General features: G+C 41.1%; 1 protein-coding gene across 1 annotated transcript; it reads right to left on the bottom strand.

Annotated features, from left to right (window-relative positions):
• Positions 1–19,637: 19,637 nt before the first annotated feature.
• Positions 19,638–65,105, bottom strand: cckbra (cholecystokinin B receptor a). Its single transcript, XM_033616134.2, has 5 exons — positions 64,534–65,105; positions 50,265–50,513; positions 36,219–36,480; positions 28,265–28,392; positions 19,638–27,561 (listed from the first exon to the last, which is right to left on the bottom strand). The coding sequence occupies exons 1-5, from the start codon at positions 64,673–64,675 to the stop codon at positions 26,990–26,992; spliced, it is 1,353 nt and encodes a 450-aa protein (XP_033472025.2). The 5' UTR covers positions 64,676–65,105; the 3' UTR covers positions 19,638–26,989.
• Positions 65,106–72,089: the final 6,984 nt, after the last annotated feature.

Raw genomic sequence — 72,089 nt, 5'->3', positions numbered from 1 at the left:
TAACCTCACCTTTAGCATGACTATCCTTTAAGGTTATGTGCACTGAAACATTTGCACAGTGAAATAAGAGCTTCAGGATGTGACTCGTCAGGTGATAAGTGCTGACACTGCTTTCGCAGATGTCAGTCATCAGTTTGGAGAAAAAAGATCAAAACCAGACGACTGAAAGTTGTTTTTAAAGGATAAGTTGTACATTTTAAGAGACACGTGCATTCAGGTTTGGGGACAGGCTAGAGTTACACTTTCTTTTAAACCACATGTTTGCGTAGACAACTGGCTGCTATGTGAACGAAATTGTTCACATACTTTTCGATGTACAATGTGTGTTACTGGAGGATTCCACTGGAGGGCTCACCAGAGAACTCAGACCATATAGATCTTCTGGATTTGCATGATGTAAACAGAAATCTGGTGGCAATCTAAGAAGTTACTATATTGTTAATTCTGAGATCACAGCAGAAAAACTGACAGCACCGCCATCATAGATGCTATGTAAAGCCCCTAGATAAAGCATATCGAGACAATGGTGAGATGAGTACATTGCAAACTTGGTCTGTTCGCTTGTCTTTAAAACTTTCTGCAATTGTTGTCGCTGCTGATGTGCCTACTGACCCCTGACTTTGTCACATCACCATAGTGCCCCTACACTGCCCCTACTGTTGATATGCTTGTTGCATCTTGCAGATGCGTAGCATTAATTTCTGAGGAACATAACCAGCGCTCCAAAGGTATGCATGATATGCAAGGCAGATATCATGTGCATGCAAATGTAAAAGCAACTATATCATTGGCTTTTGATGAGAAAATCTCTATTTTTACACTAAATATTAAGCTACAGCCAGCGGGCAGTTAGCTTAGCTTACCATACATACTAGAAACAAAGGGAAATGGCTAGCCTGGCTCTGTCCAAAGGTAACAAAGTCTGCCTACCAGCACCTCTGAAGCTCACTAATTATACACTACATCTTGTTTGAAATTTGTAAAAACAAAACAAATCAAAAATCACAACAACAAAGTGAAAAACAACAAGTTACGGTTATAGAGGGGTTTATGTGCCAGAATATTTCTTGGCAGAGTGCAGTGATGTCCTGGGGTGTTGTTGTCACTGTGAAATTACCAGCATAAATTCAAGGAAGTCACTGCACCTGGCCAAGAAATGGTCCTGAGAGAAAACGTGTTGAATGATTAGCTTTAGAAAGGCTTGTAGGTAGATTTTCTTACAGTTGGATTAATCCAGGCTAGCTGTTTCCAGTCTTTATGCTCAGCTAAGCAAAGCTAAGTGGCTGCTGGCTGTAGCCTTATATTTATAATGCGAGTGGCATAAATGTTCTCTTCTAACTCTTGGCAAGACACAAAATAAGAGTATTACCCCAATGGTTGACCTTTTCTTAAAAAGGGTATATCAGTTATTTCAAGATTAAAGATTACTTTATTTGTCCCAAGGGAAATTTGCCTTGAACATAAAGGCTGCCATACAAAAATATAAAGCACGGTAAAAAAACGTAAAGTGCATAGCACAGATATAGTGCAGACACGGTCAAGGGGATATTTAGTGTTGTACCTGTTACTACTCAGGATCAGGTTCATATTCTCTCAAACTAGCCTTGGGAAAATGCAGCCTGAGGGTTCATTCTTGACCTTGCAAACTGCATTTTGGTAAAAACTAATTGAAATGACTCAGTATTTTTTGGCAAACTAGCCTTGGAAAGTTTCTTAATTTTTGGTCAGGCACATCTCAGTGGACGAAAGCTACAGTATACCTTGCTGGCAATTTAAGCCCTGACTTGTAAGAGCGCTAGATTGCAGTTTTTCATAGCAGTTTTTCTGCTTGTTGAGTGTTGTCCGTCTGAATCACTGTCTGTTGTTTGATGATTGGCTTTGGCTTCCAGCCACTGGGCTTTGTTGAATCTCAGTAGATGGTGCCATAACTGAGATTTAGCTGACCCATACTGACTGACTCCCACCGACAGAAAAAAAACTCCATTGTCATTTGTCACCTATTCTCTCAGTGTGGGTGGAGGACATTGACTGATTACTTTAATGGAAAGAACAAATGGGACAAAAGGGATACTGTACATTAAGTTTGAGGATTATGTAACTGCTACTTGTTTTAGATGACTTCAGAAAGGTGAAAGATGAACATCAGAGTGCTGTACCTTCAGCCTCTCGTTTATATGGATGCCTCAGGGGTCATGAACCCAGCAAACACACTCTGCCTTTTGCTCATGTGACTCCTTACTTCAGTCCCTTGGGGCCTATGCCTGTCAGGATGATTGACAGCATCCCGCCAGGCAATTCAAGTCAACACCTCTCTGCTGGATCAGTCACAGAATGATGTTTCTCTCAGGGGAGTTAAATTGCGTTTCATATTTCATGTGCCACTCTAAGAAAACTGACAAAATCTCAGTTAGACTTAGTGCCATATTTGTGACATTTCACATAAGCTGTGAGCAATGGAGGTGGGTAAAAGGTGCTGAGTTATTTGGAAAGACTCTCCTATCTCATCTTTCCAACGCAAAGCAGAAGAAGAGAATCATAACTACAGTAGGTGTTATTAAAAAAAAGACAAGCAAGTTAGATGTGCCAACAAACCTTATCAGTTCTTTTTATAAGAGGCTCTCATGCAAAACACAAAATAACATGTCAGTATACTGCAACAGCCACCAGAGGTGTGGACTCAGGTGACATGTCTTGGATTCAAGTCCAACTAGAGTCACAAATTTGATGACTTTAGACTCGACTTGACAAAATCAAAAAAGACCTGCAGCTCAACTTGGCTTGAAACACCGAGTGTCGCAGGAATGAGTCCTAAAACCCGGGAAGGAGTAGGCATCTCGCCACTTGTGGCTCCCTGATCTCAGAGTTGTTGAAGAGAGCACTATGACTTTTAGCACTTATAACTCCAAGTTAAGGACCTGGGACTTGACTCAGGATGTGTCAGTCTTGACTTGGGACATGAGTGGAAAAACTTGAGATTTACTTCTGACTTGCAAACCAATGAGTTTGTCCCACCTCTGCCAGCTGCGTGACACCTGCTGCCAAAAAACTCCATTGAAGTCAATTAAAACATCCTTAAAATTTAATAGTTATTACTTTAATGAAGTTTCTCTTGGGGGAAAAAAAGTATTTTGGAGCGTGTTTTCTTGTATGAAACGTGCCTCCGCCTATCCCAGTCAATCATGGTGGATGTCACTTTGCCATGTCACCTCAGCTCCACCTAGACTTCTTCCCCTTTGATGAAATGTGGATTGTCTGGCTCCGGCACAGTCTTTCATGCATTTTATTCATGCAGTGTCAAAGGGCATGTGATTGATAGTAGCTGGTGAACAGTTTGTTCATTAGCTAAAGTGAATACATTCAGTGACCGAAGCACCTTTTCTGTTCACTCTTATTTTTTGCATTTCTAATTGCAGTGTCCTGTAGGATCCAGATATTTATGTTATTATTGATTTGTGCTCTAACAACTGTAACTATATTCACTGAGAGGGAACAGAAATGAAATGTAATTTGTTATTGTCTCCATCCAAACTGCTATAGTCTGTATTTGCTCAGACATAAGCGGCGACAGATTATAATGTGTTATCTCAGATGAGTGAACACTGATGGTATTGACATTTTCAAGAAGTCCTTTCCCTGGCTACATTTATTGGATCCAAAACACAAACTGTTGCTGTAATATTCTGGTTTATGTTCCATCTTGACTTGGGGACCTTTTAGGTGAGACTATAAAACTTTTAAGTGAAGAAACACCATAATCTTCTTCTTCCAAGATAAATTCCTAAGCAATAAAACAGAGTCAGTAAACTGCTGCTAATGCTTTTTTTAGCTAATGATAGCAAACTTAGGATGGATTTTGTTGTATCATAGCAGGGCTGCCAACTCTCAAGCTTTTGAAATGGGACTAGCTCTCATGCAAAGTAAAAGAAAGCCACTCCTTCATTAACAAATATAACTACATATGTTAAATAGGCTTTCTCTGCACAGTCTGAACTAGAAAAATACAACATGGAATTAAATTAAGATAGTCTGTAGCAGGGTTAGATTAATGAGGCTCGCCTATAATTGCTGAAATGTCTCTGCGACATGACCCCATAGTGTAACAGTAGCACAAGCAAAGCAGAGCAATTAAGTGAAGCTAATTCAATAAAATCAGATCTGTTAAAGTCTTGTAACATTAGCCACCATATGTATTGGTCATACCAGACCAAGGAAGGCTGTAGCAGCAAAACCCCTGAGTGCGATGAAGTGAACAAAGGCAACTTTTCATTTGTTATTTCTTCTTTAAAAGTTAGAGTCAAGAAAAACTCAACTATATGCTTTCTGTCGAAACAATATTGATTGCATGCAGTGCAAAATCTTTGAATTTTTTTCAGCTCTGCGTCTTAATCATTGAAGTCTGTGCTCAGTGTGAAGCTTCGTTCTCTGTTTATGTTGAGCTTAATCAACACCTAATCCTGCTGCTTTGATGTCACACTGAAGGGCACGTTCATCTCTGGGAACAAGGAAGCATTCTCAACCCAAAGGGCTGCATTATCTGAGAAATCCTTTGGAAGCTTTGAGGCATGTATGATATTTTCAGCCTTTGTGCCTAAGTGCAGTCTGTATGTATTTGTAGGTAACAGCCAAAACACATGTCATATTGGTCTGATTTATAGTCCAAAAGTATGTTCACCCTCTCTTATTCTCCCTCGTCTTTCTTTCTGTCATCACAAACATTTTCTCACATTACTGAAGCCAGAGCAGCATCCCCCGACTGCCCCTGTTGGCTTACAGACTCTCTGAGAGAGCGGAGCCAGCAGCAGGCGGCCCCGCGCCACCGTGCCATGTGGTGTGGCCTCAGAGATCACCATTTTCATAATGAGGTGTCAAGGAGGATGACGGATGATGTCTCTCCTCTCCTCCTCAGATTGGACTCCAAGGTACAGAGACTTGGCAAACTGGGGCCAGAAGGAAATCAGAGAGCAGAGAAAATGTGGGAGATGTGGGCAGCGTGACTGAGTCGCGTGTTTTTCCATCTCTCCCATTAACAGACACATCAGCTGTGACGCAAGCGTGGAGAAGTGCCATAGTCCCAGATATTACTGCCAGGATCAGTCTGATCTGCTGATTTCTTTGGTCTTAATAATCTGATTCACACTGAGTCATTGGCATTGATCAACAGTTTGAAATTCTATTATTTTATGCTGTGGGACAATAAAATTGTATTCATTGCCACTTTATCTGTGGATTAGACCAGGTTGTGTCATTGCTACCTCGTCCTCTGGCTTTCTTTGCGTCACTACAGGGTCTCTAACTGTCACCATGGTTTCATGTATGTTTTAGCTACGGGTGCATGTTGCATATACAAAGCTCTGTTTATGAAACAAAATCGAAAACTCTCTTTACCTGGAGCTCTGGATTTGTTTCTTTCATTCACACAAAAGAAGATTTTTTAATAATCTTATTTCATATTTGACTGCTGGGCAGTTTGTGTTTTGCCCTGCACAGACGTTAGCTGTAAGCTAGCTAGCAATAGACACACCATCTGTGTCTGTGTGTTTATGTTCAGTGCAGCCTCTGACTGAACTGTGAACTCTCCAGAAACTCTGGTTCTCTCTCTTGTTTCCCTCCAGTCTTTCTCCCTTTTTCCTCTGGTCTCTATACATTTATGAAGCAGATTCATTCTGTCTGAACACTCAAAACACACTTGCTCTCTGAGGCTATACTGAGGCAAAGAAGTGCTCTGAGCTAAATGGTAACAATGGTAACAGTAACAGGTTGCCATCCTCACCATTTTAGTTTAGTCTATATGAAAACTACAGGTGACAGTTAAGGTAGATTTTGCTCTTAATAGGCTGGCACCTATTAATTGGTAACTAACCGGTTAATTTTTAAGACAAAAAAAGATTTGAAATACAGAAGGCCTTTCCTTTTAGTTCAGCGTTCACTGATTCAGACAAATTAGTAAAAAAAAAATACTTTTTTATTTATAATTTAAGAAAATAGAATTGCAACATAACAAGTGATCTAGTTTTACATGTCACCCAAACAATTTGCCTTCACATATTCAGCAAAAACTAAACAAAGATGATCTCTGATTTTTTTAGTTTATAAACAACAACAATAACTTAGAGTGAAATTCAAATTCTGTATACAGTATGTTTTTTTCCACCTGGACCTTTATGCCCCGCCATTTCTCCTCTAATCATCACGCTGTAACCTGTGACAGGCTGTTATGCTACCAGAACTATCGCACAATCACATATATGTAGTTTATTGTTGAGCCACAAGTGTCACGTAGGTTTACATTACCTGTAGTCTCTATATACAGACTCTACATTCAGTGAATGTAGAGTCTGTAGGCAAACCCCGGAGATCTTGCTTCCGGAAGAAGAGCGGAAGAACCCTGGTTTCTGGTTGTAGGCTGTTTGTAGTCTGCGTGATATTGACCTATCATGTTTGAGCCGGCTGCAGTTGTTGCCAGGTTAAACGGTCTAGGCGGTGAACTAACGAGGCGGAACATAATTGGCGTCACTGCAAACTCTGAATCCATTGCAATGGTTCAGCATATTTACTTACATATAAAAAGAAGTTGGAAATGGAAATTCGCCTCCTCCGCCCAAATCAAACCGGAATGCCAAAAAATCGGGGGTCTGCCCCCAGAGGCTGTATTGCCGTCTGCTGGAAGTCAGACACCGATGGGTTCCGAGAATGCATTACCTGAGGTTTAATCACTTAATGACACCGACTACCGTGTGCGTACAGCGAGAGAGGAAAAGGAGAGATGCTGTGCTGCTGCCAGAGGAGCTGCTGAGTGAGTTCCCTCTGAGTGGCAAATCGCTATAAGAGTCTGAGAAGCCAGGGGCTGTTCAGAAAACATAAAGGACGCCCAGGCCTAATGACACCACAGTTTATTCCACACTACCGGAGCTGTTCCTCTCTTTAAAGCCACCCTGAAATTGATAATGATTTAGCTTTAAGCCACACTTGTTGGTGCCGTGGGTAACAGCATGATGTCACTATGTCAGCAAGTCAAAATATTGCGTTTCATATCGAGTATCACAATATGAATTTTTTATATGATATTAAAAATGATACCAGTATTATCGTGAACAAGATGATATGGCACATCCCTACTAAGGATTCAAATAAACACAGGACGTTTGTGTCAGTTAAGTTTAGCTTGACTTTATTGTTTTGGATCACCAAAGCCATAGGGATTCATCCTATAGGTATTATGAATATCTCTGCAAAATGTTATGGCAATTGATCCGAAAATTGTTAAGATATTTCAGTTTGGACCAATGTGGTGATCAACTGAGCAACATTTACAAATATATAAAATAAAAAGCTAAAATCCAGAGCAGTGTGTATATGCCCATAACACAGTATTGATCCTAATCAATAAATATTATTATATTTATACACTTTGAAAGTACTTCTTTTAGATGGTTAGTGGCTCTTTGTGAAAACACAACACCCTTGTAAATAATCAGATATAGATACACCACCTCGACATGTGGGTCAACTCATAACATCATTAAAACAAATAACTTCGATGGCAGTGTTTACATGGCCAGATAAATGGAGACTTTGAATCCTGCTATGCTCCTGACACTAATTATGACCTTACTTTCATTATGATAATCAAAATGAGGCAAGACTTAATCAAATTACCAACCAATTATTGGTGTGTATGTAAACCGGAGGTGTTCCCAGTGTGAACTGTGCGGGAACTGGTGTTGTTTGATGTGCACTCAGTCTCTGAGGCAGACTTGTAATAGGGTTGGGTGTGCAGCTGTGTTCAGTAATTATTTTATCCAGTCGGGTATTCCTAATTAGAAAATCATCCTGATGTCAGGATGGAAATTAAATTAAATTTAGTTCCATGAATAACACTGAAAAGCTTTCATTTTTTTGTGAGCCTCATACATGACACTCGTGACTTACACATGGTGCATTTGTATGAACAAATTAAACAGGAGATCATTTTACAAATGAGGCTCCTGATGTTGTCTGTAATGATCACGTTAATGAAGGCCCTGATGATGACGCTCATTATCAGATATTGAGAAAATAGTCCCTTAATGCAGTAGTGCATCTACGTTTAGATACCACGAGCTAACAGCCCATCATATTGATTTATGCGTCAGCGCCCATGAATTTTTTTCTTCAGGGTTGTTTATGTTGTAGCGAGAGGTTTCTTAATGTTTCCATATCTATACTGACTGAGTTTTACTCTGTCCCCAGTGACTGTGATTTACATTAAAAATAAATAGCATCGAACAAACCAGACACATTTTTCATGACTCAGTACCAGCTAGGTTTGAGAAATAGCACATACATATTTTACAGAGCACACCAGATCCCAGGTGTTTGGATACTGAATAGATTTTTATTTATTCATGTTAGGTTTGGCCTTTCGATCTCTCTGTCTTTCACTCACTCAGTTCTCCCTATACATTAATAGTTCACTCTGTAGTGAGTGCATTTATAATGTGGCATTGTTAGCAGCTACTTTTTTCAATCCATTTTGGGAATTTTTGAGAACAATAAAATGCTGGCCACTAAATGATGAGCACTATATAACAAAGAGGGAGTGATTGATTGTGGATAAAGCCTTGACGACAGGGTTAGAAATTAGCACCAGCCACCAGCCAAATGCTGGTAAAATATGCCAAGGGCTGCTAGATTTGTGTCACTCACCAGCCAAAAGAACAATGGTAATCTATTGAGTGACTGGTAGATTTTGGAACCAGCCACAGTAGCAGGTGGACAAAAAAAGTTAATTTCCAACCCCGGTAGTGACTACTCACAGGGCTAATAGAGTTCTGCTGGAATTAGTCCTAAAACCTGGAAATTACTCTGCATTTTTAATTTCTGGATCCTCGTCTTAAACCTGAAAAAGGTCTGTGGTTAACAAAAGACTAAGAGATTTTCACATTTTGTTCTACAACAGTAAATATACGTTGTAGCATAATGCTAACTAACAGACCTGACCTGACATAGTTATTGTTATGGACAGTAACTAAGTAGATAAGTAAGTAAATAACCATCAACAGACTGCTGTTACGCGCAGTCAAACACGCTCCTCGCACAGCAGCACAGCACAGCACCATACACACACTCAGTTGCCTGTGTTGCATTCAGGAGTTGTCACGTAAATGAGAAATTCCAGCAAGTGAATAGGCCGTAACACAACACAGCAGCATGTCAGGTTGGACGAGCCCAAGCAAAATTGCTCAGTTTTTCATTTGTTATTACATAGTTTGTTATGGAGTCCGTGATTTCCCCGTGTCTCCTTGAGGTTTTGTCGTATGGCATGACACTTACAAATCTTGGCATAATTGTGCTTTGTTGTTTTATGAGGCTCTGGGGGCTTTCAGTTGTCTCTTTGTCTTTAACATTATAGGCTTGGCTTTCTCTCGTGTGCATTCTTCCTACTTTTCTCTGTGCTGTCTCAAGTGTTAGGTTGGTCGTGTTGCCGCGGGACGTGGCGACTTTAACTTTTAGGGCTCTAGTTTCCCAGCGCAGCGCAGTGCAGGGTGGCGAACCCCGCGCAGAGCTAGTTTCGAGCAGCGCAACCCGCGATGCGCTCAGTTTGGTAGTTTGGCAGACCGAGGTGCGCTGAGATGGGTGTGGCGGCGCAGCAGGGGGAGGTGTCGACAGATGCAGCTTGGCGCACTGACAGTTTCGTGCCAAAAGGCTTCGCCGAAGGTGCGCTAAAAGCTCGCCAGCTGAAACCAGGTCTACTGTCAGCATAGGCCAAGCGCAGCCGGTGTAAGCCGAAGTTTGGCTGACGGGCAGACAGTGCGCACACGTCACCAAAACCTCACAGGCAGGTTTCCAGAATGTCAGGCACATTAACGATGCAATAAATACCCAAAAAAAACACTATTCAATGCAACTATCTGCAATCAGCACATAAATGTATCTCTATATCGACCGTCACATCTAATGTCAGATCAAAGGGGATTGGCACCGTTTGGCACGCGTAATGGAAACCCAACCTGATTTGATTAACACAGCTGCAAACTAATGAGTTCACATCCCTCTCAGCCAACCACAAACAGCCACATCATCAGATAGGGAGTATATATTCAGCAACTGTCATCTTAGAAAAGTCAAAAGAAAAGAAACAGAGTGAAACTGCGAGAGAGAAAGAGAGAGCACGTGCGCACGAGAGAAACGCAACATTGATTTACAATTGTGGTGACCTCCTCCCAGGCTACCTTTGCATCATCAGCCCGTGGAGGTCTGCTCGCAGTTCCGTATATTCGGACACTGCGAGCTTGGACCTCCCGGACCAAAACATCAGTTTCCTCCTGGGAGCAGTTTGGCCGTCTGACGCTGCTGCTCTCTTCTGCCATGGCGAATTGAGTAAACTCATTACGCCTTTGCGCGGCACATTTAAGGGCGAGAAGAGGGGCTCATATGATTGGTGTGATGTGTGTAAAACCCACTCCACGCTTTCTCTCCTCCCTCTTTCCGACTTGCGCAGGTAGGAGGGACGGAGGTAGGAAAGAGAAACTAGCAAAATCCGCCTGGCCACACCCAGTTGGCGAAGCGCAGGTGTGCTGCAACCCCGCCTCGCCCGGCCTGCGAAACTAGAGCCCTTAAAGTTTTACACAGCACGTCTTTCAGTTCAACGTCGCTGTACCCGAATCCAAAGTATCGCCATATAATAGACGTTGGGTTTTTATTCGCCACCAGCTCAGTCTGTTCTGTGCTCATGCTCTTCTTCAGCGTCTATGTTGGTCACTGCTGCACGCTGGGTGGTCACCTGACCATATGTGCTGCACACACCAGGATAGCTTGTGGGCGTAATGTCAACAAACACTCCAGGAGAGGTAGTCACGTTCACAGGCACACACGTTAACATTTATTTACATTTAATCGCAAATCGCAGCCTTTTATGCAGTTATGTAATTGCACAGCCTGACATCGCGATTGCAATTGCGATTAGATTAATCGTGCAGCACTAATAGGTATTTAACTTTTGCATCATTATCTGTCTGCAAGAAATGACAGTTTTGTGAAGCAGTTTATACACTGACACATATTAAATAAAAGTGAATGGTGAACCAAAGCTAGTAGGTTGATAGTTTCCTCCATTTCCTCCATCTCTAGTTCTCCATTCTGTGTCCATCTGACAAAGGTCAGCACTGTCGTTACTGGTCAATGCTGCAAATTTGCACATGACATAAAGAAGTTGTATGGATTGGCCGTTCCCCCATGTATACACCACCATCAGTTACATTTCATTAAAGTTAATGATAAAAGTCTCTGTTTACATGTTTGCTGTTAATGTTCAAATGGTTCTTCATTGCTGGCGCCTTTTAAATGCTGTCAATTGAATCTGCTGAATACAATTGGAAAAATATTCAACCCAACAGCCTCCTATTTGGATTACTTGTTAAAAAGTGCTGTTTTAATTATGCAGCAGAATGGTGATATTTCTAACAGCTCAGTTAGGTTGAAAGTGGAGGATATTAGACACCCTCAGAGCTCCTTACATTAAGATGTTTTTTTATCTTCTTCCCTTCTTCTGCCCCACAGTGCCGCACTTGAATCCAATTTCCTTTTGAGTAAAACTTCAAAGTCATTTTGAGGCTGCATGAAACAGCAAAATGATCATGAAGGAAAAAAATTCTCATGTAAGAAAAAAATCCTACTGCTTAAAAAGAACATACAAGTAGTAAGAGTAAATTTCACTCAAGTTCATGTAGAATTTTATTGGGTTCCCATGCCTGTTGCTGGTTTCAAGACACAAGCCTGAAGCATCAATAACAGAAATAGATTTTCTCCAGAGGAAAACCCCCATCTGTTAAGCAGGGTCTCATAAAGACTGTGGTTTAAGTGTGATTATTGAAGAATCAGTGTATGGTTGAACTGAATTTTGCTGGTCAGCTTGAATCGACTAAAACACACAACATCTATAACCAACATAGAAAGGGGAAGAGCTGTGCTGTGCCAAAGATGAGAGTATAAACCTGTTATACTGACACTTCTTCACACTTCTCTCTGGTGCAGGAAATTAATGCACAGCACTTGCCAAGCATTGCAAGCTGTTGGTCCCGGCTTGGAGATGGCTCGGACCCACATCACAAACGCCAAATAAAGTAAGTAAAGTCCAAACCCATTACTATTAGCTCCCATAAAACAGGCCAAGTGATTACTTTGTAAAATGTGATTCTGAGCCAATCCCATCAGCAAGCAGAAAATTGCTGGGAGAGGAGATTCCCACGAAATGTCATATTGGGAGTCCATATCTTGTACTGAGGCGCTGGTGACATGGGAAATTAGAGTGATATATATATATACATATATATCAATACCCATACATACCATGTAGGGTTTCATTCCCATGCACTCCAAGCCATATGCTTCAAATTTTAACTTTAAATGTAACCACCCCCTCTCAGCTCTTCACAGTTCTCATGCCAGCCAGCCCATGTGTTTTTATGAGGAACATGTCAGATTTTGTACTGTGGAAACTGTTCTTTTCAGTTTAGTTACTTGGCAACTAAACAACATATCTTGCGAATAAAAACCTGAGCCCTCAGCAGTGGGAAAACTTTAAAAAACAGAAGGACATCAGTGATTGTTGTGATAAATCTGCCCCTCCAGGCTGACGTGTCCAAGGTGGGAGTGTCAACCTGAAGGTTTTCCTCCCATGATGGGCCATTAGTGCTGTTGGCACATTCTTCTTTGGTAATGGGAGTCATTAAAGCCATCAAAGTTGAAGGACGAAAATGACAACTGGGTTGTCATAGCTTAATTTTGGCATCTTCGAACACCATTCATCAGGCTACGTGTCATGTCACAGCCAGCCTTACTTGCTGACAGTGCCAGTCAAGAAGGATCACTGAGTTAACTTGAGTAAAGGAAGTTTGTTCGACAGGGATTTCTCTCTATCTTTTAATCTTTTGTAGCAAACCCCTGTGGGCAACATTTCAGATCCCTTGCAGTGGAAACCCAAAGAAACAGTTAGCTTTCTGCTTACTATTTGCTTTAACCCTCAAATGCTTGGGTGTTTTTAAACATTGTATACCTTGGGTCTTAAGCAACCAGGCATATATAGACTATATAATGCAAATTAAACCACATATTCAAATCTTATTGCTTGTAGGGCTGCACTGAATGTCCTTTTTTTTATACATTTGAAGCTTCAATTGAGGTTATTCGAATGGAGCTTCGAATGTCTGCCATTATGTTTTATGCTCATCACCTTAAATTAGTAATTAATAATTAATTAATTAGTCATTTTTGTGGCTCTGCACTGCTGATAGCTGTGGCTGGAGGCATTATGTTTTTGGGCTGACGGACAAATGGAACAGCACTAGCAGGGATTCCCCTGAGGACAAGTGCAGAGGGGAAGTTAATGAGGACATGTTGAACAACCAATGAAACGCAGCCACAGATTTGAGAATTAATTGATTAGAAATTGGTTGTCAAAGGTCAAGGTCAATTTGACCTTGCAAAACATGTTTTTGGCTGTAACACAGGAATTCATTCGCTACTTCACACAAAAATTCACACTAACTTCTTATAGGATAAACTGCTGAAGTGACATTTTATATCTCCACATGAGTCTGGAGTGACCACTTGTGATCAGATACCACTTTCCCACTCTGTATGCCAATAAACACGTATTATTTCATTCACCATCCTAAGAGACTACTGTTGTCGGAGGGTGAGCTCCGTGCTAGCTTGGTGAGAGCCGACCGCACACACAGTGACAAGGCAAAGTGTGTCAGCATCACGCAACTAACGTTACCTATCAGTTATTAACAGGTTTAACGATAGAGACATCTCTTGGGACTGTTTCTCAACCTTTGTCTCGTTCAGAACTCATGTTGTCTCAGGAAGATTCATCATTCTCAAGCTTCAGCTCTGCTTTTAAATAATCAGATTCATGAAATGCACAAAAACTAATTCCTCATCATCAGTAGCCTCAGGTATGTCTTCATTTCCAGAGTCATCAACACCCTACAATATCAAAGAAAATGCTGCTTGGCACTAAAACTGTCACCCAGGTGCTGCAACATCATGTTACTGTGACAGTATACCAATATAAACACACTTTCATCATTGTGTCTGTATTTATTCATAGCAACAGGGAAACTGTCATTTCCAGCCAACATACTGTGAGTGAAAAAAAACAAACTATTTCATACCTTAGGTCTCAAAAGATTCTGTAAACTTTTCAGAGAAAATTTTAGAAAACAATTAATTTTTATCATTTTTGGCATTTTGACTCCAGATCACTGATAAAGACAAATATTTTAAGGAATATCAGAAAGATGAGTACTTTATTAAATGAAATGAAGAGTCCTGGGTAGCTTAAGACCTGAGGCATATTATGTATTTAAAGGTAACAGTAGTATTTAACTCCTGTTTTGTGTGTGCGAGGTTAACAGATGAGAGGAAATGGAAACAAACAGCACCAATACCATTTGCTTGTTTCCAATTAAAGTGTAGCATTAAGTTTGGTGCTTTCATCCGACAATACAAACACGGTAAGCTCCGGCGAAGGAGGTTTTATTCGATCCATTTATTGCTTTCTTTCTCTCCCTCTCTGAAAGGTGACCTTTCACAATGGACCCTTCACCCTTTGGATCTATTTCACTCTAAAGATAAATTGAAAACCTCTCATTATATCTGAATTAGCTTCCCAGGACACAGTGGGCATTATAGCACCTTTCATCAGCGCACCATGCTCTGCTCACACTGGAAGGTGTGTCAATTGTACAGAGAAAATGGAATGATAATTCATGGCCTGAAGGCTTTTATATCTCACACTGCCTTTCTTAACAAAAGCACCCTGTGTGCTTGGCTGAAAATACCTATGCTTTGGCTTCTAGAAATGGGAATCAGTTATGCAGCAATGTCCATAGCAACACATGGATTTATAGCACAATACAGGACAAAATGTAAAAGTCTTTTTATTCCTTTAGGCTGTTTGGACTCAGAAATTCTGCAGCTCAGTATAACACTATTTTCCTTTGGGTCCCAGATGCAACAACCCTGCCTTCATAGATAAAACCAATAGGGCATAGCAGAGCTTTAACCTGCTGGTCAGGCCTATATAATGGAAAAAGCCAGTGTTCCTATGTTTTGTATTGCAGCTTAACATTGGAAGAAGGAAGAGGAGGATGAGGGGAGGAAGAGAAATCTGCCCAAGGAGGCGATAAGCCATTAAGAATACCTGGTCGAGGGTTGGGAACAAGATAAATGAGCTCTCTGTGTGTATTGCTCTGTTGTGGGGGGTGGGGGGTCGGGGTGCAACGGAGAAGCTGTGTCCATTTCCTTGACACTCCACTGTTGACTTCCATTACTGAACCCTGTGGCGGAAGGCAGCCATGACAAATAGGGCAGGGAATCAACGGGGTAATGGCATACAGAACACAGTATGGGCACCTTCAGCATGCGGGGCTGAGCAAACACATTGTTGGCTGGAATTACAGATGACTTAAGAAAAGTGTGGAGCTCTGTAGCCTTGCAGGTGTTGAATGGCTGAGTAACATCTGAAACAAATTAGGATGCATCACCAGTGTACTGTTGCTTGCTTGCAGTCGATGAGATTGTGAGTCCCACTTTGTAGCCAGAAGGTGTTTTGCATAAATAGCAGGTATTTCAAAGGATTCCAAATCAGCACTTGTCTGTCCCGGGATACTGTTAGTTTCAGGACAGCGTAGCTGAAGGGGACAAAGGAATGAGGACTGCAGGGACCAGTTTGTTCTGGGGCAGATACTCCTGCTGTGAGTTTGTTTGACAGTCTTGCGTTTCACAATTGATTGTCTCTTGCAAATCACAAATACATTTTTTAAGCCTTGCATTCTCTTGCATTGGTCACAAGTACAGTTCTTGTTTTGATTAGTGAAACATGTTAAGGCCCTGACACACTAGCCAACAGCAAAGAAAAGGGAAACTGCAAGACCAACATGGCGCTAGTTGGACAGTAAGCACATTAACAACACAACCTGATATTGAAAGAACAAAGCATATTTACCGTGTGCTAGTGAACAATAACACAAACAATTAGGAACTGTTTCTGCTAAAGAGCTGAAAGGCTAAAAAAGAATCTTTTGATTTTATACCCTCTTGACTTCAATCATGTTAACCAACAGGTTCTGCCATCTCCAGTGCCAATTCAGCATGCTGAATTTGCCAAAAAACAAAAAGCAAACAAAGGCTAATGGTGCGGGACACGCTGTAAAACCCAGGACAACAGATGCTCACTGACGGTCCAACACTGACTGATGGCCGACTGTCGCCTTGGTGTGTCAGGGCCTTTAAAAATAAGCGAGAGAGAATGCTTTCATGTTGCTTATTGCAGCTTTATTTTGCTAATTTGGTGAAATTGGCTCCTCTTTTTTCCCACTAGTATCGACACTATGACTGTGAGAGCTGTGAGAGTGAATCAGAACTGTAGAGTTTCATGGAGTGAAACCAAGTCAATGAGCTGAAAGATGTTCAAATACTCTGGGGAACTATGTATTTGGGTAACATATCTCTTTGGGTTCATCAAAACAGGCAACCTCTTTCACCTCAAACATCAATTATTAATAGAAAAATATTGATTATTGCAGCTTTAAAACCATGAACAGAAGCAGGTAGAGGTGTCAGGGAACAACAACTAATAAATACTAGGTGTGGCAACTGATTACTCAGTGGCAACAATTAAGCTGATGTCACAGGTCTGTAGGGTTTGCTAGATAAACCTTTTTACAGGAGATCTTCTGACGTGTCACAGTAGGTAAATCACTGGTGTAAAGATCAAATAAACATCAGCTGAATTCAGTGCTTCACTTTCAGGCCACATCCACGCTAAAATGAAAACAATCTCTGTACACATCAATGTTTTAGCACTGTCTCAGAATTAATCTCCGTGCACACTAACTGAAAACACATATTACCTAGCCATTGACAGGAAGCAGATTGTCTGGGGAAACAGATGAGGAGTCATTGCAAAGCAAATACGTCAACATATTTGGTATTGGGAGCATTGTTCATCCTTAGAGGAAGCCATGGCAATAAGAAAGGAGTAACTTTAACGTTACCCACACAAAAAAGATAAAATCATGAAAGGTAACAGGTCTAGGTCTTGGCTTGACATGTTGTGACTGAAAAGACCCAATCAGGAAGCGAGCTTGGGTGTCTGTCTGTGCTCTTCTTCTTCTTCTTCTGCTTCTGCTTCTTCTTCTGCTGCTTCTTCTGCTTCTTCTTCTGCACCGTCTTCTTCTTCTTCTGCTTCTGCTTCTTCGGCCTGTCCAAATTCCCGCACTTGCGCCCTTGTGCCCCTTAATTGCGCGCTCCCGCTAAGGGGCACAAGTGCGTAGGGTGTCCAAATTGTCTTGTGTTGTTATCAAGGGGTGCAAACTTGCGCCCTTAATGCACCCCTTCCGAAAGTGCGCATCAGACCTCACTTTGCTGAAGGATTTTACCCAGAATCCTCTGTAGTGTCGTGACGCCGTAACACTGCACAGCTGGCTGGTACAACTCACCATCTTCAAACGGTAACTGACGTGTCCGCGAGCCATTAACGCCGACTGACAACAACCGTTAGAAGAACATAACGTCAAACAACACGCTGTGTGGACTTAATGATACATGACAGGGCGTTAATAATGAAATAATATACAGTTTACAGTTGATCTGAGGTTTGTATGATAGTCCACATCACTTTACAGTTTTGATTGTGTCTTTGATTATTATTATTTTATTACCGTATGTCTTTATAATTTATTTTATATCACAATTTACCACAATTTATCCAAGCAAAAAATGTTTTAATAGTAATAACGGTAATCTAGGCTACATTAACGGTAGAGTAAAAAAAGATATTACAGCTAATATACACATTATTAACAGGTAAATTCAAGAGTAAAATTTAATTTAATTTACCTGTTGGTTGGGCATCAGCATCAATACTTGGATCTGATGTAGATGCCGCCTTCTCCTGCGGCTCCTAATCCTCCTCATCATTCGCTGATTGATTTATCATTTGCAGCAGCAGTGCTGTGAACAACGTTATTTCCTCTATCGCCATGTTTCGTCTCCTAGGAGACAGACCAGCTGGACCCAAACAGAAGTGATGTGTACGCAACTGTCCCAATTCTCCTTTTTAAACAGTGTCGATCCCTTGCGCACTTACGCCCCTAACTGCATTTTTGGCAAGTGCACTTCAGGGAAGACCTCAGGGCACAAGTGCGGGTATTTGGACAGGGCCTTCTTCTGCTGCTTCTTCTGCTTCTTCTTCTGCACTGTCTTCTTCTTCTTCTTCTTCTTCTTCTTCTGCTTCTTCTGCTGCTTCTTCGTCTTCTTCTCCTGCTTCTTCTTCTTCTGCTGCTTCTGCTTCTTCTGTACATGGCTTTAGGGTTACGGTTATATCACCACATGTGGGTTTGGCATGCTCTTGACAGCTGTTCAGAAAAATAACTATGTCTGTAAAGACTAGGCCTAAAACACAGCCCTTGGATGTCTGTGTATTAGGGGTTCTAAATTGGGTGGTGTGGACTCTAGGCGTTGAGTTTTACAATGAAAACCTAACTAAGTGGATGTGGCCTCAGTCCCAGCATGCTGGCTCACTGTCCCAGCTTTTTGGGACACTTGAGTAAAGCCGTCATTAATGTTATAAGCAACACTTGTGCTGTAACAAGTCAAAATGTCAGCAGCCTGTGACATCATCAGCCTAATTAATGTGTCAGCTGGCACACCTGGTATTAATTAGCTGTAACCCCTACCTGCTGTAGCTGACAGTGTTAATTAAAGACCAAAAGCTTGAAACAACAACTATACTGTGGATTTCCTGGCTTCCTGCTCTGTTGATTTCACAGAATATTGACATCCATATTAAACAATCCAAGAGAAACTTGCCTCTAAAAAATAGCATGGCAAAATATGACTGTTATACCCTCAATATGATTTTAAAATGTTAGAGTTTTTGCGATAACATTTACTTTTTAAAGAAGGTTTTGCAATTCCTCATACCTCTAACAGTTTTTCAGAGCAGTGAGCAGCCTTCAACTGATATCCATTACAACAGTAAACAGCATAGCTATCATTAATATTCAGAAAACATGGCATATTTCTCAGTGCGCTCCGACTGTGTAAAATATTTAAAAAGGCTCATGGGCTTCTGCACCGCCTGAGAAAAAAACAAATGCATCTCTGTTTTCAAACAAGTCAAGATCTGTGTCTCTGAAGTATAACTTGAAAAAAAAGGAGAAGGGTTTTCTCCATTTTTTGGTCCAAGACAAGAGATTAAAGTTGTGGCCACGCTCGTTGCTATGGCGATGACTCCTGAGCATTCAGCCTCTTCTGCATCCCAGTCTGTGAAATGCGAGTTTGAACTTCCTGAGGGTTTCTCATCCCTCAAGGACTTTGATTCATATACTCGCTGGGGAAGCCAACTTGCCATTGTTTGCTGTTATTTTATTATTCATCTGTCTTTTTCATGTTTTACTGCTGCATACTTATTCACAGTCCAGCTCTCCTCTGCTCTGGATGTGAGAGCATTTCAAACTTCAGTGGAGAGCGACTAGTCCGGAGGCACAAACTGTTTATCATCTAGCAGATTTTATGCCAGAATCCCAATTTTACTGACGAAATCACACATGCTCTCACACACATAACACCAAGACATACTCGTGTTTCTTCCCAATGCTTATTTATTTTTTTAAATAATGGACATTTGGCATGAAAAATACTGCACATGTAGCCAATAACCAAGACCGCGTCATATTAACTACGTCATACTGGAGATACAGTGAAAGCAAAACATCACAAACAACAATAACCTCACATTTAAAACCTCTCACAGACATGAGTGTGGTCCTGTTTCAACTAACAGACAATTACACATTTCTATAATATTACAATGAAGCACAAGCAGGCACCAGATGTGGTAAAATGTAAAAAGAATCAGCAGACCTGGAGACTGCTTTGGTAAACATTTAGCGCATGTAGATGCACAAACACAGACAGCTTCACCATCAGGGAAGTATTTCCAATGCTAATAAGAGCTAAATATATGATTTCATCACCTCATCTCCGTGCTTGCTCCTCACTTCAGCATTTATCAGTTGGTTTATTTGTAGCGTTTCTTTTTTCCTTGAAGCTGAGACTTAAACGTACATGTTAACACTTAAGCTGCTCCCTCAGAAGGTGTTGAGAAGGGAGTAAAACAACGTTACTCTTCCTGTAACTCGATATTTGAGAAGGAAGGGGTGAAGAGAAAGCTACCAAAGACACATTTTTCCTTTTTACAAGGACTCTGTAAGGCTGAGTAAAAAATGAACATGACGGTTGAGAGCAGGTTCTTTGACAATTCACATCAACTGTGTTTGTCAGGTGCAGAACCTGTAGGCCAAAACAAAAATATGTCATTCTGTGCCTGAGGTGAAACTACCAAAATCACTCTTTGCAATTATGAATTATTCTGCAGAAGAACAAAATAAAAAATACAGCAGAGGCACATATTACTGGCAGCCCTCCCCCCAGGAAGCCATTATAAATAATTGAGAAACAACTTCTAATTTACTTATGAGTGCTTTGTCAGTGTTTGCTGACTGAAAATCTTGTAACTTCCAGTGCTCAACTTTTCAGGAATGAAGAACAGCAGTTTTGTTTGTAGCATTTTTTTAAGTAAGGATTTTGTAAGCTCAAGGTGAGCAGAGTTCCCTTTTCCCCTGGAGTGTGTAATTCTTCAGCTACAGTGAAAGCATGAATATCCTCAAAATTAGAGGTTAACTAAGAGCAAAATCATAATGAGCAGCTTAAAGAGCACAAATGACATGCCCCATGAATCATCCGAAATATGAGGAGGTTACTATTATACTGTCAAAAAAGTGACATTCATGAAATACGACACTGCAGTTTATATTTTGTGCTTTCACTTCTTTTGTGTCCCGAGATGGTCAAAGAATTGTTTCATGTGTTGTGTGCAGAAGAGCCAAATGGGGTTTGCTGTTTTTCCTCCTTGTGCGCCGCCTGGAGCACCTAATGGGATTCTTGTTAAGAGAGGTAGAGATAAGAGAGAAACCAACTGTGCACTCGGTCCTATGCCTCGGTCGCATTTCAGTTTCAATTTGCATCAGGCATTGCTTTGGGGACAGAGTAACAATTCAATTTCTCACCCCTGGAGGGGCATTTTTACCTTGTTTTTAGGAGTTGGTAAACTTACTGTGTCATGGTAAAAATCAATTATTCGGTAGCCGACTGTTTGATTCAGGAGGCATTCACAGTTACTGAGCAGAGGCTTGCAGAATTAGACAAGACTACTGATACCAATAAACCGCTAAATTTGAAGCTGCAGCCAGCAGCCCTTTAGCTTAGCTTGACTGGCAGCAGGTGGAAACAGCTTAAGGACTCCCTAAAAACTTGGTATTTCACCCATATGGGCATGGTTCTGTAGGACGCAGCAGTGCACGCTTTGGTGAGCTCCTTGACCATCTTAGCCCATGCTCTAAGTGCAATTTTATGCAAACAGCATGAGATCAATTTATTTGATATTGTTCATGTTTTCCTATAACTTGTAGTGGTTATTTGATCTCACACCTGTGTACATGGAAATTGAAGGTCTGCCTTGTAAGCCCATTTGGGCATTAATACAGACCGCCCATTTGAGTAGATTTTTAATGTTTAACATAATTTAGTCTATCTAAATGTCAATATATTTAAGCACTATGTAGCTATACGTATTTTTTAGTTTCACATTATGATGGTCAATTTGACAATTTACCAGCAATCAGGTAAAAATCATTTGAAAGTCTGTGTTAAAGTCCAGTCACGGTTGCAGCTATGCCCCTAGTACAAGAAGAAAAAATCAAAGTATATCTTTATCAATCAATTATCACAAATAAAAAATTATCTCTATTTGATGTTACAGTTAGGCATGAGGTCTCTTGTAGGTTTCGTCTTGGGGTTAAGGAGAACATTATGTTTATAAACAACTTTCTGGGGTACAGTTTTGCTTGATTACCCAAAAAGGGCAGAGACCGTGGATGTCGAAAGAGAATCGAATACAGTGTTGGAGGCGGGGCTCCGTTCATTGCTATTAAAGTTGCTCAGTGAACACAAAAATGTTCGACTTCCTGGGTGTAAAATTACTTGGATCTTCTGCATCTTTGTGCCCATCGAGCAAATGCACTAAGGCGTTCACTGACCAAGCAGCTATGTGGCTCTTTGTCAACTTGAATGGAGATAAAGTGATTAAATTGTGCAGCTCTTTTAGACCTACAAAATGTTACTGGACTGAATAGAACAAATCCTAATTATGAATCAAGTCATGTCAAATGGGTTGTGAAGCTCCAAAAAATATATCCACTGATTCACAAGCATTTCTTTCCTAATGTAAGTCTATGAGAAAAAGTATTTTTCAGCCCAATGGCATCACATGATGGACCTGGAAACTGTAGTTACATGGTTTGGCCACTATGTCAAATTAGCTTCAAAGTCTGGCGCACTTCCATGCATCCAGCACAAAACAGTCTGTATGATGTACAACTTCAGACACAGCCTCTGGGTAAAATACCAAGTTTTTAGGGAATTTTAAACAGCAAGCCTGACTGTTCTAAGATATAAAAATATCCGGCAATCAAATAGATAACCGTAAAAACATAACTTTTAATTTTTTTTTTTACGTGTTTTTTTGGGTTTAGTGTTTTTTCACTATTAAAACAACAACCAATATATCACACTAGTTAGCTTATAGGTGCTAAAAACTTTGGACACAATCTGGCCATATTTTCTCTCCCCAGACTTTCTATTCTATGCTAAGCTAACTGCCTTATGGTTGTAGCTTCATATTGAGCATATAGACAAGACTCACTCGAGAAAGTTAGATGCCACGTTATCTCAGTTCTGCAGTGTTAAACTAACCACCAATATTTTGAGAGTCTATCTGTCTGGAGTGCATGCTAACCCTTCAGTGGGCCTCAAAGTAGTAAGTAGTATGTTCTGAGGAATGAGTTGCGCAGTATGTGCTTCTAGTGTGCTGCTGAGTAAAACTAGCTTGACTCTACTAAAAACATACAAAAAAAGGAAAGTAACAGCTCTAAGACTTGAAGGTTAATTCATTTTAATAATGTAAACCTGCACCTGCCGGCCTGCTGAGGAAAATGAAAACAGATATAAAATTCAACAAGAAGTGTACATTTTCAAAGGTAAATCTCTGCCTGTCACGGCTTAACTTTTAGTGGGGAAGGTTACCTAGAAGTTCATTCATAATGCACGTGACAGGAGACTGAGAAGTATTTTGTGAAGTTTCCATCCACAGGCCATGAAACACAAAACAACACCAACTCTGGATTAAAGGGCCTAATCTTCATTATTCCTACTCAGCCATGGTAATTAACATGCTTACTATACGATAGGCTCCAATTTTATAATGTAACAACAAGACATACACAGACAGTGAAATAAATCCTGACTAAATCCACAAGGTTCTCCTTTGCACCAAGCACTGGCAAAGATATGGAAATCATTCATTGTCTCCTGCTTTAATTACAAAAGCACACACAGAGTGGAGGCTGCCAGACGAGGTGTTTACAAGTCGGGCTCTGCTGGGGATTTTTGTGTGCCAATTGTCTGTCTGCAAGCCGAACTCGCTGCCACCTTTGCCACTGCCTGTAAACGGCTCTCGGACAGCGCTTGTGCCTGCAAATCTCAGCTGTCACCCACACGCTATTGCCATTCATGTATTCATACGCCTCTGCAGTGAAAAGGATAAAAAGGAGGGTGGTGGGTGGGTGGGGGGCTGCAGGGACAGGGAGTGCTAGGCGATGGGAGGACATGAAAAAGAGGACCAAACTTGAAAGTGATAGGATATGACAGCACTAAGCTGTCAACGCACACTGTATATAGGACAAAAGAATTACATCACACTGTTTAACACAAATCCAGACATCCTCGTGCTGCAGAGGCCAACTGATAAAATTCGGAGTCTACTTAATATCTTAATGGAGTGTAAATTATTCACCGCAGTACTATCATTTTAATATTTTGGCAGAATTGACTGAATTCATGAATGAATTCATGAATAATTTCCAATTTGGAGTTCGTTAATGAACACCATGTCTTGTCATCAAAAAAATACACTACTTACATATAACTCATGAATCAAACAGGTCTGACTCACCATTGTAGATGTAACTAATGTGTATGTACTATTGGAAATGGAAATTTAGATTTTATTCAAGCTGAGTCTCTTTTTTTTTTGCAACTAATAGGTCATGCTAACTTAGCTCTTGCCACCTTTGTCATAGACTTTCGGGGAACATGACTCTGCCTAAACTATGTCAGACAAGTGGCACAACCCTTCTAAAGTTTTTCGGATATATTTTTAATTTTTCATCAATTATTTCAAAAGCTTGCCACCAAACTAAACCACAGTAAGCTTTTGTAGCTAGCCACATAGGGACGTACTTCCAGGGCAACTTGCTAGCTAACGAAACAGCTAGCATTGTTAGTGCTGCAGCCTACCGAGGAAATTCAAAGTAACGTAAAATGCTTTTTTGTTTTACTTTTAGTCGACCATGTCTTTACGAGCACAGCCTAGGAGCTAGAGAGGATCATCCTACCAAACAATAGAACTGAAGAAACTGGTGACTTACCAAACAGTTAGCTTGGTTAGCTGGCTGGTTACCACCTTTGTAGATCTGCAGTTAGCTTCATTAGCCAATCCTCATTTTGTGTTGAATATCATCTCAGAACAGTGTTGGGAATAATTTCTGTGTTAAATGTGAATTAAACACAAAAGACATAGGTCTTTATGCTAAGCTAAGCTAATTGGCTGCTGATTGTAGCTTTATATTTAGTATACAGACGTGAGAGCAGCATCGATCCTCTTATCTTACTCCCTGCAAGAATGCAAATAATAGTTTTATATGTCGTTTGCTGTCACTGTTTTTATTCGTATTCTAATTTCTGTAAAATCTAATCGTAAAGTCCAAATGAAACAGCATTTTGAGAGGTATTTGCGAGTTAAACACAGTGGGCAGGCAGGACATAACATTGCAAGGATTTTGATTTGATTGCTGAAAAGTGGGCATGTTATAACAGACATAACAGACGCCTTGGCAGTGTCATGCTGATGGGATAGTAGTATCCCTCAGGGACAGAGAGAGATGAAGCCTATCAGATGCTCCTTGTAGTTGCAGAGGCAGTCCACTGTAAAATGTCTTGCGCATAATCTGGAGCTGCAACAGTTACCCGTGGCCCGTAACCACAGCATTTTGGGGAAATGAAGACACGCCGAGGTAGCTTGCTGTTCCTAACTTAATCTTAGCTCTGTGCAGTTTAATGCTGCACATTGATTGATGGGTGGATGTCATGATATTAGCTGAATTGGTTGGTACTAGCTTATGTAAGCACATGTCATGTTTTGTTTGACAGGAAGAAAATATTTTTGTACTAATTTTAACTCAGCAATTTTCACCCTATTGTAGTGCACTTTGAGCTCTAGTCTTTGAATGAAAGATGCTATTTAAATCACGTTTGTTGTTATTATTAATGAATTGAAGGGCTCAGATGTAGCATGTCAGCAAAGCCATTCATCTTTAGTCTGACAAAGGCAAAGTCATGAGATTTGCACTGCAGGAGAGGAGAGGGTCCCTGAGAAACACCTCGTTAGTCTGAGCCTGGAAACGGGGTCTTTGTACTTAGGTAATGCTTGAAGTAATTGGCAGCACTGCAGCGGAAGGCAGAGAGAGTACATAAAAGACACAACAGAGATAATTGAGCAGAAAAGGTGAGTTTGACTGAAGCACTTTTCGGTGCCATTTGTAGCAGGGGCAGGATGGAGCAACTAGAAGCTGCAGTCCGCCTTTTATGGATGGACTATCTGCACTTTCTCTAATAACTCACATCCTGGCGTTAATGTGTACATCAGTATTCAACATACATTTGTAGCAGTGGCAACAGGAGATTTAAGTTCCATGACTGAAACTGTTTAATACCAGTTTGTTATGCTGCGGGGTGGACCAACACCGGAAAATTGCCTCGTTCTAAACACCAGGCTTTCTCATTTATGCTTGCCAAGGAAAATAAGAGTAAATTACAGTCTTCAGATGTTTATCGTCAAGACGTTTATGTAAAGGTGCAGCTGCCTTATCAGCCTGAATCACAGAGCGGTGCTGCAAAAGAGTCAAAGCATCCCATTATTGATAAAAAGCCCACAAAATCATAGGAATGAATATATTTTGGTGTTTGCATATTTGCAGAACATATGCTTTACCCACAATAAGTGATGTAACACAACTCAGTAAGAGTGAAACACTTAGTCAGAGCTAAGCAAGAAGCTTGTCCAAACAAAGCTAAATTAACTCTTTCCCTTTGATGTCTTTTTTTTGGTGTAAATAGAATGATTTCTGTTTAAATATTTCCAGCAATGCGTTCAAAGTTGCCCTTCAGTAGAATAATTCTGATAACTGAGAGCAATGCCCTGAATGAATGAAGATGAAACTACATGAAACACAAAAGGAGCTGAAATCCATACTGATTCATTACTGAGGTAATAAGTCCTCACTGTTCAACAGTATGTCTCTTTCAAAAATTTACCTTTGGCACAGTAAGAACACAAAGACAGTATTTACAAGTACACAGGATCCATGTTTTTGATGTAGTTTTCCCACTAAAATGTCTCTCCGCCAGTGAACGCACTACCATGACAAACGAAGCCACACAAAGAGCACAGGCACTTGATGTTCTCTTCAGATGCAACAAAGCGGATGCTGCCAATTAAACAGAAGAAAAAAGAATGTCACCCAACTGAAACAGCGTTTCACCCGCCTCACATTCTGCAACCATGCACACAGAATTTGAGGGAGACCTTTTAAAAAGGCCTCATAAACGAGGGCAGGGATATTACTCAGCGTATGACTCATAGCATATTAAGATGAAGGGTGAAAAACAGAAGATTGTGAAAAAAAAAAAAAACAGATGGTACACGCAGTAACCGCTGCACTGACAGACATTGATGCGACCACCCAGCTCTCCTCTGGGCTCAGCAGGTGCCAGTGGTGCTGACGGTGGTGTAGCTGAACTTGGACATGGAGGTGGCCATCGAGGTTGCCATGGAGGTGGCGGTGATGCCGTCTTCTCCTCCCTCCTTCCTCTTGCACCACCAGCGACAGAGCCGGTTGCGGCAGCAGCAGGCGAAGGTGGACAGCAGGGCCTTGCGGAAGCGTGTGTTCATGAAGCAGTAAATGATGGGATTGACGCAGGCCGAGGTGTAGGACAACAGGTGGATGAAGGAGATGGGTGCTCCTGTGAGGGCTTTGGACGCTGACTTCAAGTCAAAGGCCTTCCAGGTGTTGGCTGAGTAAAGGGGCATCCAGCAGATGAAGAAGAGCGCCACGATCACCATCAGCATGCGGATGACTCGCCTCTTGGCCTGCAGTTTTGCCTCCGAGGTATTGCTGCGGGCACGTTCAGTTTTGGTCTGGGCACCGCCAGACGACGCAGAGAGGGTGGGGAGCTCCACAGCAGAGGAGGGTTTTTTAGACACCTGGATGTAGCAACCGTCATCGTCATCATTGGACCCTGCAACACTTCGTCCGACACCGTTCTTCTGGCCTGTGGAGTGTCAGAAAGTTAATATTTGGAGGCTTCAACATAATGTAAAAAAGTATTCAAGGAGAAAGGGATCTTGTAACGGCCACTGTTAGCAACAGCTGCAGAAAACACTATGTTTAGCAACAGATTAGCAGTTTCTACCGAAGGCTATTTCAGATTTCAGATCTCAACCTTGATGAATCACACACAAGACTCCATGGAAACTGGTGCTGAAGCACACAGGAACTACAGCAATTGATAATTCACCTAAAGCGACCATACTTCCTGACAGCGTTATCATTCTCTATCAGAAATACCAACTGTAAAGCCACTGTGAAATTCTAAACATGCATGAAAACAAGTAGAGTGGGTATGAAGAGTGTATTTTCGGATGTAACAGGTGCAGAACCTGTAGGTAGCCACAAAATATGTCATTCTCTGCTTGAGGCAAAACAAGCAAATCTCGACAGTTATGCTGTTTGCCTTCCATAACATTAAAACACTAAAAAATACATTCAGTCAGGTATAGTTAATTGGATTTTAATTGTATCATTACTGGCAGTTTTACCAGACTTTTGATAATTCCTGCTGTAGCCTCTGTCTAATATAACTCACATGCTGGTCTATAAAAAGTGAAATAAATGTTTTCATCCACAGTGCGAGTTAAATCACTGTGAACAAAAAAGGCTGTCGCAAATTGGAATGAATTTCTGACGGATCTCACCAGTGGTCTCTCTGCTCTGGCCCAACTCAAACTGCATGCCTCGGTAGAGCTCTCTGGAGATCAAACCGTAGGCTACAATCATCACCACTCCCGGCACGAAGAACAGAGTGAACAGGAGCAGCACATACCTGAAAACAGCCAGTGTGGAAAGAGAAAAACAACACAGAGAGGGAAAAGGAGTTGAAAAATATCAACAATCATCGTCAAAACCAACCAAATACATCAGATTATCTCGCTATTGACTGAAAAACTCACTCAAAAAACTGTTTTTTATTTCCCCAGGTGCACCTTCATGCATGTGTTAGAGGTGTGCTAGAGGCCCTGCAGATGGTTGACCCCTCCAACAACACTTTTTACACTTTTGGTGTCTGGCAAAAGATACTGCAACATCCCGGGCCAATTCTGCCGCCTTTCCCGACAGGCTGCTCGGCACCCTGTGTTTTAACCTTCCGCTATACTTGCCCTACCTCCCTTTGGAACATTTTTATTTACCATTCAGTTTGCATATGTCTACAAATTTTATATGCAAAGACTTTCAACAAATATTGCCATGATGTTATGACATTGTCAGGCTCATGATGCACAGTTTTCTTTTTACAAAGGATCAAAATCGATGCAGCAGAATCAAAAATAACATTTTTTATGCCACACATAAACCCCCATATTAAAATGCCTACCTTTACAGCAAAAATAAGCATGTTTACAGTCCAGTACAAAAACAGTTTTGATCTCTATAGCTAATTTCCCCATTCATGACACCTGTACAGAGGTTGAATTGTTATACAAGTCACCCATTAAGACATTATTAAGGCTTAAATTTATGCATGATTAAGGGCATGGCTGCTTTAAATGACAGGTGGGTGCAATCTGTTGACAAGTCGCTATCATGATTACAACGTTGGTTAGGTTATATAATCGTGGTGTAACCCCAAATTCACAGAATTTAGGCATAAACATAACTCTTGCTATTTCAATGTGTTTTCAATTCATGAAAGTTAAAGGAGCAGTTTGTAGGATTTAGTGACATCTAGTGGTGAGGACTGCAGACTGCAACTAAAACTCCCTCCCAGTGCCAAGCGTGAACTCCCAGTTAGGATTCTTTCGGTACGGATTGTTGAGGACGTTTATTACCAGGAGTTGACCAGCTTTACCGGTGTTTATCTGTGATTTAACCAGTAAAAACACTGACTAACGATACAAATCTGTGTTTTTCTGACACTGTTGGGCTCGTCACAGAGGGGCTGCTAACTATGGTGGCTGATGCAAAAACACAAATGGCCCTAGTGTTTGGTTTGTCCATTTTGAGTAGAAACATGGCAGTGTAACATGGCGGACTATGGGAACGCTCCCTATGTAGATATAAACAGCTCATTCAAAGGTAATGGAAACATGGTGATTCTAAATCCTACACACTGAACCTTTTATTTTAATGTTTTGTCCGCCTAATGAAGTCTTGTTCAGTGTTTGGTTGTACTTAAAAGACCCTCTCAGGAGTCGGATATTCAGGTTTTCCAGTAAGAACATTTTGTTTGAACTGTTTTAAACTTGTTTTTTCTTGTGAAAATTAGCATTAGTATTTTCAGTAGCGGCAGTAGCTCCAAAATATGGAGTGTGGACTGGTAGCTGGAGAGGTGCCAGCTCACCTCCTGGGCACTGCTGAGGTGCCCCTGAGCAAGGCACCGAACCCCCCAACCGCTCGGAGCGCCTGTCATGGGCAGCCCACTCTGACATCTCTCCACTTAGTGCATGTATAGGTCCAGTTTGTGCATGTGTGTGTTCGGACCTGTGTGTAATTGACAAACAGAGTGAAAAATTGAATTTCCCCTCGGGGATTAATAAAGTATATTAAAAAAAAATAAAAAAATTCACAGTTAACTATAGACTGGAAATGCACTGTGCTGACCAAGCTAGCAGCTAACGTTAGGGTTATCTCCACCCTCTTGTCCAAATGTGGTCATTTTTGGCTATACAAATCTGAGATGGGAACAGCCAAACGCCAAACTCGAGGCTTTAAAATGAGAGCCCACAGACCTATGGATGTTATCACAGTGGCTATACAGTCAATGGTCTAAACTGGCTGCATGGAGTAATGGGGTAAAAGAAAGTATAACTGGGAGTAAATGAATTAAAATTATGTATTTGACAAAATACACTGCACTCAAACATGATGTGCTATCAAATTCATATCTTCCCAACATGAGGACACATTAGACCACCATAGTTAGCAGAGTGAGGCGACCCAGTTGGACCAGTTGAACCAGTTAGCTGCTGCAGGTCTGACACTACAAGACACGGCTTTCTGTCAGAAGGTAGTAGCCATCCTGTTTAACCGAGGGAGGGTTTTCAACACGACCTTATTGAACAGTCCTGTTGACATATTGACAGTTTACACAGTAGCACAGTGCATATTGACATGCATGGTAACAACTGCACCTCATATGGATAAAGCAGCACAGCATATAGAAAGTACACATGGCTATATAACCCAACAGAAGGAATGTTTTTTTTTCAGAAAGCACTTCTGAAATTACATTTTGCCAAATAAACATTGTTAAATATGCTGTAATATGACAATTGTGAGACATTTCATGCTGCTCCAGGCTGTCTACTTGGCTGTTTTCTGATCATAAATGTTCCATTTCCTAGCACAGAAAGAAAAATGATCATGGCTCTCTCGAGTGCCTGGATTGATGGCACGTCAAAGAAAAGTTGTGAGCTGAGTAAAGTGCAAAGAAACTGAAGAAAACGTTGACTGAGAGGAATTTTTCAACGGCGTACAAAATTCAAAGGGCTCAGAGCCTCTGTCAGTATCTGATATCTACAAATCTGTAAAAGATCTGCAACACTTTGTAGCCTTGCCAATATATGCAGTAGAGCACAATAAATGAGTTGCATGAGAAATCTCTGGAGATTATAAATGTATAGACTCTTTTATCAGTGAACCAAATGAATAAAACCTTTTCATGAAATAAGGTGAGCTGAAGGGACAAGGGCAATTATAGTAAAAGAGAAAACTAGAAAGGCTAACTCATGAATAAATAAGATAAGGAAATTGCACAGGTGTCACTTTAATCGTATTAAGTCTTTACCATCTGCAGCCACATCTCCCTTTTGATTAGTCATAATAACAGAATGCTCTTCTCAATCACCGAGGTCTGTGGTGCACATCTGTCAGCACATAAAAGCGACAGCGGAGAGGAAGAGGCCACGTTTCATTCATTCTCTGATATTCTAATGTCTTCCTGGGCAACCCTCAGAACTGTGCACAGCCCCTCTCTTTCACTCCTCTCTTTAAAACAAGGCTTCAGTCAAAGCCTCTCATCAGCTGGCTGTTTGATACCATGGAAAATCTGTACGACAAAAGCTGTCAGGAAGTGAACATGTAAGAGTGCGGGAACACCAAAAAAATATGGTGGCTATCTGGGCTTGTTTGGCCTCAAGGGGGGAAACCCAGATGGATGACATGATGAATTTTATATGCAGCTCCCTCTTTTGATAGCTCCTTGAAAACCTGAAAGAATTACCTGAAAGCTACGTGATTATCAACCAGGAAAGGAGTGTTTAGTTCATATCATCAAACAAAATGATATGCACGGCACGTATTACACATTTCCGCCCTACAAACACGACTTCAAATAAATTCAGCCTGAGATAGGGAGATGTGGAAATTGCATTGGTCTTTTCTTTGCAGTTTTGATTTCTGCTGGTGGCATGGCTCTATGGTTGGCAGCATCAGTTGGTCCAGACTGAAATATCCTACATCTATTGGATGGATTGCCATGAAACTATGTTCATTTTCATGGCAGATTAATCATAATGATTTTAGTGATCCCCTGACTTGTCCAATATTTGGTTTATGACCAAATACCTGCAAAACTAATGACATTCTTATCGGCATCAGATGAAGTTTGTGTTTAGTACTAATTAGCAAATGCTAACACGCTAAACTAAGATGGTGAAAATGGTAAAAATTAAACCTGCTTAATATCAGCAGGTTAGCTTTGTATTGAGAGCAAAGAAACATTAGGTGTGTCGGAAGAGACTATCGTAGAACAAAATGCTTGCAATTTTAAGAGATTTATCTAGACCAAGGTTTTGGTACAGAGATCTTCATCAGGTTATTTTTTAAAACAATGGGAGAGACCATTTAAATAGGTTGACTGACCCATGTCGACCAATCAGGCCACACTACAGACTGAAGTCAGTCATTGAATCAATCGTTATATATAATCATGTCAGGGCACCCTAGGCTGACAGTATAGACAGAAATCATCATATAGAAAATGCACATTATACGTAGCTTTAGATGTACACATATAATGACAAAAAGCTACCATACACAGAAAAAATATTTTCAATAGCTGATTATTGTAATAAAAAAAAACTGTCTCCTAGAATCTGTCCCTAGACAAGAACAGTAAGAGGACAGGATTAGAGAGAGGGTAAGACAGAATATATACATATATTCTCTCTCTCTAAATTTAATATAGATGGTATGTCGGGAGAAAAATTACAGAAAACATATCATAGCATCACATTAAAAAGTAGCTCATCATTCAGACCCAGAGTGACAAGGTCTGTAAAGTGACATGTTCTCTCCTATTGTCTTGAAAAGTAACCCAATGAAGGTGTCTGTTCCGAAACATCCTTCCCAGTTCATCTCTTATAATTGCTTGTGTTTAAGACTGTGTGGGTTTTTCGTTATGTAATTGTAATTAATTGTAATTGTTATTAATTTCACCTCGTCCACCTGATAGAAGATATTTCCCTGGACCTATTAAAAGGTCTTTAGATTATTCATCCCTCTGGAGTGCCTTTGCTGCTTAGATGTTGTTTTTTTTAAATGTAAACTCCAGACTGCGAAAATTGTCAATGCACACCATGCGTGAGAATAATTACAAAAATCCCAAATCATTTGTCTTTGACTTGACAAAATTGGTTCATTAACCACTTTATGGCTCTTTTATGCATCTTGAAATCATTTGCTCATCATCTCAGACTAAAAATGGATGCTCCAGTAACTCACACTGCTTCATTAGGTGCAAAAAAAGGTGCCATTTTCATCTAGCAGGTGTAATCTTCTTCAATCTAAGTTTTAAACCCTAACCCTGGGGTAATTTAAAAGATGGCCATGATGGATGAAGATGAAACTGTGAATTAAAACTTGAAAGGTCTGCACACTTAGCGACACATCTGGACTTTTGACATCTGAGCCTCGACTTTCTTCCTCCTCCTTCTCCTCTTCACCGAGCAGACTAATTAACTGGTCTCCCACTGCCTCGTCTTGCCCAGAGAAGCTTTACAGTTTGATAGACAGACAAGAGAAAAGAGAGTGTTCGACCACAAAAGGCTGTCAAGTAGGGATATGTACAAGGTTTTGCTATGTTCAGCTTCTTCTTCATTTTAATTGCGCCATCCTGCAGGATCTTGCATTGCTTATGGACAGAACTTTGAGAATCCCTGAGTAGTGTATCCCAGGATGCTCTAACATACAGTATCTTTTCCATGGCTGTGTATCTATCGACTTGGGGTGCTTTTTAGCAAGCATGTATTGGTCCTCAGAGGGCATGTAGATGGATGATGTCCAGACTGTAGCAGCAATAATCATTTCTTTCCTGACATTTCAGAAAAGCTTTCCTCTTCGATCCTTTTCAGTGTACAGTCAGGAGCAGAGAAACTATTATGTTCATTTAAAATGATGGCAAAATGCATCCTAGCAGCACCAGTACTAGGGGCAGACACATTATCTATAGTATCTCTGTCTAATGATGTTTATACTTTCTGCCCCAGCTTCTTCGTTCTTTGGTTCGACCCCTGCCAACCTAGAAGACGTTTCTATATCATTCCGTCGCCAATTATGCCATAACAGGAGCTGCGAGGTCACCTTTTTCATCTTAATAAACTGTCTCCCACTTAATGATTTCATTCATTTTTCAGACACCACATCTGTAGCCACCTTTACAGCTTCAGTCAAGGGGTTCAAGCTTAGAATGACATGAATTTACGGTAAGAGCCGTCTCTTCATCATCGGCTACATTTTTTATCGCTCTCATATTTCTGCCTGGGTAGGTAGAGAGAAAATGGACCCTACATAAGTGGATTTGCTCACAAGGGTGAAATAAATCTGCACGAATCCTATGTGCCAAGTTAAACTTTGGTTAACTTTGACATGCAAATTCAGGCCGCAAGTGTCTTTACAGTGTTTACCCCTGACAGTCCAAAATGGTGGAAGCTATTGTAGCTAATTAGCTGTGTTTCACCATCAACTTTTATTCAACCTCCTCTGCCTGAGGTAAATTGGGTTCACAAAAAAGAAACTGTTTGTTTTGATGGTACAAACAGGGGCGCACCGCTAGGAGAAGCAAACCAGGCACACTACATGTCATATTAACCCATTCTCACACACAGTCACACACTGGTGGCTGAGGCTACCATACATGGTGCCACCTGCTACTCAGTTACCATTCACATGCTCTCACACACCAGTGGAACAGCCATTGGATGCAATTCTGGGATCAGTATTGACCCCCTCTACCTCTGAGCCAGAGCCGGCCCTGGGAATACAATGTTTGTCAACGAAATTAGCACTAAAATGCGTCTACAAAAGCAAGACATCATTTGTTGGCGGATTGGAATGAAATATTGCAGTGAGAAGTAGAACAAGAAGAAGCAGCCACAGTGAGCTGTTGGATAAAGAGCTGCACACTTCCAACTTCTTCGGGATGTAACTAACTTCCTATCCCTCAATTACATTATCAGGTTCCCTCTTAGCATTGGGTTTAAATCCAAAATGCCTCTAAATAAGGGCTTTTGCATTTCACTTTGACACACAATCCTCTGCCATCGTCTTGTAGTCAAATCTGATTCCTTCTACTCTGCTGCTGCCACTCGGCTGCTGCTGTATGAAGCAGATACTTTCATAGAGCGTCCATCGTCTGATTAAGTATTGATTTAAAAATGGTGGGAAGGTGGCCGCATAATGTAATTGGTGCATGCATGAAAATCATGTAACACCGGTAACCACTGCGGCAATCCTATCATGCATACGTCAAGTGTAAACGACAGCACAATGAAATGACCATACCTTTCTGGTCAACAGAAATGAAAGAATTATCGAGACCCTCCCACCAGTGTCAAGGATCATTACTTGGTACACGTTTTTTGAATAACCTGTGTGGACTTACTGTATTGCCAGCATGTCCCAAGCTGTCTAGCATGTCAGCTGCAAGCTCACAAGGTACAGTAGCTCACCAACTAGCCTTGCGAGTAGTCCCTGTGTCACAACTTTCCTTTACTGCTTTATACTGAGAGTTGGCTTTTGATACAAACTCGTACTGTTGCTTGGTTTGGATTTCTACAGTCCTACAGAATTGAAACAAGGTTAAAATAATTATTAACTAATGCACGTACAAACACACATTGTAAAACACACGCTGTTTCATTTTACTCTGAGAACAGTGGAGGCACTGAGGGTCTGTGCAGGACATTTGAGTCATTTTACCAAAATGACCAAATCTGCATGCAGTCTGTTTTCCAGCACTGAGCAATCAGTGGAAAGTGGTCTGATTGCAGGGCTCAAAAAAGGAAGCTACTTTCTGCCTAATAATGCGAATGTAAATGACACAATGACACTGCATATAAATCAAAGAGTGTCCACACATTTGGAACCAATGCCAAGCAGATTGTATTGAACTCAGTAACTGACTCTGTCTAATCATTTCTTTCTCGCTCATTCCTGTTGCGTTTATGGAGGCACGTCCCGCAAGTTATTGTCATGTGTGTGAAATATTAAAATGTGTTCAAAGACTTTGTGCAGAGTTTGTCTGTTAGGAATGACAAGACAGTTGTTTTATTTTTCTATTGAAATCAGATCAGAGAAGTGTTTGATGAGCTGATGAGTAAATGAGGATTTTGTCATGAACGTGCCCATCCCTGTAGTCCCACCAGTACTTACCAGGTCTGCTCAGCTTCTCCACTGGGCCAGTGCAGGCGACACATGTGGCCAACAGTACTGTTGGCCTTGGGAAAAGACTTGAGGACACTGAAAACAGGGTAGGGCACCATGATTAGCAGCGACACCATCCAGGTGGCTGCAATGACACGGTAGGCGTGGGATCGAGTCTGCCATGCGCGGGACTTTAGCGGGTTACAGATGGCGCTGTATCTTTCGATAGCGATGGCCACAAGGCTGAAGGTGGAGATGCTGACAGAGATCCCTGCAGGAATGAAATGAAAGGCGATTAGCAAATATTTGAGAGCTTATCTGGTACGCCTTTCAGCACTTTTGTCCCAGGCAACATTTCTCAGCATTGGGAAATATGCTTATTCGCTTTCTTGCAGATTAGACGAGAAGACTAATAGTTCTTTCATGTGTGTCTGTTAAATATAAAGCTACAGCCATGGGAAGCTTAAGACTGTCTACCAGCACCTCTGAGGGCCCTGTCACACCAAGCCGATGGTCTGCCATCAATGTCAGGCTGTTGGTGAGCATCTTTCGCCCTAATTTTTGAGGTGTGTCCCACGCTGTGGCTGATGGCCCCCCATCACTCACTCACAAGTTCTCCATCAACACTCAGAGAGACACAGAGCTGCTCCTCTGTTTACTCTGTCTGTTAATTAGTCTGCAGTGCGACATTGGTCTATATGTTGCATGTGCTACGCTAAATCAGTCTGTGAGATGAATGAAATGACCGCAGTAGCACACGTACAATCCATCGCTGTGCTGCTAGTTTGTGTGTGAGGTGGATCATAGTGTGTTGCCGTTCTTCTTGGAAGTTGTATTCTGTTGTGTGAAACTGAGACAGCAACAGATGTGTTTTTAAAAGTGCAGTGACAACACAGACATTTCATATACAAGACGTATATAACGCAGACAAAGTGTCTCTCACTCCTTCTCTCTCTCTCAGCCTCTCTGTTGATGCTGTGTGCATAAATAAGATTAACAGCCAGAATAAATGAAGAGATTTAAATCATTCTCCAGCACTAGATTCAGTTGAAAGATCATGGATACTCCCCTACATAGATTTTTAATTGTTCCAAACTACAACAGATTTCGACCGACTTGACACTTTTATAGTCATATTATAGTTTTTCATCCTGTGCTGCAAACCTTTAAACCTCTGTAGCTCCAGTGCTATGTGCATTAAGTTAACGCACAGCCCTGCTATTTGTTTTATATAATTTTTCATTTACATGTTGTGCAGCTGCATATTTTCAAACAGTGGAATAAATTTCCTCTTTTTGCATTTTATTTTGATCACAGTCTGTTTTCATAAAAGTGCTTGTGACATCTCAGATGTGGCTTTGACTTAAAACTGAAAACATGGATCCCATTTCATAGAAAATACCGAGATATATATCGTGTATCACCAGTCAGCCTGTAAATACCGAAATATGAATTTTTGTCCGTATTGCCCAGCCCTACTTCCAGTTTCCCTTTTGGAATGCAAACTACTGTCTTGGGCTGCTGGTATGGAGAGTTATTTCCTCTGACGCAGATGCAGAGCATATGTGCTCTGTTTTTTATATATATATATATATATATATATATATATATATATGTATATATATATATATCAATGAATGACACATACAAACAAAGAAGTCATTAGTACACACAAAACAACCTCAGAAATCTTTAAATTAAAACCCTGAACATGTAACACAAATACATGTTTGCTGCAGCTTTCCCTTTTTTTTTGTTAAAATGGTCTTAATTTACTGTTTAGTTAAATTTTCAAACTCTATGAATAAAGGTTACATACGTGCTAGTTGGCTGTTGGCACGTTACATACAGTACAGGCCAAAAGTTTGGACACACCTTCTCATTCAATGCGTTTTCTTTATTTTCATGATTATTTATATTGTAGATTCTCACTGAAGGCATCAAAACGATGAATGAACACATGTGGAGTTATGTACTTAACAAAAAAGGGTGAAATAACTGAAAACATGTTTTATAGTCTAGTTTCTTCAAAATAGCCACCCTTTGCTCTGATTACTGCTTTGCACACTCTTGGCATTCTCTCCATGAGCTTCAAGAGGTAGTCACCTGAAATGGTTTTCCAACAGTCTTGAAGGAGTTCCCAGAGGTGTTTAGCACTTGTTGGCCCCTTTGCCTTCACTCTGCGGTCCAGCTCACCCCAAACCATCTCGATTGGGTTCAGGTCCGGTGACTGTGGAGGCCAGGTCATCTGCCGCAGCACTCCATCACTCTCCTTCTTGGTCAAATAGCCCTTACACAGCCTGGAGGTGTGTTTGGGGTCATTGTCCTGTTGAAAAATAAATGATCGTCCAACTAAACGCAAACCGGATGGGATGGCATGTCGCTGCAGGATGCTGTGGTAGCCATGCTGGTTCAGTGTGCCTTCAATTTTGAATAAATCCCCAACAGTGTCACCAGCAAAACACCCCCACACCATCACACCTCCTCCTCCATGCTTCACAGTGGGAACCAGGCATGTGGAATCCATCCGTTCACCTTTTCTGCGTCTCACAAAGACACGGCGGTTGGAACCAAAGATCTCAAATTTGGACTCATCAGACCAAAGCACAGATTTCCACTGGTCTAATGTCCATTCCTTGTGTTTCTTGGCCCAAACAAATCTCTTCTGCTTGTTGCCTCTCCTTAGCAGTGGTTTCCTAGCAGCTATTTGACCATGAAGGCCTGATTGGCGCAGTCTCCTCTTAACAGTTGTTCTAGAGATGGGTCTGCTGCTAGAACTCTGTGTGGCATTCATCTGGTCTCTGATCTGAGCTGCTGTTAACTTGCTATTTCTGAGGCTGGTGACTCGGATGAACTTATCCTCAGAAGCAGAGGTGACTCTTGGTCTTCCTTTCCTGGGTCGGTCCTCATGTGTGCCAGTTTCGTTGTAGCGCTTGACGGTTTTTGCGACTCCACTTGGGGACACATTTAAAGTTTTTGCAATTTTCCGGACTGACTGACCTTCATTTCTTAAAGTAATGATGGCCACTCGTTTTTCTTTAGTTAGCTGATTGGTTCTTGCCATAATATGAATTTTAACAGTTGTCCAATAGGGCTGTCGGCTGTGTATTAACCTGACTTCTGCACAACACAACTGATGGTCCCAACCCCATTGATAAAGCAAGAAATTCCACTAATTAACCCTGATAAGGCACACCTGTGAAGTGGAAACCAAGCTCATGGAGAGAATGCCAAGAGTGTGCAAAGCAGTAATCAGAGCAAAGGGTGCTTATTTTGAAGAAACTAGAATATAAAACATGTTTTCAGTTATTTCACCTTTTTTTGTTAAGTACATAACTCCACATGTGTTCATTCATAGTTTTGATGCCTTCAGTGAGAATCTACAATGTAAATAGTCATGAAAATAAAGAAAACGCATTGAATGAGAAGGTGTGTCCAAACTTTTGGCCTGTACTGTACGTGCTAGTTGGTCTTAGCGTTGTGTTCAAGCACAACTTTTTGCCTGGGACATAGGTGACACGAGGCGACACAACAGCCGGCCTTTGTTGCCACTAGCTCTTTGATGTCAGGTTGATTTGTCTGGGCCCTAAAGCTCACTAATTAAAAGAGCTCTATATGACATTTAGAGCATATTTATGATTTAGAGTCTTAGCTGGAATTGCCTGCACACAGCTCTCAACGTGGAGGACAGTGACAACAATAACCTGGTGGGAAACCAGAGGCTAGGCCCGAGCTTTTATAATGAGTCATGCCACTGGGTCGAGACATCGTTATCAGCAGTAATTGCCATATGAATACAGTGCAGAGTGGCGATAATTAGTAAGTGGGATACATACACAGTGACTACCATGCACTAACATGCACGTACGGCCAGACCAGCTATCAAAACAAAGAACAGAGAAGCTCAGATTACAACACACGCAGCAAATAGTTGTTTGCTGCTATATTAATGCTCTGAAAGTTGTGTAGAGCTTCTTTAACATGTTACACATTAAAACTTAACATCCGTACAACGCAGTCATCTTCTCTAGTATCCAGCATGAAAACTGCATGAGAACTACTTATTGATTAGCTGCTGAAACATGACAACAGCCCCACCTTTCAACAGATACAATATAAACTGTGTCACCTTCTTGCTGCCAGCACAAAATGTAAAAGATGCAAATACAAAGGAAGAACCACAAGCATGAACACACCCTTACAATACAAGAACCTCCCAGTTCACTTTTGGTGCCAAAAAATGCATTAGACAAATAAAGCCCAAACACCTCCATTACAACCTCCATTACAATCTGACTAAAAGGCTCCAAGACATTTCCACTTAAGAGTCAAAACATTTTTAGGATAAAATCCATCTCCTCTCAATAGTGCTACCACCCTTCAAGCACACTTTCTCAATAGGGTTCAACATGGGTTAAATTCCTTCAGAGACAATCCAAGGCCAGGCTGTATTTGCATGTATGAATATGTATAATCTGCAGAGGGGTAGCAAGCAAAGTCGGTGCATAGCTTGTGTTCTGAGGGTGAGACGGGGTGAGACAAATGGTGTTAATAAACCCATACCTGCGCGCCTCCAGCAGCCCCCCAGGGATATATTCACTGCACTGATCCCCTGTCGCTACGAGAAGCAACAACATATTAATCCACATCTGTTGTTCTTCGCAAGAGAAGAACACATCCTGTCTAAACCATAGTGTTGCATTATCATTCAGGGGAGGAAGTCATTATGCACACTGCTATAAGCATGGTGCAATTCCATCTACAGGAACCATATTAAGGAGTTGAGTGGTGGACTGTTCTATGACTTGGTTGAAAGCAATTTATCTTCTCCGATCAGCCGTTGGCGATGGTTCCTCCTGCAAGCCTATGGCAAAGTCTTCTTCTCCTTTTTATTGTGATAAGCTTTGTTATCAGAAGCTAAAAGATTAAGGATTTAGTGTTGTGGACTGCAAAATTTGTAACTTGGAGAAGAAAGAGAACTGTGAGGATATTTGGTGTAATTTGATGTGGAGTCTGATAGAGGAAAGAGAACAGCTTTATCATAACAGAAAAAAGTAGAGTAGAGTTGTAGGGATACTTTAGAACAAAGAGAAACATCGTCTGTGAGCAGCCAGGGAGACTCTGCTGTGCATTATTAAAAGCAGTTCATCTCTTTCAAGAAAGGTAATTTTTTTGGTTGCTGCTACACGGACATTGAACCTGACAGGATACATCAAACCTAAACCCCTGGGTTTAATGGCTTGGAACAGGGGTTTACAAACTATGATGCACGCCTTCCCAGGGGGTGAGGCAAAGATACTGCATGGGATGAAAGAGACAGGTACATGTCATGTTCTGGAATAAAACAGGGAGTTTGATACTGTAGTTTGGTCCCTGTTCACCAACTCTTGTTGATCTCAGTGTTTCTCTGGGTAGAGCTATTTGCATTAAAATTCATACTTCTCAATCAAATCCAATTATAGTAAAAAAAAAAAAACGTCTTCAGAATCAAAGTAATCCAGAAATAGTTGTCTGTACACCCATGGGTACACTGCTAACAGGTACTGCTAATCACTAATTCTGCATACTTTTAAATGGTGCCAATTTGTGGGACTTACATGACATAGAGACATAGCAACTTTATACTTTCTGTTTATAACCCCAAAGTCTCAGAAGCCATCAGCTGTTGTCTGATGATGATAAGCCTCTGGGGACAAAGGCCAATATGCCAGGAGCTCCGGTGTCACCAGCAAATATCCGGGCCAAGACTTCTTTGTCTGTGTGTTGCTTATTGTGTACAGTTTGATTAGCAACTTGAGGTCCAGATGACATTTCAGCTAATCTCTATAAACAAATTTCTCTATATGAAAGCAGATTAATTAGAAAAAAAATCTAACAAAACGCTTAATAGCCATCAGCTGATGGTTTCAAAATTGCACCAATGCATTTTGCCTTTTTTGCTCGTCACATGAACTGTTTACCTGCAGGCAACCGAAACCCACTGAAACATGATTGGTCAATACCACATGGACTACAAATGGAAACCAGAATGCTTCTGACACTAAAATTAGGGATGCAAGACATATTTCAGGCTGATAATGCGATATCTCCATTAATATGCAATATTCTGATAATTAAAATTATAGCCAACAAATGGCACCGATAATACAAAGCCAGACTGCTTTCATTGACTTTAAAAAGGGCAGCATCTACACCCCTGACACATGTACCATTAAACTGCCGCCAATATACACAGAGAAGAAGAGCAACAACTGCAGCATGCTGTCTAGAGGGCCAAACATGTCGCCGGGGGGATGTCTTTCACAGTTCCAGAGAAAGATTGCACCGAGGGTCTGATCTCCATGTGCCCAACACCCCACCAAATTAAGAAACTTTCTGCAGCTGTTAAACAGGTCAGAAGCAGCGCTGAAGGAGCGTCTCTAGAGTGTTAGCACAAGCTAATTAGCAGCAGCAGCTTACATCCAGCACTGAGCTTTTAAAAGATTCTGTTGTTAAACGTATTAATAACTGCTAGCTATGTGATGCTACAGTTAACAATAATTTGCATCGTAACCTGGTAACCCAGTCTGGAGCACGTCTCTCTCTCTTGCTGCGTGTGTGAGACACAGCCGCTTGATTGTCTGAATTCAGTGTTAATGTGTGAGATGAATCGATGGCAAATCACTTTTCTACTTGGTAATTGTAAGCTTGTCTATCTTTGGACTGTGAGATGGCGCCTGGGTGGATTTATAAAAATGCAGCGTGATGATGTAAACATTTCATACACCAGATGCAACGCCGACTTGTCGATGCGCTTTCAGCCTGTTCATATGAGTCAGCTGTTACCGTTTGTCTCTGTTCATAGAGACCCCACTCTGCAGTGTAGTTTTTACACTTAACTGAGAACCAGAGAATTACACAGTAACACTGGGCTTCATAATCTCCCTCTCTTTTGCCGTTAACTATAAATGTAATACTGATTTAAAGACATTTTACTTTCACATCCTTGTATTTATTATGTTAATCTGTAGTGTAGGGTTATATGGGGGCAGGGGTGTTGAGGGTAGGCTATTTGACCCCCAGAAAATCTTCCTCTTTTTCACAGCCTAATGTTGGCAGGTATGGAAAGTATGTTTTTGTTGTGTTAGCAATAGTGATGTCAGGGTGATTTAATTAAATTAGGATGACGGAATATTAAATCATCCATATTTTCTCACTACATCTCAGCCTTTCTTACCCTTGGGTGTACATAAACTACACGTTATATATCGGCAATGAGAAGCAGATAATCCAGTTAATGGTATTGGTCAAAAACATCCATATCGGTGCATCCCGAACTAAAATTTGTACTGCTGCCTACAGAGTCGGGATACATATGCAGATATCTATAGAGTTTAGTATCCCCCAAACTAGGCCATGATTATCTACCTAATAGAAGTTATGTACAGTACAGGCCAAAAGTTTGGACACACCTTCTCATTCAATGCGTTTTCTTTATTTTCATGACTATTTACATTGTAGATTCTCACTGAAGGCATCAAAACTATGAATGAATACATGTGGAGTTATGTACTTAACAAAAAAAGGTGAAATAACTGAAAACATGTTTTATATTCTAGTTTCTTCAAAATAGCCACCCTTTGCTCTGATTACTGCTTTGCACACTCTTGGCATTCTCTCCATGAGCTTCAAGAGGTAGTCACCTGAAATGGTTTTCCAACAGTCTTGAAGGAGTTCCCAGAGGTGTTTAGCACTTGTTGGCCCCTTTGCCTTCACTCTGCGGTCCAGCTCACCCCAAACCATCTCGCTTGGGTTCATATCCGGTGACTGTGGAGGCCAGGTCATCTGCCGCAGCACTCCATCACTCTCCTTCTTGGTCAAATAGCCCTTACACAGCCTGGAGGTGTGTTTGGGGTCATTGTCCTGTTGAAAAATAAATGATCGTCCAACTAAACGCAAACCGGATGGGATGGCATGTCGCTGCAGGATGCTGTGGTAGCCATGCTGGTTCAGTGTGCCTTCAATTTTGAATAAATCCCCAACAGTGTCACCAGCAAAACACCCCCACACCATCACACCTCCTCCTCCATGCTTCACAGTGGGAACCAGGCATGTGGAATCCATCCGTTCACCTTTTCTGCGTCTCACAAAGACACGGCGGTTGGAACCAAAGATCTCAAATTTGGACTCATCAGACCAAAGCACAGATTTCCACTGGTCTAATGTCCATTCCTTGTGTTTCTTGGCCCAAACAAATCTCTTCTGCTTGTTGCCTCTCCTTAGCAGTGGTTTCCTAGCAGCTATTTGACCATGAAGGCCTGATTGGCGCAGTCTCCTCTTAACAGTTGTTCTAGAGATGGGTCTGCTGCTAGAACTCTGTGTGGCATTCATCTGGTCTCTGATCTGAGCTGCTGTTAACTTGCGATTTCTGAGGCTGGTGACTCGGATGAACTTATCCTCAGAAGCAGAGGTGACTCTTTGTCTTCCTTTCCTGGGTCGGTCCTCATGTGTGCCAGTTTCGTTGTAGCGCTTGATGGTTTTTGCGACTCCACTTGGGGACACATTTAAAGTTTTTGCAATTTTCCGGACTGACTGACCTTCATTTCTTAAAGTAATGATGGCCACTTGTTTTTCTTTAGTTAGCTGATTGGTTCTTGCCATAATATGAATTTTAACAGTTGTCCAATAGGGCTGTCGGCTGTGTATTAACTTGACTTCTGCACAACACAACTGATGGTCCCAACCCCATTGATAAAGCAAGAAATTCCACTAATTAACCCTGATTAGGCACACCTGTGAAGTGGAAACCATTTCAGGTGACTACCTCTTGAAGCTCATCGAGAGAATGCCAAGAGTGTGCAAAGCAGTAATCAGAGCAAAGGGTGGCTATTTTGAAGAAACTAGAATATCAAACATGTTTTCAGTTATTTCACCTTTTTTTGTTAAGTACATAACTCCACATGTGTTCATTCATAGTTTTGATGCCTTCAGTGAGAATCTACAATGTAAATAGTCATGAAAATAAAGAAAACGCATTGAATGAGAAGGTGTGTCCAAACTTTTGGCCTGTACTGTAAGTCAGATGTATTTATGGGCTCCGAAAGCCAGGAAGAGCAGGCACCACCTGTGATCACAGAACTAGTGTTACAATTTCTATTTTTGTCAAAGAGCCTTCACTGTCTCTTAGCTCAGGGTGCGAAGTCCTCCTGCATGGTCCGTGACACATTCCTGATTGACTGCCGACCACTGCACACTACCGGTCAACTAAAATAGCCAGCTCCATCTCCGGGTAAGCAGAAGGAGGTGGGTGGCACAGTCAACACATGCGGATCTTAACAGTGCACCGGCACTGTAAGAGTCTCACACAATAAGTCTCTCACACCCACACATCTCTTTCAAGTGCTAAGCACAGACACAGAGAAGACCAAATCACACACGGGGGGTTTTCTTTTGTTGATGCTCGAAGGCGGTCATGCCCAGTCACAGCGCCAGCTTACACTGATTGTGAAAATGTGGAACACAGAGAGGTGAGACTTTTAGTCTTTTTCTCAAAAGGAACAATAAAAATAATGAGTAGGAGATGAAAAAGAAGAAGCATTATTTATATAACACTTTTGTAAAGTGCTTTACAAAGCAAACAGACACACTGTGGGACTTAAAGACAAAGGGAATTACAAAGAGAGCAGTAAAAATGATTGTAGGTACAGTACAGATAAAATTATAAAAGAAACACTGTTCAAAGCCTATGTGTAGAAGGAAGTTCTTAAGGAATACTTTTTTGATGTCTTTTAGTAAATTAGACGAGAAGAGCAGTTGTACTTTCATGTCTTTCCAGTAAATATAAAGCCACAGCCACAAGACTGCTAGCTTAGCATAGCATAAAGAAGAAGCAGAAGCCAGGCTCTGTCCAAAGTAACACAATCTGCCAATCAGCACCTCTAAAGCTCACAATTATCCTGTCTTTCACTAGCGAAAATTAGCATTCGCAGAAGCATAGTTAACCATAGACAGTGCTAACCAAGCTATCAGCTAGCGTTAGGGTTAGCTCCACCTTCTTATCCAAATGTGGCCACTTCTGGCTTCAAAAATCCAAGATGACACGATGAAAATTGCGAACTCAAGGCTTCAAACAGGAGTCCGCAAACCAGTGGGCGCCATCAGGGTGACTATGTAATTTTCATGTCATATCATTATGAAACAGTCATCTTTATTACCAACCAGCATAAAACCATTTGAGTCTGGCTATCGCTCTCTTATGGGGCCAACCACCATAAGGAATTATTAGTTCATTATTTTTGTTAGAGCACATTCTCATATGCAGTTTTTCAGTGCATGGATGGATGAGGACGAGTCGCTCAGGCTACAGAGCTCCATTAGAGGGTGAAGCTTGTGTGAAATAGAGCCACAGGTTATTAAATGAATGATGTTTTCAAACCCTACACTTATAAAGACTGATAGCTGGGAGGTTGTGCACATTCATACTGGAAGGAAGTGCTTCCAGGTGATGTATATTGCTGATACTCCAGTGATTTGAATTGATGACACAGTGTCAGGTACACAGACAGCTCAGTGACTAGTGTGCCTCTTGTCTGAGGGATTAGATTCTCAACCCTTTTGACATTTCAGTCCAGGTGCACTTGACCGTCTGTTTTATTGATGGTTTAACTGATGGAGCCATTGGTTTTGTCTTTAAAGATGAGTCATGAGACACAACAGGAAATCTCGGCGAGCAAAGCACACTTTAAAATAGACTGCAACAACTGTATATAACTCATGTTCTCGCATGCATTAATACTGTATGTGCATTAAGCGACAGTGCATTAAGAAGATAAATGGAACCCATAAGGCTCACTTTTGTTTTGCATATTCAAATACCAAGCAATAAAATACAGACAGCTCCTTAATATAACCACTGCCGATGTTACTACATCTTCCATATCTATATTAAATTGGGTGGACACTTTTCCATTATAGGCACGTCTCATGTGTCTCAGTTATTGCTGCAAAAAGTCCATTCTAGTCGAGTTTTCAGACAGCTGTGCTGATCAAAGCTTCACTCCCTGACACTTGGCAGTATTGAGTGGCTAATGTCTGAATCTGCTGTGATTCTGGAAGAGGTACAGCCAAGTTAATTACCAGCCAACTAACCGACTAAATGCTTGCATTTTGTCCCTGCGCTGTATCTTCTTTTCTTTGGATGAAGAAGCTCTAATCCTTTTTCTTGTTCATTAAACACGGGTCGGGCGAACACTTACGGAAGGCTGCTTGATAACTGGCTTTTAAGCAAGACTGTGAAGTTTGAAGTCCAGAGTCGTTGAGCACACCTGGGGTAAAAGATTTACATTCTTTAGCTGAAACTACGCCAGTTAATTCTTAGCTCACACCCAGTTCTCCCACTTGGAAGTTGCCCCTAAGAGACCCAAAGGTATAAAACTTTACAAATGAAATGAATGTGTCCGAGGTAGCAGATGTGCTTACAGCCAGTTCTGTAAAAGTTTGCTGGAAGCCACGAAAACCCAAATTAGAATACATTATGTAAACTGCACCTCAGGGGGGAGCTGACAAACTGAGCTAGTAAGTAGGTTTGTAATTGCATCATATGACCAGCAACAAAAACACAAACATGGATGCACAAGTGCGATTGAAGACTGCACACGTACACAAACACACACACACCCAGAATATTACAACATCGATCTCATAACTGCCACCAAAGCAGTACGGGGGCGATGATTCACGTGGTTATCGAGCGAGGAGCGGATAGATGGATGCGAGGATGAACGGGGGAATGGAAGGATGAATGGTGTATTATATTTCTAATGGGTGTGTGCTATAACAGATGAGTTTGCAAAGGGTAGATGAGTTTGCCGAGCAGGTTTGTCGCACAATCAATGGGAGAGGATGGTCACAGTGATCCTGTGTATTGATTGGTTTTAGCTGATAGAGGGCCTTGTACATGGGAGGCTCAGATCAGGGGGGATGGTTGATTGATAAGGGTTTTTACATGTTGACATTTGTAGATGAGAATTTACATGATATTTTGCACAATTTTCATGTCAAGAAGCTCAATGATTCTGTGTTCCCTCCATAGGCAGCTCCCGTAGGGCTGTTGATTTGACCTGTGGTGATTAAAACTGGGTAAACAGTGCTTTATGCATTTTTACCACCCTTTTTCTTGTTTTTGCAAATCGCTGCATTCATCCAGATTTAGTGCTTTGTAAACAAGCTTTATTGATAGGCCATTATTAGGTATATCACTCCTTTTTACTCCACATTTTTACAATTTTCTGGCATTTTACAGACCAAACAGCTGATTTATTTATCGAGAAAATAATCAACAGATCATTAGTAGCAGCCCTAGTTTAAATATGCAAAGCTCCTATTGAAAAAAACGTAGCAATTGCAGAGATTGCTTGTGAATCCCTGCAGTTGACTTGTCAGTGGCACAGTATTGCATATATCTTGACAGGCCTACTGATAGAAGAAGAACCGGTCAACTTGGGAAAACTTTAAAACGCTGACTGAAAAAGTATTGGCTCAACTACAGAAGCAAGCAACACACAGAGGGATCTGTGTGTAGGAAATGCCTTAAAAAAGTTGCATCATTAGTAAGACTTTTCTAGCCAAGAGTCCAGATCATACCAGTTCTAAATTAAGTTCCTTCACTGGTGGTGGATTCCTTCCTCTGGCTGCCAGACGGCTAACATCGCAGCTCTCTTGATCTAACTGGCAGTTAGCAAACTCACTAGTTCTGAGAACTTTTTTCTCCCTTCAGTAACTCTCAATTGAATGAAATGCTGTACAGCCCTGAGAACAAAATACCAGGGGGGAGAAAACGACTCGGTGGACAGAACAAAACTTCTTGCGGAACTGGACCGTAATTCTTGGCCCCACCCTTATGCTGCTGATGGTACTCCCCAGAATAACCTCAAATACTGCTCTCTGATCACCTTTTGAGATATACATTCAAACTTAGACAACTGAAATTCTTGCATATGTTGTGCAGAAAAAAATAAAATTCCATTGCAGTTGTTAAATAGCTGATCCACACGTAAAATCTCTCACATTTGCAGTGGAGGACATCCGAGTCATTAGTCACAGTTTAACAAAATGCCACTTTTCATATGGTAAGGTGATTCATCATTTCACAGCCATTATTTATCAGTTAACCACTCTGCAGTCCTTACCTTGACTGCATTAGACAAAGCGGCCAAATAAGAAAAGGTTTGTATTTAAAGTCCAAGGCAGCTGGTCCGCCCGCCCTCCTCCTCCTTATCACAGCTCAGAGAACCCAGTAATTGAAAAGGAGATTCAGCGAGCCTGTTCTCACAGATGGTGCATTGCATTTCTGAGACAATAATAGGATTGTGGACCTCACCATTCAATAGCTCTCCTCAACCATTCAAAGTTCAAAGTGAAGCGAAGACACAAAGTATTTCAGCGGATCTCGGTTTCTTTTGCCGTCTCTTGTGCTTCGGTGTGACTCAGGCTTCACGTGGCACCTTGACTCTGGCCTGATGAGAGCCAGCTCATCGCTCAGTCACACTCCTGAAGACGTGTGACTGTTCGAGCACTTTGAGCATGACGGTTACCCTCTGACAGGCAAAATGAAGCCCAGGGAAAAGCCTCACTGAAAGCTCTTGTTAGATATCAAGCAATTTTCCAGCAGGATTCTAAGGCTGGAAGATATTTTCTGATGGCCTGCTAGCTACCAAATGTGAATAGGAAACCCTTTTAAGCCAGTCACTGAATGACCTGCTCGTTCGTATATAAAATTATTTGATTCAAGGATCTCTCTCTTGTTCCTGACATCTCTGTGAAGCATCACTCCGGCTAGTTGTGAATGGTTTTGAAAGTGATGGGCCAATTTTATCCAAGTTGAACTAGCATTTTATTTAAATATTAAAAAGAGCAGAAATAACTGCTTGCCTGGCTCTGCCCAAAGGTAACGGAGTCGACCTACCAGCACCTCTAATCACTAATTAACACATGGTTTAATTAACTTTGACAGGGAGGTGAATAAGCATATTTCCCAGAACACTGAACCAGGTTTGAAATAAAACAACCCATCCTCACCCATAAAGTAGGAGACGGTTTTGCACATGGCGGCTCCGAAGATGAAGTCCTCCAGGATGTTGGGGATGAGGGTGAAGGGCATACAGAAGATGGCCATCATGAGGTCACTGACTGCCAGCGACAGCAGGAAGGAGTTGGTGACGGTTCGCATGCGCTTGTTCAGCATCAGGACCACAATGATCAGTAGGTTGCCGAAGACGCTGAGCAGGAAGATGAGAGAGTAGAGCAGGATGCGGAACGAGTCCATCTCTAAGAGAAGAAGAGACGACATCATTTATCTGTTTACGTATGTAGCTTGGCTGATCAACTAAATAAAGGAAGCACATTTTTTTAAGTGAATTACCAGCTTTGAATTAATGGGACACGCTGAATGAATGTTGTCTTTCTTCGTAAACAGAAAATATTAACTTGGTTCATCAAGGCTTCTGTGTGCCAATTTTTTGTAGTCATGAGAGACAACAATAACTGGGAACAGTACTGAACAAAGAAGAAGAAGTGACAGAACAAATGAAAGAAGCAGAGGAGCAAGATTTAACTGGCTGGTAGACAAAAGATTTCCACTAACAAAATTAAACAAAAAGTACATTTTTTTTTAATCTGTGTCTGTGCTTTTTCTAGTAATCTTTCGAACAAGCCATGCATGAAATAATAAAATGAGAAGATGAATGAAAAAGTGAGAAAATAACATCAATACACGCGGAGAACAGGCTGTATCAGGTTGTTCACCTGGGAAATAAGACTCCGGGCACATAAACAACACCAAAGTCTATTACAAGACGGAATAACTTTGTGTAATCATCATCTTAAATTGTGCGAGAGACAATGTTTTCCTGCTCACCCTGTGAGCCAAAATATAATTAAGAAAATAAAACCCAAAGAAAATGATGAAGACAAACAACATCACGAGTGCTGAACAGACTGTCAGGTGGTGGCCTGGGAATACAAGTCAGACTGGAAAAACAAGATCAAAAATAAATATTATTTGCATCCACATCTTTACCTTCATTAGTGTCATTCAATTAACCCCTTAAATGACTGCAATACAAATCAGATAAATAACAGAACATTTTCTGTGCAGGATGACGACCTGACAATTAAAACTGAGAATGAAACAGTCCTCTAAAATACGTGTGTTTCACATGGCTTCCTCCTTCCTGCCGTACAGCTGAGCATTAGTTAGAGCATGGCAGCCTGGCCACAGGGTTTTTGGGATGCTCCCTTCACTCACACCGGCCTGCCACAGCGAGTCTGTGTGAGAATGAGAGTATCTAACAGGACAAGGTCAGGGCGGGCCATGTGCTGCGCTGACTTAGTCCTCTGATTAAAGATAGCGACATGGGAGAAGTCTAAAGGTCCCCAGCAGAGCCTGCAGACAGAGCGCTACACATCACCTTGAAGGCACACGCTCCTCATGAGGAGTGGAACCAGGACACAAACAGTACTGTATGTTCAGATCACAAAATGAAAATAAAAACACAATACAACAGCCTGACGCAATGTTATTTTAATCCGATCTGTGTTTTTATAATCATTTTGTCATCTTGACTTTAGAAATACAATCATAAAATACATGTTCACATCATCATGAATGTTTATGAGAAAGCCTGCGTTACAAACTGGCAGCACAAGACGATGTATTATTTTAAATTCGTGAGCTTTAGAGGTGCTGGTTACTTTTGGAGAGAGCAATGCTAGCTGTCTTCGTTTGCAGTCTTTATGCAAAGTTAACTGGCTGCTGGCTCCAGCTACATATTTACACTTCACAAGAGGTGAAACTATATGTAACTTTGAAAGAAGGAAAAACACATTTCTCCTCTTACAAGCGATAAGCTGAACTCATGAGCTGAACACACTGTCGCTCTATTCAGTACTTTAATACATATTTTACAGCAACACTCCAGTCTGGTTTGGTCTTCTTCCCACCATAAAATCTACCTTACCTTGTGTGACAATAAACAAAACTTTGCACATTGGTCCAGTCCTATGTCAGGGTTCCTCAAATAAAGCCTTCGGCTAATAGCCCTGACACCTCACAAATCAGTCGTACATTCCACAACTTTGCAACTTTCAATAAAATGTAGCCCCAATGAATGTAGAAATGCTTGCGCTACTTGGACTATGCAGACCATCATTAGCTGTTTTTAGCAAAAACTGTAAAACTAAGTAAACCTGTCTTCTACCACATTTTTCACTCAACCGACACCAGAATCACTACACAGCATCTTCAGACTGTCCTCCACAAATGATCCAGCCCGATTTTTTAAATATCAAAACTTGAGCCCATAGTAAACAGTACTGTAAACACCTACTGCAAATTTTTGCTAAATAACTTACGTCATGGTAGTTATAGTGTCGTAAATTGTACCTCAAAAACAGAATTTTGACAGTGTTTTGCATTCTATCCTCATGTAAACGTTTGAGAGCCTTGAAACATCAGTTTGTCCCTTCAGTCAATCTCTGTTAAAATGAAATTACAGACATCTCTATATTGTCCACATAAAGTATAAAAATTCCCAGAATTTTGTCATGTCAACTGAATTTTTGAAATCTGCCTCTACATGCAACCCTGGTGACTGTCGAAGTTAAAGTGAGAAGCGAGTCTATAGTTTGTCACTAAGCAAGTAGCTTAACAAGATCATCACGTGCCCTTTTTGCCTCAGGTTGAGTCCCAGGCCAGGATGATACAGAATAAACATGCCAATGCCCACTTGGGCATAGAGCTAGAATTTCTAGAATTTATTTTTAAGTCATGGTAAATTAGTTATGGTCCGGGCTGTTCTGCTGACAGACCCTCCTGTATTTCTCCTTTTTTCATCTTCCTCCTCAAAATGCCCAGCCCGTCTCACTGCCACGCCGCAGCTATATTGCTTTGCAATGCTAATACACTAAATGGTGGAAGCGATCATATTATTGCATCATTGTTTTGCTGCTTCCATTTGCTCTGCATGATTTGTTGAGAATGCTAATTTTGTTGCTAACATAATTTCATCATCGATGTTTGTTTTCCTAACCTCCATTGGTGTCAGAGCATCTTGCCACAGGACTGCAGCTGAAAATTAGCCAGCTGGCTAACATTGTCCCATTAACAGAAATGCTGACTCATGAGCATTGTCCTTATAAATAAAATATTTGCTGCTTTAAACATCTTTAAGAGGTCCCATGCTGCACATAATGTTTACCGTTTCCTTTTAAGAAAAACAGTTTGCTTTAAATAAATATAAAAATGTTGAGGAAGTCTAAGAGGCCAGTATCAGGTTGGATTTTACATTTGCACCTCCTTGACCCTGACATAATTAAAGCTAAGGTATTTATCATTGGTTTCAGGCAGAATAGTGACAAACCAAAAGCTAGCATTATACATAGCAAGGACAATGTTGAAATCAACACAAATATCAACACATAAGTTTCTAGGAAGTGTTTGAATCTCAACTCAAGTTTGATATAAACAGAATCAATTGTCAAGCACGGAAAAAAAAGAACTCGTTTCATGTTTTAGATACTATTTTATGTCATTTTTCATCAGTCATTTGTTGAAAGTCTTCCTTTCATTTATTTTCTGGTTTGATTGGTTGTCTGATAAGGAAAAGAATAGCCTGACTGGTACTGTGAAAGTCTGCTCCAAGGTAATTGGAGCCCAGCAAAGAGACTCCCTGTGGGAGAAACAGGTGGTTAAAAAAGCGAAAGGAATTATCAGCCAATCTGACCATGTCCTGTCCAGTGAATTCGCTGTAATGCCCTCAGGCCAGTGTGATAATGTGCCCCTTAGGAGAACTTACTACTACTTTAAGTCCTTCATTGCTTCCTTCATCAGGCTACTAAACCCTGACAGCAGCCATTTTAAGTGAATGAAATTCTTTTTGGTCCTGTCAATGGCTTACTGCTGCTTGTTGGTCCCTTGTAATGACACATGTATGCTGATCTGTTGCCTCTGACATATATCTGCCTTGCCTATGAGTTCTGACGTGTGTATGGACAGAATGAGCTGCCAATGAATTGATCTTGGCCTCAGTAAAGTTGTCGAAATCTAAATATATCAGGCAGTCTGCAGAGGAACTAGACAGCAGAGATAAAAGTAGCTGAGGGATTTAAACCCATCAGGACACTGCAGGATGCATGTTAATCACCTCTGCCATATGAGAGTCCCAGTCACCTTCAACTGCAAATATGAATTATTCTTTTGATAAGGAAATCCTCTGATGACTCTGAGAGAAGTTTCATCAGCTGAGGACTGACACCACGGTCAAGTTCATATAAGCAACATCCACCTCGTCTCTCCCACTGAAAGATAATCCACAACGCTGGTGACAAGTTTGACAGGAGTTTGATTTACACATCTGCATTATGTATTATGATATGCATAATCACTGCTCACTGGTGAGACGTCCAACACAAACACTGAGCAGGGAGCCCCCACAGGCTCAGCAGCCTATATTGTGTTAGATTGTGAGCGATCCAGCCGAGTGAAAATGGAATTATCTATTCATTGAGCACCAGCGGTATGTTGGCTCCCCTGAGCCTAACGACTGCAGGACAATTCATTTTGGTTCCTTTGACTCCCTCAAGCGTGACAGCTGTGTTCAAATCCAAGAGCATCTATAAATACATTACAGATAAAAAGATGAGTTGCTCGTATGCAGCAGGAGTTGGTGACGTGGAACATTTTAGCTCTGACCCAGGGTTGAGAGATCAACCGCTTCTGTTAGGGTTGTATCTGTTTACCTAACCTCTGTTTGCTCTGTCTATATTGTGTATCCTATTGGCATCTGCAGTGTAAACTGTAATTATGTCTCTCTTGTCTTGTCTTTAAGAGAGGATTAACATGACTTAATGTGGACAGGAAGTCTTTTGAAAGTCATGTATTAGGGGAAGTGGATTAAGACGAACATTTTTATGGATTGACTGGTGGAGCTAAATTTCATCCTGACACGTTTATAAAAAAGATCATCAATAATGAGCAGTAATCATCTTCGAGTGGATATGGCTGAGATGCCACAATTCTGAGCTATTCTTTTAATCACAACTCTGCCATGAGGCTGTATTTCATAGCAAGCCCCTCTGAGATGATGAAATGTTAGAGATGACTGTCAGCTCCGTCCAGATCTGATACTTCTCCCAAATTACAAGTGAGCACAAAGCCCTTTGGAAATGAACCTGTGAAGCAGTAGACATGAGTCAGGAAATGAGTCCTGAACTTGTGGGAGTCAACGATAAATTTCCTTTTCTCTTTTTTTTTGTATTTCATGGTATTGAATGTACTTTCAGTGAATGTTTGCCATTTTTGCTTGCTGAACGACTTACAGTATTATTTTACTTCTGCAATATTACACAAGAGGGTGTGATTTACCATCATTACTGGTGCCTGTGCCTCGGTCTTGGCTGCATCACTGAAGTGCCAATAATGATGCCAAAGCTTACCCTGGAGTGTTGTTTGGGATTTTACAACAGTTGACACCAAAATAAAGGACACAGTCAAAATGTATTCATATTGTGGGACAATTTGCTCTCAAAATAAAACACTTACCTCATGTGATCTCTGTTTCCAAATAAATTAAGTCTGACAAATAACTGAAAAACAATCAGTCACATCAGTTGTAATGAAACCTAGTTTACTACTCCTGCAAGTGGGCCAACTCTCAGTCACGACCTAGCAACGGAGACAATTTCTAGTCTCTGTTGACTCAACCAGCCAATTTGAGCAGACGTTATTGCTTTGTAGGGACTGCAGGATTTCCCAAACTGAATAAATACCTCAGATATAAACACAAAACTGCCTTGCTAGCTTAATCTTGTTATAACTATGATATCTGCTGAAAAAATGAAGTAGTTATTCCATGGACAGATTTAGCTACTACATCCACAAACTTGACATGTAGCCTGTTTTTTAAGATAGCTCTGTGTCACCGAGTCAGCGGCACAGCTGATGTGATTTAAACATTCACAATAACGCCAGAGCTCTATAAAGTCTAAAAGTCGAATATAAAACAGATGAAGATAGATGTAATCGTTTCCAAAATTCACAACATTTTGTGATCTAACGAAATATTCTGCGCCAGTCCATATTTGTTGCCTGTAAGTCTCTCAAAAACAACATTTTCACTGCCATCAAAAAACTGTTTGCTCTTCAGTTTGCTGCACACAAGGGAGTATTCAGTACGTTTTCATACTGTGAGCTGTAGTTCCAATTTTTCTCTCAAGCTGCAGAGTTTTGACAACTGGTAGTGCTAAGTAGAAATGTTTAAGTATGGCTCTATATTTTGTTTGTACTGTCTGTGTACATGAGGATTCACATGCAAGTGTGCTGCACAAAAGTTGGTTGCGGTGACACGCCAACGAATTGAGTGAAGGGTAAAGAAGAATACTCATAAACACATGTAGCTGCACGTAGATCTAACATTTCAAAGATCAGGTTCACAACTAGGAAGGAAATGCACTGAAAACATGTTTGTTTGCCCCCAAAACACTTCATATGGCACCTTTAAAGCTACCTCGTGGACTTTTTGACCACTAGAGGTGCTATAGAGCACTGTTTTATTGTAGTATCTCATACGTTGATTTTCTCTCTGCCAATTTAATGCTATTCCACTCATTAACAGTTGGTGATGATAACTTGCCAAGAAACTTTGCAACATATCAGAAAAGGCAGGGATGGAGAACTGCCAGTAAACATGGACATAAACTGTACAGGTTCCTGGATAATCCTAAATTCATCTTTTCAAGTGTCGAGTGGAAAGAAATGCACTTGAAGTTCAAGTTTGTAGGATTTAAAATGAGCCGTCTATATCTTCATATGGAGCTGGTCCTCTTTCACATAGTCTGCAATGTTGTTTGTACAGCAGCAAAGAATGGACAAATCACACATTGACTCTTAGCATTTTCGTGTTTTAGCGACAGCCACCATGGTTCTACCACATGCTTGGCACACGAGATAATTTTCAGTTGGTTGCAATCTGCACACACACAATTCGATGGCACTAAATCCTACACACTAGACAACATGTCAAGGTGTCAAAGATGGCAACCAGTCAATGTAAACTAAGGTGGGGCAATCTGTAGAAAATCAAATAGTTTGACAGAAACACCTTAATGTAAATATTGCGAGGGCTGACAATTGGCACTTTCACAAAATATTTACACAGTGAGACTAATAAATTATCACCAGTTATGTGGATGTAATGACTAAGAAAGCAAATTATAGGACAGCTAAAACAGTCTGGTAAGTTCAATGACACGACTTTCATGTAATGCGGCCTTTAACACCAGGAAAACAACACTTATGACATTACCAATCCAAAATCTAAGATAATATCTCGTCTTATATCACATAGCGATACAATATCAATATATTCCCCAGCCCTGATAACACCAAAGGGCAACTTTAAAGATATTTTTTGGGGCATTTTGCTTTTATAGATAGGACAGTTAAGCGTGAAAAGGGGCAGAGAGAGACGGGTACCTTTAACCTATAGATATGAATGTAATCCAGTATAATGCTGATATACGCATTCCGTCTGACAGCTGTAATATGCAGAAATCAGTCTGAGTGCATTTCCCGAAGTACTCTACTGTTGAGACATTTCCAATTCTTGAAGGGATAAACATCCTAGAATTACATTTTCATTCGTATTATGAAGAGCCTCTTTTGGAAGGTCATGAGAGGAAAACATCTTTTTTGGGGAAGGAATAAACAAATCCATCACTGACTGACTTCTCTGTAGCCTCATAAAACATTCTCCCATATCAAGGCAATATAATCTGTCAGTGATGGCAGAGAAATAGTACAAGCCTTCAATAAAGCAGCTTTATTAGATTTTCATATTTGGTCCACTTACACTCCCACCTGATGCAATGCTTTTGGCAGGATGGTAACTAAAAAACAAATCAATCTTGTAACTTTAGCTAAAAATAATTTATCTGCCCTTTGCTGTAATTTACCTTCTATGGTGTTCACTGCTACACAGCACATGAAAGAAACTGGCTGAAAGTTTTGAAATCTAATCTTTTTTTTTTCCTCTAATAGACTTTCCAAGCACAGAGACCTGCTGGTTATTACATATAAACATCTGTTTCCTTATAACCATTAATGGTTGTGTTTGGAAGTCATTTCATTCTTAACCAGTAAACACTCCAAATTTGAATACAAACATTTTCAGTGTGAGTGTTTCCTCAGAGAGGTTGCTTCGAACGCCAGATTTGTGTCCACACTGCCAATAAATCACTATCTTATATCACAGAGCACTTAATAGCTCTGGCTTTAGTCCCTATCATTCTTTCGCCGGTTGTCACAGCTATAATCAGGCGCTGTCTCTTTCCAAAATTGCAATAGTGAGTTCAGAGAGGTGATGGCATGTCTTATATTCTAACAGATACAATCAGAAGATAGGGAGTGCTTTTGACCTTTGCTACATGTTCAGTTTAATCACAGAGGAAAAACATGATCAAGACTGATTTCACCTTGTTGAGGTATGTGGATCTGACTCATTTGACCTATTGGCCCTCTTGTAGCTCTATACTCCAAGCATGTATTACTGGATCTTAAAAAAATGGTGGTAAATGAATCCTTTGACAGCAATTTAGCATAGTGCTCTGTCTCTGTATCGCATTTTATCACTGTAATGAGGAAAGTTACTGTTACAGTCAGCACAATTAAACTCAATTAGTTTCCACCATGCCTTCCCGTGAGAGTATAATATTGATCCTTCATTACCTTGAAATTTTTTGGAAGTTGGAGAGAGCTTGTTTGCAGCATGCGGACAAGCTCAGCACATATTCAGTTTCCCATGAGGCATTGTCAGGCATGCATGTTTGCTTCTGATGCCATTAAAGTCTCCAATCTCTGCTATTGTGAGATACTAAAGTGAATATTCTAACTTGAAATCATCATCAGAGTTACTGCACTGCGGCCTCTCCTGAGGTCAACATATTCAGCAAATCCCTGTCCACTTTGCTGTCTCTGCAAATACAATGACAGGAAGCCAGATGAATGCCGATGTTCGACTGACAGGCTGGCTGCTAACTGTAAATTATAGGCTCCACGTTCTTGATGAGTGTGCATACTAATTACCAGGCATGTCAGGATACCATAGATTTAGTAGCCTATACCAGTACCAGTGAAATTCCATGATTTTCGATACCCAATTCAGTGTCATGATAAAAAACAAAATTATAGATCCCATCTACTGAAATATACACCACCTTGCTCAGTGTAACAGTTAATAGGAAATTGAGACACCTGTCGATCAAGGCAAATGCATCCCCTAACAAACTTCTTCTCGCCCTCCTTATGTAAATAATGTTTTCTTATTGTTGTAATTACAACTAAGATACTCATTAAAGAAGTGAAATGAACTATTCTGACCCTAACTCTTTGAGGTTGATTAAACAGGAGATTCCTTATTCGCCTCAGTGTGGACTCTTTGAAACAGGCACCTTGTAGCTATTAAAGGAGCTGCATCTTGAGGGATTTCCATATCGAATTAAACATTCAGGCGCGATGTTTGCCACTTGATTCCCATAAATCATTATGTTAACAATGCTAGCAGTGAGGCCCCAGTGTTTCCAAAGGGGACACCATGCAGTGCAATTACTAATTGGACTTTCTCAGGATCATAGTGACCTTAAACTTTGTGAGATTCATACCTACTAGAGGAAAAATCGATCAGGGATCAGAGCTCATATATTTCAGAATGATTAAACTTGCTCGTCATGTACGGTTGCACAGGGATTAGGAGCCCCATAAAGTAGGGTTGTTTTTGCTCTGTCACTTGGCGAGTCACGTGACTAAGGATTAACTGACAGTGAAATTAGCCCTCCATCATATGCATTGAGTCTGACTGATACTAGATAACCCCATAAAACTCCAGCCCTGCCTCCCTCCAATCCTCTGCTATCATGAGTTAATAGGGCCACTGTGCAGACAGAGGGCATTACAGCTCAATACAACTATTGCATGGTTGAGGGGGTGCTGCGCATCATTGAAAGGATCTTTATTTGTGCTGTCTACTCTACAGGAGACACTATATGCCCTCATAATCTGTGATATATGCACTGTTCCCATGGTGTGAACTGATGAGATAAATGCATATAACAGCTATAATCACTTATTGATTTTCCTTAGTAAATGTATTATACACAGCGATTTTTTCTTAACACTGGGGTGTGAACTGTGCACAAGAGGCAGCGGCTCATAATCAGAAAGGAGGAAATGTTTTGTACACTCAGTGCCTGCGTCTGCATGCCGTTTGCTCTGCCTCACCAGGTCGCTTCAAATTCTTCCATTTATTTGATCTGATTAACATGATCATGTTATGACAGTCTACATCACCATGCACATACCCAAAGGGAACAAGACGCTAATTTCTTCTATGAGACAAGTCGTCGTAGAAATTGGTTTGATATTAGAAACTCCAGAGCTGTTCCCGCCACTATTACTGTGCATGCAGTGCACGGTTTCTCTGCAGTAACAATCCTCCCAGTTTTTTTTTTTGTTTCCCAGAGCCTGGGGCGTCTGGTTGGTTGGTTTCTCTTTGAAAAAGGAAGCAGTGTTCATTTAATGCTTATGAGATCCACTTCATGATAACTTATCTCACATGCATTCGAAAGGACGGGCGAGCTCAGCAAAGTGCCACTTTGAATCAGCGGGGAGTGAAGAGTGTCCGAGCGGAGCCAAGGTGCAGCTACAGATGTTGTTCCACATAAGCAGGGCACTGTCTGAACTCAACTGTTCTTCAGAGTCCTGAATGATTACTATAATGTGATGCCTGTCAGATGCTGTTTCATTTTTGTGCTGTGGGAGTTTTACAGCAGCTCCTTCACTTTTAGCAGCAAACACTGCAGACAATGTGGGACTCCAGGACAAACGTGTAAATGCACATCACAAAGAATGAAATGCATTTACATTTTAGGATCATAAAAATCTACATTTGTACAATTTGTTTGGCAAATTGGCACCATTAACAGTTTGCAGAATTAGCTATAACCAAGTCCTGTTAACATTGTACCCATGGGTATACAGGCAGCTATGGATTACATTGACCCCATTTACACAGAGATCGTCTTTGCATTTTTACACAGAACCAAACAACAGCGGCATCATGCCACTCCAGATTTTAGACAGCATGCCGGCATCCTGGAAGCAAAAGAAGCGTGACAAGTGTGATGGATATACAGTTGTTTATTCATGATGGGCATCAGATATTATGTTATCCTCAGAATTATGATTCTGAGGAAGAGTGCTATTTTTGGTGCAAATTGGGGCAATTTGATGTATAAAAAGGCTGTGCCTCTTTCATTCCTATGAAGGTTCAGTGGTGCACGAAGCAAAAAAAGTTTAAGTTTGTGGGTGTAAAATTACCCAGATCTTCCACATCATTGGGCCCATAGAGCAGGCACCCTAGAGACTTAGCTGGTCAAGTCGCTAACTTCCGGTTTAGTGCTTCACTAACATTAATGGGGATAAAATGATTAAATCATGCAGCTCTATATATAGTGAAACAAGCCATTTTGCGGGGGTTATGAAAAGATTTATCCACTGATCAACGGTCATCTCTTTACCAATGTGAGTTAAAGCAAAAAAGTCTTTTCCTGGCTCAATGGCATCACGTGACGGACCCTAAAGTTGTAGTTACACGAGTTGTCCACTCTGTCAAATTGGCACACTTCTTGGGAGCCCTGAATTTGACCTGGGGTTTATTTCAATACCCAATCTTACATCCACTTTTCCCTAACTTGCATCTCTTCCTGGCGTCTTAGTTCCGCCCTCATAAGACACTGGGGAGAGCTGCAAGGAATAGAGATATTCTCCAAGACTGAGGATAGAGGATAGTGGAGTCAAAGAGGGATATTGGGATGAACCCCAAATCAGTGGGTCAAACTACAACAACTAACTTCCTGTTTCCTGTTTTAAGAACACCTGCATCCACCCGTTCTCTTCACTTCACAGGGTATCTTTGCTCTCTCCCACAACTCTCCCACATCTCCCTGAAGAGGCACGCCTATCAGTTTAAAAACCTCTATGTATAGAAACTAGAGGTGAAGGGGAAGCCAAACAATTCAGGCGGGGCAGCAGCAGTGTAATGGAGCAGCCCACAGCGCACAGCAATTTTTGAAATACGATCAGCTCTCTAAAGTCGGTCAGAGATAAGAGTTGTGTGTAAGTAGATGATATATAAAGTCTACACTTCAAGTATCTCCTTCCATTAAGCAGGAAGTGTTTGTAGCCTTTGAAAAAAGGGTTCAATTTTTGAGAACGCACTCTATAAATTCAAGTTTTTTATAAGCTAAAATGCCCCCCTAAAAATGGTTCCTGCTTCTTAAATATGAATATGAACATGAACATTTTCTGGGTTTCTCATGCGATAAACTGAGTACCTTTGTGTTTTGGACTGTTGACTTGGTAAAACATGCAATTTCAAGATGTCACTTCGCACTGTGGGACACTGTGATGAGCTTTTTTTTTTTTTTTAACTTTTATGTCATTTATAAGAAACAATGATAAAATTATTTTAGTCCTACACATGGAAAATAACTTGTAATGTGAAATTCCTCAGCTTTAATTTTCATTTCAACTCTCATTGCTCTTTAAAGATGCTCAATGCTCTGGCCCAACAGAAATATATATATATGCAACTTATTGGAGTTACTTGGATTAAACTGCTGCTTTTGCTTCTTTAAAAATGCATCACTTTGTATTTATAGCATACATTTTAGAAAGACAAGTCATTTAACATAACCAGCAAAATAAACCTCCTTCTATATATATATTAAAGTCATGTATCAGAAGTTCAGTTCTTTAGCGTGGAAAATAAATTGCAATGTGAAATTTGTCAGCTTCATTTTTCATTTAAACTGTCTTAATGTTTTATTCTCAGTGCTCCGGTCCAACATATGAATGTATTTACTCAACTTTCTCAGATTGTCTTTGATTAAACTGCTGTTACTGTCCATGTTACAGTTTTTATATGATTTTTTCCACTGTATCAGAGGCTCAGCCCTTTTGCAAGTGAAGGACAAAATCTCCAATTCAATGAATCAGGCAGCAGTAATTCCACAAGTGGATAGTGGGGGTGGGGCTTTAATTTCCTGTGTCCCAGCACTGGAGTATCACATCTGAGAGCAGCAATACAGCTGCATAATCAGACTCCATTGCTCTCTCTCGGCCTAAAGGGAGACAGTGGAGAAGGAATAGGTCCACTAAGGATTACGGTAAATAAAAGAAGACCATTTGTGTGTGTGTCACCGAGGGAATGAGATGGAGGCAGCTATCTGTCAGCAGGACATTTCTCTCGGTCAAACGCTGAACACACCCCACAGTTTCTGATTGCTCTCCGGATGCTTGAGCCCACACTGCTGCTGATGTTCCAGCCTGCCTCCTATAAGGTCAATAAAAGTAATGCAGCACAGGAGGAGGAACGACTGTGAATTATTTAGTGGGGGAAGATTTGAAATTTTCTCGATACTGCAGCAGCGGCGGGGGGGGGGGGGGGGGGGGGAGAAAAGTTAAAACAGAACACTCGCCCACGTTCAGACCTCATTACCTAATCAGCCCTTATTTTCTACTGGAGACAAAGCTCAGGGGCCTTATCTCCTCTGGTGTGGGGGTTTAATCTCTTCAACGGGAAGTCAGTATTTTGAAAATTATACGCAAGGTAATTTAACATTCAGAATTAAAAACCAGCTTCTCAGCCTGTACGCACAGCACTCCTCTGATTGTGGCATTATTGATGCAGAGAGGAGCAGCAGCAAATTGGGCTGCTTGGTGATTGATTGCATACAAAGAGGCCGAGGAAGTTGAATTAAAGGAAAGTCCTGATTGCAAATCATTTCATGGCAGGGAGAAAATTTCTGATGGTTAGAAGATAAAAGTGCTTTTTGTTTGTGTTATAAATTCAGTATCCAAATGATATTGGGTCTGCTGATTACATTTTTGAGCAGGTAATTAGTCATAGGTGGCAGTTTGTAATTAGAAGCAAACAACACTATGAGGCTGGAACAAAAACATATTTTCTACCAAGAGGTATTTTTTTTTGTTGTTGTTGTTTTGTTTTTCCAGTGACAACAGCAGGCTATTTACAAAGGATGTCAGTAATTAAAGACACATTTTCCAAATCCTGATAACCAGTTTGACAAAAAACAATAGGGTATTAACACCTTGTTTGTTTGCGGCCAGGTGTTTCCTTTCGCCAGATGGAAGCATAAATATAGTTTAACACCTCAGCTTGGATGATTCATGAGAGACAGCTTGGTGTACAGAAAAAGAGAAGAAAAATCTTACCTTTGACTCTGGGCGGTCTGGGGAGCACGGAGCCGTTCCTGCAGCTGATATTGTAGTCTGTAACTTCCATGCTGAGGTTCCCCTGCTCCCCACAGCCTGCAGACACCTCCACCACACTCACATTCTCCGCCTGCAGAGCCATCCTCTCCGGCGACAAGGACGATTAGACGGATTATATGCAGCTACACCTGCACGGTCTGTTTAAACTGGAGCCGCGCTGCAATCAACTTGCCACCGTCGCGTTTTTCTTCATAACAGCCGGAGTGGGGGCGTTGTGAAACTTGGAGAAAGCCCAAACTGGAGTTAACTAATTTTAGAATCTCACACGGTGGAATAACGGGAGAACAGCCGCACCGTGAGATGTTAATTAACGTGCGGTCGTGAGGGAAGCCCCTTGAAGCGCAGCGCAGCGGAGCGCTCACTGCACCGGACTGAAGCGCGACTGTGAAGGAATGAAGCTGCGCTGCTAAGGCAACTGAGGAGCTGTCTTTCTCTCTGTCTCTCTTTCACACTCTCCCTCTCTCTCTGTCTCTCCCTCTATCCATTCAGCTCACGACACTGTACAAGTTAGCCAAAGCAGTACATGAATAGGCGTCTTATTCATAGCTGCAAGGTGACCTCAGGTTCTTCTCTCTAAATTGGGTTTAAATGGCAAATTTGGAAGTGGCACTGGGGATCAAATATATGATAGACATTTCTTAAATACATTAGCAGTGGTGATAGTGACAGATCCACAGCTTTGATCATTTTAGTATCTTGTAGCTTATTCATTTGTGTTTTTTCACCGCACCTTTACTGTTTTGGCTCATTTCTGGCCGCAGCTGTTTTAAATGAAAGAGCTATAGAAACCCACAGGATGCTATCTGCTCAGCACCAAACAGCGGACAGACACACTGAACATGGGAAGCATTTAGCAGCTAAAGAGTCAAATATTTTTCACAGGGCTTGGTCGAGACCAAAAGCAGAGCTAAAAGCAGAATGAATATTGCACATTAAAGCTGGGGTGTGCAGATGTCAGGAGAGATGAGAACAAATTAAACAGACTTTGAAAGCACACCTTCCTCCTACACCTCTCCCTTTTCTGTCTTAGGTCCCTCCCACCAGATGACCCTGAGAATACGCATGTGCTTCATACAATAATCCAGTGTTCACAGCACATTAGCTCAGTCCCTCCTTGCCCTGCTCTCTCGCTCTCTGTGTATCACACTACAAATGAGACAAGAATTATCCAGCTCATCACCCCATGGTCCCTCCACCTTACACCCGGAACACACTGCCTGCATGAGCAGTGTGTGACAGCACCTTGCTGATCTGCTGTGGCTTGCATGCCTGTGGTGTTTACACTGACAGCATTGTTGCTGCGTCACTGCTGCAGAGCTGAATGCAACTGTAGCTAGTGTATTTCCACAATTAAAAGCCAATGCTCATTTATGGAGATGTGTAAGCCCCAACATTGTCAGCAACACAATATATATTATATTTCAAAAATAACAAGCCTTGTCTGAACAAATGAAAGGATTCTGTCCTCAAAAACTTTGTCAGAGGGTGTTTATTGTGAAACACAAACAGGAAGTATTTATATTTTTTCATGTCTGTGACAGACATAGACATTGACACTTGTGAAACTGGTGTAATGTCACTACGATCATCAAAAGACCATTTTCATAGTCTAATTTTGCTGAAAACTGTGCATCACGTGGAAAAAATAGGCAATACTCCTATTCCCTAGATGAATCATGCCTGACCAGCAGCCAGGCCGCGGCTGAGCAGTGCTGCACACGAGGTCAGGTGGCTGCTCTAATCTGTTCACACAGGTGCTAAAATATAAAACACACCAGCAGAGTGTTCCAGGCATTACCCCCTTTCACTGTGGACTGCTTCGCCGGGAGGAGAGCGGGAGCAGCCCTGAGACAGACCTTTGGTGGGCAGCTTGAATTTAGTCAGTGCAAACCCCCAGCACCAGCTCTCATAGCAGCTTTTTGGCCACTGGCCTGAGTAATGGCAGCAACAGAAAGTTTGCTAATCTGGCTAGAGTCACAACAGTCCAGTCCCCTGGAGCCGGGGTTTGCACTGGTTGGATTCCAGTTGCTGCAGCCAGAGCTGCTGTCCAAGGTGGTCTGTTGTGACGGGGGGTGAGGTAGGGGAGACGCTGTGATTTGAGGCGCTTGCTAACCATCTGCACAAACACGAACTTGAATTATCGAAGAGCCCCTAGCTCTGGTCATCTACTCTCCATCTCTGAAACTCTTTGCTGATATTGACACTTGTTTTAGTTCATTTATTGTCAGACTCTCTTTGAGACTCTGTTTTTGATAAGTCAATCATCCTTCTTTGGGTTGCTTGGCAGGGTGGGCAGTTGGTGCCAATGCTGGAATAGCATCTCAGGCTTTGGCTGGATAATTCAGGCTAATTCAGGCATCTGAAGGGACATGCATCTGCATTTGTTGAACAGCCAAAAGCTCTCTTTCTGAAATGACCTATCATTGACCAAAGTCTCCTGTCAGGAGCAAAATTTTCTAAAGCCTAAGAACAGAGCCGCACGTGCGAGCCACTGGCGGTGGATAAACAGGAAACAGCTGAAAGTAGGAATTAGCGAGCAGCTAAAAAAGGCACATTCTGTATAAACAAAAGTAGGTTGGCGGCAATTTGCCGCACTCCCCAATTTTGTTTTTATACTGCCAATGCTGAAAAAAGACTGATTGGGCTTTCCTGCAAATTTGCACAATTCCTATCTAAAAAGGGCTAGTGTTTCACAACCTTTTTGAGACACACATTATTTGACTGTTTAAGAAACAAAAAGGTAAAACTGTCCAAGGTCTCACAAAAACCAGAAGATTAGAGAAAAGTCAAAAAGTAGCAGAACACTACCTCTTTCAAACGCTATTAATCCCTCATAAAATCTTTTGTACTGGGCCTGACCCCAAGGCTTGGAACCACTGGACTATCATCATTGGGCAAAAAACCCATAATAAACTTTGAGTATTAATTCAAGTAGTCTGAGAGAACACTAGACTTGTTCTCCTCCTCTAGGCATCATCAGCAGCTCCTCCTACAATTCATCAACAGCCCCTCCCGTTGCGGAAGGCTGCCTCGGTCTGTTTAAACTAAAAGGGTTCCGCCAATATGACTACCCTACGAGGCGGAAAATTTGGCACCTCGGATCAACTCGCCAATCCAGCTCTGTGTGTAGAATCGCTCGCAGCTTGACGTCAAAACGGCCCAATATTCGTGGAAAATCTGGCAGTGTAAAAGGGGCTACTGGTTTAATCTTCAATGATCCATCGTATTACACAAGCTCATGAAATGTAGTACAATAGCATAAAATGGAAATACTCAGTTAATGTTTAGGCACCTCAAGTACAGTACTTGAGTAAATAGTTACTTTCCTCCACTACATTATAACTTTTTATATCTGCATCAGTGTCCAGTTCCCAAGGGCCCAAAACTGCCTGCAAAGGTTTTCTTCTTCCTTTTTCCATGGATAAATTGATTGTGGCGCTGAGGTTGTATCCATCAAGTGTGAGTGCATGGAAATGATTTTGGTGTGGGTGGGTGTTGGGGTTAAGAGAGATAGGGATGTAATTGCAAATTCTAAACCACTTAAGACTCTCAAGAGCTGCACGAAAAAAACAGCAACAAAACACATCTGTATTTTGGTGACACGTGTATTACCCTTGATGAGTGGTTCAATGTGTGGAGATAGAAGCACAATCAACATTTAAGCACTAGAGAGAGAGGCTGATGCTGGACCAGATAGACTTTGGGTGCTAATATGTGATTGTTATACCAAAAAAATTAAAAGGCATTCTGTGTGGGTGGTAACGACATAGGAAAGGGAGGTTAAATCTCACTCAGGGCCCCATAAAAGCTTGGACCAGCCCTGCCCTCTTGGCCCTCAAGTTCTCCCAGGCCTTCTTCTCTTGTTTAAAGCATCAGTGTTAGAACTTCTCTTTCAATAAATTGTTTTAATTTCATGTACCATTTTGGTGGATCGATAACAGGGCTATCTCTTTCTCTCAAGTAACAGATGCTGTTGATTTCTCTGCTCTAGTGAATAACCTTCAGGTCTTGCAGGATGTCAAGGGGGATCATCAGTGGGACAAAGAGCTGCAATTCTACAAGAGTACTGGAAACCTTTTCCTAAATTGTCTGGTGATTTAAAGCAGAGGATGGTGCCATGGTTACAAATTGGGTTTTTTGCACAGGAATAGATATGGCACATCCTGTGTTTTTAATGGAGTTTCACACACCTTTTGCGAATATCACTGGTCTTTCTTACAACTTGACTGTTTCAAATGATTTGTTTTAAGCTGGAGAATGTCTTGGAGATTTTCTGTAGCCTGTTGAACAACTGTTAGATTTTCCGTTTGGCTATTTGGCCAAACCCACAGGAGCAAGGTGAGAGGTTCTGGGGCTCCTTGATGTGCAGCATGATGGCTTTGTTTGTGGGGAATGATCTCAGAGTGCCTCAGGGTTTAGTCTGTGTGTTACCGCTTGAGAAATAATACTGATGCTTTGAAAAATGTCTGGAGGCTGCGGGGGAGGAGGGGGAGTGAGTTTGCACTGTGGGGGAGGAGGGCTTCACTATTTGTGTTTGTGATTTGTTTGATGGTTGCTGTCAGTCCTGCTGATGGCTTTACAAGTGTTGCTGCCCGCTGTTGTTACTGCTTTTATACTGTGTTTGTGTGGGAGGTGTGCATGCGTTTGTTTGTTTGTGTGCTTGTGTGTGTGTGTGTGTGTGTAAGTGTGTGTATTGCTCCAGCTTGGCTGACATGCGCTGCTGTTTCTTCCACATTTTTTAAGATAACAGCTTATTAAAGGAATGCCAAAAAGTCATTCCCTTCTGCTTCCTCTCAAACCTCCAGTGTTGTTTGGCAAGTTTGGCAGCGGCTCCACATTGATTTTCACTGTGTCTTCACACAGGTCACGACCAGCATGTCTGATGAGATGAGGAACTACTCACCCTCTGATACTCAAGGGTATCAGAACATCCTGCTTCAGGAGAGGCATTTTGTCGGCCTTTTGCGTAAGTAGAACTGAAATGCCTTGTGGAAAAATTTACTAAAACAAAAGCAGCTCAGATGAAACACTAAAGCTACCGGTTGTGTAATATGAACATACACCAATCTTTCCTAAAGCTATAAGCAGGAGAACTAAAAATTGACTATTCAGAATAAATGCTTACTGCACTGGCAGTGGAATGGTTCATGATTATATTGTGTGTACCACTTTGGGACACAATAAAAACATACGTGATCTTTTAAAATAAGAATTGTCCTTAGTGGAGGCACATTGCCTGATAATGTCATCTGAAAGACACAACATGATTCAAATGACAGGTTTCACTCTCACTATGAACAGTCCCATAAAGTAAAACTACCCTATTAACTTTTCAAAGGAATTCAATACAGTAAATAAATTAATACTGTGTCATAAATTTGACACTGCTGGGTGGAATATCATTGTGGTTGACTGGTTTCAATCACAAGTAATCATAATCAGTATGTTGATATTAAAGGTTTCTTCTGAGATAAAGTAGTGGTCATGTGTGGCGTTCTACAGGGATCAATCCTAGGACCCTTACTCTAAATAGTATCAAGTATGGGGTGTTGGTAGCGCAGTGGATAGTGCAGGCGCCCCATGTACAATGGCGATGCCTCGTCGCAGGTTCGGCTCTGGCTTGCAGCCATTTGCTGCATGTCACCATCTGCTCGCTCTTTCTCCCCTATTTCACTCTGTCCTGTACATTAAAGGCAAAAAGCCAGAAAAAAATAATCTTTAAAAAAAAAAGTGTGTATATATATATATATGTATGCCAACACAGTCTCATTCCTAGGTCGTCAAATACTACCGCTTTGCCACTCCTCTCTGCATCTTATAGCGATGCACAGAGCACTCTTTAGCATATGTGTGACACAGCTGAAACACATAATAACACGTGGTTAATGTTGCGAAACGGTTTTGGGTTAGAATAAGCACATTTGTTACATAACATATCGTCATGTAAATACGGGACAACAGTGTGTGTTGACCTTGCATAAGAATAAAACAACATCACATTTGGTTTCACATGGGACTTAGGTAAATAAATTATGTTACTGATGCTGTATTGAAAAAACAATGACTTTTGGTTTCACACAGGACACAAACTATAGTCTTGTGGGTGAAAGTCTGCTTTTATTGGACCCATCCACCTCCCCTCCCTCCGTTTTGCTGTGAATGGGTTTACAGTGGAGTGAGCTGAAAATCTGGTGCGTCTCATGGAGATGCTAAAGGGTACTTTGGCGTCAATATCACATGCTGAGGGCCGTAAAAAAAAGTGGTGGTGTTTGACGTCCTGGGAATGAGAACTGGCTGAATATGTAACTGATGTTTTTTTTCTGTATGCTGACAATTAATATTTGTTTTTGAGTCTTTGATATTGAAAACATACTTTTAATTTCATGACTGGTGGACAATAGACTCTCACTACAGTTGGGTTAAGACTGAATCCATTTTGTTTGCCTCAAAAAGTAAACCTGATCGAACCAGATGTCTTAATGTCACCTCCATTGGAGTCACATAAGGCCACACCTTAGTCACCAACTTTAGTTGGTTACTTGATCAAATTTGGTAAATTCCATGGTTTAAAAAACCGTCTCATATCTGCCTAAATTGTTTAAATGGATTTTTTGTTGTGTTAATCTCAAGATGTTCCAGAATCCTTATAGGGTAATAATTATTCCAGTACATTAGACATTATAATCATCACTGAATTCACTTGTTTCATTGTGATTATTATCGCCTCATGTAGTTGACTAGTAAATGACAAGAAATCCTCCCACATGAGAGAAAATCTACCTTAATGGTCCATGACCGTAGGTGTGTGTATTTAGACATTTTTTGACATGAAAATGTTTGACAAGTTCTTTGTTCCTTGTTCACCCAAAGATATTCTGCTAATCCTGTGATGTGATTATCTTACCTCAGTGCATGGATGGACTGGAAGCAGGGGGAAAAGCAGAAAAGCTAGCCTGGATCTGTCCTAAGGTTAAAAACGAAACAGATACCAGCACCTCTAAAGCTCACTAATGAACTCAAATTGTCATCTTTACATTACTGTTTGTTTTTAGTGACGTGTTGAGCCAAGCTAGCCGTTTTCCCCCTGCTGCCTGTCTTCCAAATGTCTCCTGTTTGTAACTTAATGCTTTCAAGAAAAGTTGGACATTTTGAGAAATATTCTTTTTGCTTTCTTGTCATATGTTAAATGAGAAGACTTGCTCCCATAGACTTCCATGGCGAAAGAGACATCTGTAAATCAGTGGATACACTTTTTGAGCGTCACAACCCCTACGAAATGAGTTGTTTCACTATGAGAATTTCATCCATCCAGTCTGATAATATTTTGAAAGTCGGGAAGAGCTGCGCAATTAATCATTTTATCCGCATGGGCCACACAATGAGAATGCAGTGCCAACCGTCCGGGTAATTTTATACACAGCAGTTGAACTGTTTTGCCTTCATGCACCGCTGAAGAACCCTGCATAGTTCTCTTTATACATCCATGCACTTAAAGG

Source organism: Epinephelus lanceolatus, chromosome 24 (genome assembly GCF_041903045.1).
Source record: "Epinephelus lanceolatus isolate andai-2023 chromosome 24, ASM4190304v1, whole genome shotgun sequence".
In the NCBI taxonomy this organism is placed as follows: domain Eukaryota; kingdom Metazoa; phylum Chordata; class Actinopteri; order Perciformes; family Serranidae; genus Epinephelus; species Epinephelus lanceolatus.
The sequence above is the reverse complement of the archived record's forward strand: the minus strand, read 5'-3'. Positions and strand labels throughout refer to the sequence as shown.

Excerpts from the sequence above, each read along its gene's own strand:
- cckbra (XM_033616134.2), bottom strand. The coding sequence starts at position 64,675 with ATGGCTCTGCAGGCGGAGAATGTGAGTGTGGTGGAGGTGTCTGCAGGC. Across the intron at positions 36,481-50,264 it reads AACCGTCTCCTACTTTATGG|GGATCTCTGTCAGCATCTCC; the intron begins GTGAGGATGGGT and ends TCATTCCTGCAG. Across the intron at positions 27,562-28,264 it reads CCAGAGCAGAGAGACCACTG|GCCAGAAGAACGGTGTCGGA; the intron begins GTGAGATCCGTC and ends GACACTCCACAG.